General features: G+C 45.8%; 3 protein-coding genes across 4 annotated transcripts in view; 2 read left to right on the plus strand and 1 right to left on the minus strand.

The window, feature by feature from the left end:
* The window catches only part of LOC115561290 (inositol polyphosphate 5-phosphatase K-like), a 19,511-nt gene extending 2,692 nt beyond the window's left edge, over nt 1–16,819 (plus strand). Inside the window, 12 exon segments of the mRNA XM_030381233.1 lie at nt 1–16; nt 18–46; nt 128–243; nt 401–510; nt 1,075–1,250; nt 5,897–6,008; nt 6,090–6,199; nt 9,748–9,922; nt 12,925–13,062; nt 13,176–13,259; nt 14,396–14,500; nt 14,896–16,819. The exon segment at nt 1–16 is cut by the window's left edge and continues 44 nt beyond it. Of these exon segments, the coding sequence (XP_030237093.1) occupies nt 1–16; nt 18–46; nt 128–243; nt 401–510; nt 1,075–1,250; nt 5,897–6,008; nt 6,090–6,199; nt 9,748–9,922; nt 12,925–13,062; nt 13,176–13,259; nt 14,396–14,500; nt 14,896–15,030 (1,306 nt within the window). The 3' untranslated portion in view covers nt 15,031–16,819.
* A 6,869-nt stretch (nt 16,820–23,688) lies between these two features.
* tekt1 (tektin 1) lies at nt 23,689–40,558 on the plus strand (the record flags this gene model as incomplete). The annotated part of the gene is given in 9 exon segments (XM_030381232.1): nt 23,689–23,841; nt 23,843–23,861; nt 31,748–31,913; nt 32,063–32,102; nt 32,104–32,192; nt 32,486–32,635; nt 33,282–33,507; nt 37,122–37,318; nt 40,258–40,558. Coding segments are annotated over 9 exon segments (1,200 nt in total), but the record flags the coding sequence as incomplete, so codon positions are not given.
* A 2,701-nt stretch (nt 40,559–43,259) lies between these two features.
* LOC115561287 (XIAP-associated factor 1) lies at nt 43,260–50,776 on the minus strand. 2 transcript variants are annotated; one of them, XM_030381231.1, is made up of 7 exons: nt 50,627–50,776; nt 50,228–50,363; nt 48,480–48,536; nt 46,857–47,297; nt 46,452–46,507; nt 45,801–45,911; nt 43,260–43,826 (listed from the first exon to the last, which is right to left on the minus strand). In XM_030381231.1, exons 1-4 carry the CDS (start codon nt 50,662–50,664, stop codon nt 46,875–46,877), a joined length of 654 nt encoding a protein of 217 aa, XP_030237091.1. In that variant the 5' UTR covers nt 50,665–50,776; the 3' UTR covers nt 43,260–43,826; nt 45,801–45,911; nt 46,452–46,507; nt 46,857–46,874. The 2 variants fall into 2 exon arrangements, with proteins under 2 accessions (XP_030237091.1, XP_030237090.1); XM_030381230.1 differs by having other exon boundaries at nt 50,228–50,410; nt 50,627–50,748.
* Between the last annotated feature and the right edge of the window lie 16,261 nt (nt 50,777–67,037).

Below are 67,037 nucleotides of genomic sequence, written 5' to 3' on the forward strand. Positions count from 1 at the left end.
GCTCCAGCTTGGCTCCACCCAGGAGCCCAGATCTCTACGTGATCGGGTATGGGGCTAGAAAAATGGGCTAGGAATGATCGGCCTACTGTAGTCTGATGTGGAAGTAAACGATGTGCTGTGTGTGTAGTCTCCAGGAGGTGTACTCTGGTCCTGTGCGGTTGGTGGCTGACCTGGCATTTGATGACGGGTGGAGCCGTCAGTTCATGACCACGCTGGCTCCCCTGGGGTACCTCAAGGTAACCTCTTCCTGCACCCCTACCCCTGCCTCCTGAGCCTCCAATACACCTGACTGCTGTACTTCCATGTTCTGTGTGTCTGTGTATCACACAAGTATCACTTCTTGAGCATGTTTCTCCACCACCATAAAGAGGGGGGGTGTTGTGCTCCTCAGGTTGTCGTCCATCCAGAATGCAGGGTCTGCTCATACTGGTCTTCTCCAAAACTGGACCATGTCCCTTCATCAGAGACATCCAGTCCACATTCACCCGCACTGGCATCTTTGGCTACTGGGTGAATAAATATAATACGTAAATGAACATTGCGATTATTGTTATTGGCTAGCATGCCTAGTGAGGAAATGCTATCATTATGATCCTTTTTTTTTTTTTGCAATATTGTCCCAACCTGCTTAAAGGTTGGACAACAGGATATCAAATTCTCAAATAACCAGAACATATCCCAAATATGAAAGGTCAAAGACAGCTCATAAAATTGGATTCAAGGGCTTTGGACTTCAGAGGGGGATTCTGACCACAATCAGGAATCCCCCTCTCACTGTTTTCTGTAGTTGTACCTCCTTAAAGTCAGAAAGGCTGTCAAAAGGCACTTTCACCATAACAGGGGCTTGTTCCGTAAGTGTGCAGTAATGGAAACCCGCTTTGCTGTTGTAGCCAGGAGGGAGAATACAAGCCATCCAATTATCACTGGGAGGAAGAGAGGGAAATCAATGCTGAAACCGCAATGCATTTTATATTTTCTGATTTAATGCTAACCGATTGAAACCTGGCTAATAATCCACGATCATGACTGCATGAATAAAACAGAACTTTATTCTTATTACTTCCGTCCTCTCAGGGTAACAAAGGGGGAGTGTCTGTACGGCTGTCCTTCTACGGCCACAGTCTGTGTTTCCTCAACTGTCACCTGGCGGCCCACATGCAGAACGCCACAGAGCGCCTGGACGAGTTTGAGCACATCCTGGACACGCAGACCTTCGAGTCCCCCCAGGCACCATCCATCCTGGACCACAGGTTAGCAGGGAGATGGAGTTGTCTAAGTGTTATTTTTGCTGTAATCAATTGCTGTTGTTGCATACAAAACAAGTAAATTAGTTATTTGTTGTAATTTTTCCCATTTATTAGATTCGTTTTTTGTATTCCTTTCATCCCTCATACTAATTCATTAACTCTGGATAGTTTGTATTAATGAATTTAAAGGATTATGTTCTCCTCTCTGTGGAGAGGGGAGGGGATGACTACAGACTGTCTAATATCAGTGTGTTGCTGAGAGAGAGAGGATTGATGTGTTCTTCAGTAGCCGGGTTCACATGGACAATTCTGATCCGATTAGAAGTAGAACAGCTCAATCGGAATGAAAAATGATCATATATACGCCTCAATCGGAATACAATTCTCTGATCGGATCAGAATTTCAATCGGATTAGAAGAAGTGGCGTAGTCCGCTATAATCATTTATACACTTAATCCGATTGATTTGGGATGGGTGCGGCGACTTTTTAACTTGGAGAGATTGCATCAGCAACTGCAGTAGTTCGCTATTGTTCCGCTTGTACTTTTATGCACCCCGAACGGATTCACAATCATTCATTCAGCACTGCTGCCCATCTTGTATAGCACCATGGCAACTCTCATTGCCAACAGAATTGCCTTTTGTACAGTTTCCTCCTCTGGCAATATATTTTTCATTGGCTCGCATAATTTAACGAACGATCATCCTAGCATTTTCTCGCCATTCCTGGTCACATTTATTACACGGCTCTTCTCAATGCTGTAGACTGCTCATTCACATTGCATGGGCCTTCCCAACGTTCAGCTGTCTTATTTTTTGTATAACTGACCGTTGCTAGGCATATTTGGACCGCTGTCAAGGAAAGTGAATTTTTGCCTCAGATTCACGTCTTCCGTAACACTCCGCAAGTAGTCCGGTAATTATCAACCCCAGCGTATTCGGTTGCTAAGCGAAGTCAACTTATTTGGCGAACAATTTCTCTGCTGATCATCACTACGAATGGTAACAATTAAATTGTAAAAAGACACACTGTGTGAAGTTATATTTTCGTTTTGGCAAGTATCGGTGTATAAGCGGATAATGCATAGAAACGCCAGTCATTATCAAAAATAAGTTTATTTCCCGATAATGACCGGCGTTCTATACATTATCCCTTACTTATTACACGGGTCTTCTCAATACCGTGGAATGCTCTGTTCATTTGAATGGGCCCTTCATAACTTCCGGCGGTGAATTACATTTCATAATTCACCGTTGCTAAGTACCGTAATTTTCGGACTATAAACCGCGCCTTTTTTCCCATTTTGCGATTCTGCGGCTTATATAACGGTGCGGCTAATCTTTGAATTTTTTATAGCTAACGGCCACTAGGGGACCTCCTAAATCTATGGATTTTTAAGCGGCGGGCTCGCCAGTGCGGCTATATATATGTAAACATCATTCAATTTAGCTGCTGCGGCTTATACTCCGGTGCGCCTTATAGTGCGGATAAATACGATATTATTGACGCTATCAAGGAAAGTGATTTTTTTGCCGTCTTTCGTATCACTCCGCAATAGGGATGGGCACGAGTAAGTAAATTCCAAACCGAGTGATCCAAGGAATTCCTCGATGGATCAATCGAGTACTCGTTTAATCAAATCTATTTTTAGAATGCAACGCATCTGCAGCAGGAATAGGCCTAATGATGAACGGCAATATTACCACCAAACTTGTAATGCTTATTCTCCATCAAAACAGTCAGTTATCAGAGTATTCATTATTTATTTTTTCAAACGTTCAAAACACATTTTCCTTACATAAATAAATATGCGTCGTCACAATTTAATATCACGTCGAACCAGGCCTGTAACAGTTAAAAAAAACAAGAACGAAACAAGTAGCCTAACCATTGCAAAAATGTAAAGCTGCAAATAAAACGGCAGCAAATGGACTATGGAAATACTCAGCGTTGTGATGTTCTCTACACGGCCGGGAGCGGGACTACAGCTGCGTCTTGCGGCGGGTGAAAATAGCCGACACACCTGGTTGCTGCGGGTCTGCTTTCCCGAACTTCACCGTTGTGTTCAGGAGCATATGTTGCCGCATATTACTTACTACTGGTAGCTCGATTCGCTTGGCATATTTTACATTTCACCTTATGATACTCCTATTTCTTTAAAGTATTTAAATTCTCGCTGCGCTTGCTTTAACCCGCCATCTCTTAACTTTTTGAATTCTGGCGTGCCTGCACACGGCACGGCACGCGCCACACAGAAATTTGATACATTTCCTTGCTTTGTGCCCACGGCATGCGTTAGTGGCGCCGCTCAGAAAATTGATACATTTGCTTCAGGAAAACTTTGTTTGTGTGTGTATATGCAATCTCGAGTTTGCCTGTCCACCAACCGAGTTCATTTGTAACGAGGAGTACTCGAGTAATCGATTCCTCACCGCCCATATCCTACTCCGCAAGTAATTCCGGTAAACTTATCAACCCCAGCGTACTCGGTTGCTAAGCGACATCAACGTTTTTTGGCGGACCACTTCTCTGCTGATCAACACTACGAATGCTGGTAAACAAATGAATTGTAAAAAGTCACACTGTGTGAAGTATCTTTTAGTTTGGCAAATAGCCGTGTAAGGCCTCAAAAAAAACTTTGGGTTTTGCTTCCGTTTTTTTTTAGGCCTAATAGGCAGGATAATGTATAGAACGTCCCCGTCGTTATCGAAAAATAAGCCCCTTCATGTCAAAGCAGGTTTGCCCTGTCTGGGCTTATTTTTCCCGATAATGACCTGCACTCTTTACAATATCCCTTACATAATTCACTGTTTGCTAAGCATAATTGACCGCTGTCAAGGAGAGTGGATTTTTTGCCTCTGATTCAGCTCTTTCATATCACTCCGCAAGTAGTCCGGTAACTTATCAACCCCTTCGTAATCGGTTGCTATGCGATAGTCAACGTCTTTTGTGAACTATTTCTCTGCTGATGAACACTAAGAATGGTAACAAATAAATTGTACACACACTGAGACACACTGAGTGAAGTTATTTCTTCGCTTTGGCAAGTAGCCATGTAAAAAGCGGGATAATGCATAGAAAGCCGGTGATTATCGAAAATAATCCCCCTTCAGGGCGAAGCAAGACCCCTCCGCTTCGCGTCTGTGTCTGGTTTGCCCCCGGCTTATTTTCCTGATAATGACCGGCGATCTATGCATTATCCCTTAAGCCCAGTTCAGACCAAAGATTCACCTTGCAACGGCTTGCAACTCGCAACTCCTTGCGACTCCTTGCGACGAGACGGGCTGCGACGTTCTAAAACTGGGCCGTTTACACTGGCTGCAACGCGCTGCAACGGGCTGCGACGCTAGGTGGTTTCCCTAGCAACTGTGAACGCTCTGGCACAGCTGAGAGCCGCAACAGCATTATTTGCGTAGGTTAGGTTAGATTAGTTAGGTTTGCAATTAGTTAGGTTTGCAATTAGTTTTATTTTTATTTTGCTTGAGAGTAGGCTGGAGTTACTGTGTTTTGTCATTCTCCGGATATCGGATATTTCAATCGGATATTTTTATGCTGGAGTGGACAGTACGGTACCGGGAGAGTAAGGCCGTGACGTACAAGTTGTTCTGTGCTGTGATTGGCTGAAGAGAAATAGTTAAATCGCCGCGTTCTAAAACTGGACCTTGCGATTTGACATGTTCAATCTCTGGCGACTCCTTGCGACGCCTCGCAACTCCTTGCAACGGCTTGCAACGACCCGTTCACACCGCCCCTGCAACGTTCTAAAACCGTCTCGTTGCAAGCCGTTGCAAGGTGAATCTTTGGTCTGAACTGGGCTTTACGTAACACCACTCTCTCCCAACAGTCTTCGCTGCGCACTCTCATCCAAATACGTATTGTTTGCGGCGGAGGAGGGGGTAAATATAAAGACCGGACAAGATCCTGACGTCGCTGTGCTGTACTCCTTCTTAATTGAAGGAGCAGGCAGAGAAAAGCTCTCTCCTGCTGGGCTTTCATTAAAAGCCTAAACATAAAAAGGCCAAATACTGATAAGACGTCCATTATGTGTCACCAGTGCAGATGTGACAAATCCTGATGTGTGCGCGAGAGAAATTTGTACGTATTGCTTACCAATTTTGTAAATGCCATATATACAGTACATTCGGATCACATGACAGGATAAACTCTATTCCGATTAGAAATCTAATCTGACCAGAATTTTTCATTTAAACGTGGCTAGTGTATGTGAGGGACACACCCTAGCTTGGTGCTCGGCATGACTAATTTATCGAAGTAGTGAATTCGAGTAAGCTTTTCAAATCAATGCAAAAGGTCCATACTTGATGACTGTTTTCGCATGTTTCCCCAGAAGTTAGGGGATTAAGGAGTAGGAAGACGTTGACAAATTTTTACTGCACTGTTACCGCAATTCAAACTCGGAATTACTCTGGGTCCGACTTCTGTTGGAAGCGTTTGGGATATTGTTGGAATACAACACAACTGGAAATGTGACATATTATACCTTCTGTAAAGTGCAGTCTTCAGATTTCTACGCATCAGAGGGTTGTTCAGCAACAGCCAAACACAGATAGTGTGGACCGATAGGAGGCGTTAGGGTAACAAGGCCTTTGATGAAATGCAATGACCGGTTCCCCTGGTTCCACATAGGCTGGTATTCTGGTTTGGGGATCTCAACTTCCGCATCCAGGACCATGGCATGCACTTTGTGCGCTCCTGTATTGAGGACCAAACCTACCAGCTGCTCTGGAGCAAGGAACAGGTAGGAACAAATTCCGTTCAGTGTTTCCTTGCTGCAATAGTACTAATGGCGTTTTGATTAGGGTATTGTGTGTGTGTGTAGTTGACCATGATGAAGAAGAAGGAGCCAATCCTACAGGAGTTTGAGGAAGGCCCTTTGGACTTCCAGCCCACTTACAAGTTTGACCGTAACTCTCACGTCTACGATAGCAGGTACAATCTTCTCTCTCTCTCTCTCTCTCTCTCTCTCTCTCTCTCTCTCTCTCTCTCTCTCTCTCTCTCTCTCTCTCTCTCTCTCTCTCTCTCTCTCTCTCTCTCTCTCTCTCTCTCTCTCTCTCTCTCTCTCTCTCTCTCTCTCTCTCTCTCTAATAACTATACTCCTTTCTTTAACTTCACAGGCCATACAGGACATGGTTTGCAGTAGTATGATCTCTAAAGATATATTTACCCTCATGTTTTAACCCCTACCTGTTCTAAACAGCTTAAAACACACTATATGCACTACCTTTCTATTAACGACTTTGTACAATGAAACTAAAGCGCTTAATTTGATGAAAGGGTTTATCAATATCTATGCTTTCATTGTCCACTCATAAATAATGAGTTCTGATGCCACTGAAGATGCATAATAAATGTTCTGCTGAACATTTATTTTGCAAGATTATTTTTGTCAGATTTGTAGTATTTGCACAGCAAGCTCAAACTGTCTAATGCTTATTCGGATATTTAAACCACGTCATGCCATCTTAACACTAGAGTTTTTAATATTGATTTTCCCAACATATATAATCTATTGTTGTTTCCAGTGTTGCCAGCTTTGGCCAGATTTGGTTTTCCAGATTTCCCAAGATTTGTTTTGACAGATACATACATATATCATATTACTTACAAAGATCCATCAGCAAATCATTGGACAATGCAAACTTAAAATAAGAGAAAGCAGTAACCTTCAGCCATTAATAAGTAATGAGTTTTTTCATCCTGTTAATTGCCTTCAGTACTCTCTTCTTGTTTTTGGTAGTTGTTCTAGTTACCTTTTTTGGCAAAGAGATCCATCCTGTAACGTATGAAAGCCAATCACTGCCCAAAAGGGTTACATTTTTAACGGTATCGAAATGTAAACTCAGTCTCGATGCTCAGGCCTTTACTAGGAATGGCGTTCTTCTGCAGGTCGAAATGCTATTGTTTGAATTTTCAGGTTGGTATTTTGCCCACTTGAATTTGAGTAATAAATATAGTATTTTGAATACCAGCAAAGTCCATTTTTTTATATTTCAATTTCAAAAAGGTGAATTCAAAACTCAGAAATTCAGAGGACCTAGTATAATATTTGAACGTAGATTTGTCCATGGTCTAAGTGGTAAGACACAGATCCTTAGCTGTCTTGTCTTGTCAGATAGTTGGGTTTGCTTCTGATGTACACTACTCAGCAAATTTGATTGTAATCTGTTCTGTAAGAGAATCCATGAGAGGTTAGGGTAGGTTAGGTACGGATAATCTGAAACACATTTGTGCATATTGGACAGTTAATCAGGCTGCTTTGTTTGAAGCAAGTTGGATTTATTTTTGGTCTTTGAAGTTGTTCTCCTGGCGCCCCACTGAGGTATACGCTGAGTGAAGGATTACTGACCAGTAGGTCCAAACACCATCCATTTGGTTTAGGAACTATTCAGCACTCATTAGATCTTACCAACTCGGCCCTGGTCGTGAGTTCAGTACTCATCAGTTAGCTCTTGATATGTTAATGCTGCACTAGACGTAGTTGCATCATCTGCATCCTTAACCACTAATGCTTTTTCAAATACTGATGGGAGATCATTTTTAGTTATAGAATAAAGGAGAGGTCCTCAGCCACTTCCCTGAGGAACCCGACATTTTAGCGCTTTGCAAAAAAAAAAGCTGTTAACGAAACCCCTCTGCATTCTCTTGGACAGATAACTCTCCATCCAGTACAAAGCAGTACATTTAAACCTTTAGAAGCATCCTTAAGAACATCAAATGCAGCACTGAAATATAATACCACTCCCACCAGCCTCCTGCCATCCTTGTGTTGAGCCAACTATCATCATTTGAGCTAGTGCTGTGGAATGCCCTTCTCTCTATGCATGATGGTAGCCCGTAATCAAACCATTACCTCAAACATAATCTTGGATCACTTACTCCGTGCTTAGAGACGGCAGGATGTCCGTTGAGACCATCAAAGACAGAACTCCAACATGCACTGCCTCTCATTCATGATACAGTGTAATCCCCAACAACATTTTGTGCTAAAAGTTGCATTGTCAATTAAATTAGATATTTTTATCAATGTCAGTACGGAGTGCCGCAAAACAAGCAGGGAGAACCCTAAGAAATCCCTAACATTCTACAGTACCAGGCGCGTGCCGTCCATATGGGCAGCTGGGGCGGTGAACTCCCTGCAAAAGCATGCTCCCAAAAAAAAATAGTTCCTCAATAAATCATTGCTCCAAGTTTATTTTTAATAATGTGATTGTCACATTACCTATCTATAGTTTCTGTAGGCTTTCTGACTATTTTTGGTCTGTTGATATCAAATTGACGGTGGCGATTCTAATTGAGTTTAACGTGTCATGCAATGTGGGGCAGCGGCGCTCAACGACCGCGTCCCTCCGTATGTTTCTCGCATAACCCTGCAGGCTGCAATAAGAATTGCAATCAGCGCTATAAGACGCCCATATGGTCGTAAAGAATGAGATACTTTACTAGGTGAGTGAGGCATACACATTTATCTTTTGTAAATCATATTAACACATGATTGATAATTCCCTTAGACATGACATTAATGCACACAATGAAAACACTACTTAGTACTACTGTGTTGAGAACAAGTTTACCCCTTCAAATTCAAAAGCTCAAACTAAACGTGTGTTTTAGATCCAAAAATAGTGTTGGAGTATACAGACTAGCATCAAGTGTTTATTTTTCTATATCCATAGATCTACTCCATGGTAGTTGTAGGAGCCTAAATGCCTATTTGCTTTATTTAAGTTCATATTTTACAATGACGTTTGGTTTTTCATAAGTGAAATAATAAAATAGTTAATTGCGTTAATTTCGAATACATAGAATTTTATTTTGCAATTCACTTGCAATATTTCTGGTGTATGCGCACATTTAGTTACTTTATTTTGAAGTGTGACAGGAACTTAATAGTTTTAACTACCGGTGACAGACTGTCAGGATAACAAGCGTGGAGCCACACAGTTTTGTGCTCTTTCTCTCTCTCGTTCTCTTACCTCCAATCATAGCCTCATTGTGGAAAAGGATTTTTTGTATTTTGCGTTGGACTAGTAAACCCTTTAAACATCACGTCGTGGTCCGGTGGATTATTTTTGTGGATATTGGATGAGGTATGCGTCGAAGGGAAAAAGGAGCATCAAGCTGAAGCTTCACATTAGACCTATTGATCCTACAGTAGTAGTTCTATAGACATAGATCCGTTCCATGGAAGTAGTTCTCAGATCTACTCCATGGAAGTAGTTCTATAGATATAGATCTACTCCATGGTAGTAGTTCTATATTCATAGATCTACTCCATGGTAATAGTTCTATAGACATGGATCTTCTCCATGGTATTAGTTCTATATCCATTGATCAACTCCATGCTAGTAGTTCTATATCCATGGATCTACTCCATGGTAGTGGTCCTATATCAATGGATATACTCCATGGTAGTGTAATGTTGTTACCCCTTCCTCGTTCTATAATCCACTCTTCTACTCATTCTCCTCCTGCTCTAGCGGCAAGAAGCGCAAGCCAGCCTGGACCGACAGGATCTTGTGGAGGCTCCGGCCCCAAGGGGGCAAGGACCAGGACCTGGAGCTCCCTCTGAAGATCAGACAGGAGTCGTACAACAGTGACATGACGTACAGCATCAGCGACCACAAGCCGGTGGTGGGCCTCTTCACCCTGGAGGTGAGCTGGGGGAGGCCCCAATGGGTGGTGCAGTGTTTGCATCAATGAACCCACTTTCTGTATTCTCTACGTGGATTTATTTTATTTTGATTGATACCACACACTTATATTTTATTAGATTGTTGAGACCGCAGGTTATTGGTTGACATTGTCTCCGTCCAGATCTAAATCGGCCATGGTTTTAATTCAACTGGCTTAGTTGGTGGACACACCTTAAAGGTAAAATATTATGATGCTTTTCCAACAAGTAAACATAGTATATTTTTTCGAGAAAACATGTTTTTGAAGCTGATTGCTGGAAATAGCTTTTAGGTTAAGATGATTCGCTATTCCCCTCTGTTTCAGTCCCTTCAGAATGTGCTATTTCTGGTGTCTGTAGCTTTAATGCAAATGAGCTGCTGCCCATTGCATACAAATAAGCTTTCACGGTGAACCGCAGCATGGAGAAGAAGTGATTGTTGCCGTTTGTGGACTCCCGGAGCTCTATATCTATTATAATAATAATAATAATAATAAATAAAGTTGTATTCATTTATTAATAATAATAATAATATATAGGGATCTATATAATATGATATTTAATCTCTAATATCACGGCCAAAAGCTATGTGCGCCTCCGGATGATATTATGAATCATAAAGAACGCGTCTGACGTCTCTGGTACTTCCACAACAAGTAAAGACTCGTAGTGGGGGTTATGTCGGCCATAGTTGAAAATAATTGGCGGAAAGGAACCTTGACTTTGACTCTCTGAAGTCCAGATTGAACCGAGACAGGGAGGCGAAATGGATTGTACTCCCGGAGCTCCAACAGGGGAGCTCCAGCGGTGGAGCAGGGAGCAGTGGAGCAAGGGAGTCTGCCGGACTTCCTGCCAGGCAGAAACATGGCAAACTGATGAATTAGACATCTATTTTTGAAATCTGTGAACATATCCGCTCAGCGCTCGTCCGCTGGTCCACAAAATAGTATTTATGCTCTGATTGGAGGGGGACGGGGAAATGGGTGGTAATATTCAAATGTGCCTGATTCCTACGTAAGAGTCTGTGCGAAACTGACTCGCTCAACAACTGTAGGCAGGGGTACTTTCAGAAATATATATGTCACTCACAAAAGCATGTACAAACTTATTTCAAAGTGTATATGCGTGTGGCAGCACCAGAGACTCAAAACAACACCTAAAATCCCAGGAAAAGTGTTGTTTTCATAATATGTCCCCTTTAAGAAATTGAGCATCTGGCGATCAAAGGAAGACCATTTTATTCTACACATTGTTCAGCAGCTCAATAGCTGTACTTTTGGTTTTGTCAGACCCGTAGAAGTGCATACGAACTGCCAACAAGAATGTGTTTGGCTGTTTTTAATCACTGAAGTTGAATCAATGAGCTTTTCCCATACAAAATACTAGCTCTGACAGTGCATAATATGATAGATAAATAAAGATATATGATGAAAAATCAGTCAAGTGTGCAAATATACAGGGGCAAAAATACAGTATGATATATGCAGCTCAGGCTAAAGTTTAAATTAATATTCTTCTGTCCTTACTCAAAGGGGAGTCATTATAAAGTGCAATGCAGTAAAAAAAAGTGTCCTTTTTGCAGCTTAGCTGCCGTAGCCTCCTACTAAAACGCTATTTTGTTTACAAACTAGATTGGGTAAGGGATGCATGTGTTATATAATAATGTTCAACAGTTTCTGTATCATCCTTTTCCCCATCACCACTTCCAGGGGCTCAACAGCAGTCCCAAGCCCAGAGCCAGCCTTCTTAAGCAGCTTGTGAATCTTTTTAGTCATAAGCCCTGATGCTGCTGCCCCAACAGTTGGCTGCAAAGTAAATGGCACCTGGCTAGCAGTCTGATAAAACATGAATAACATTTTGCTAAACACATTAAAAAGGCCCCAAGCAGTTGAATCTGCTCTGACCCTACTTGTGGACAGCCTCTGTGTGGTGCTTCCAGTCAAGTTTATTGTTCATATGCACACCCAAGTATTTATAGCTCTCTACCACCTGCACCTTATCCCAAAGGATAGAGATGGTGCTTAGCTCAGGCCTGTACCCCCTATAGTACACCACTTCCTTGCCCATGAGTAGTGGTCTGTAAACATAGAATCCAAACTGGTGGATTTGTTTGTTTGTGGGCACTTTTTGGGAACCTTACCGGCCAGGGCGGTTCGTATGCTCTGTCTTATGTAGGACAAAACTAATTTACCGCTATGGGAGCTGCTCAACACACATCCCGATGTGCCATAGGCCCATCACCATGAACAAACATCATGGCTGAATTACACCTACACACAGACAATGTCAACAATTAACCTGCCGTCTCAACAAACAGGACCAATCCTTTCTAGGATTTAATTTTTTTACACATTACACACAAATCTGCAAGCTTATGTTTATTGGCTCTGGCATATGCGTCCCGTGCAGACATATCTCCATCAGACTGGTCGCGGGTCTAATCCCAACCGTTATTATTGTCATGTTAAATCGGGGGGTTTGATACGATGGGGGGGTTTGATACGATGAAGTGACCTATAGGAGCGATTTCATAAACAACCAAGATGGATGTGACGGATGTATCAAACTTTTCGAGGTTCAAGGTTCAAGGTGGTTTATTGTCATATGCGCAACAATCACAGAAGCAGTTACTGGCAATGAAATTCTTGAGTCTCAGGCTCCTTCAACAGTGCAATATAAAAAAGTTAAAGATAAGTCTATCCAATTGATTCTAAATTCCTTTTGGTCTGTGACTGATGAACACACCCCTTCACAATGAGCTGGGAGTTCCCAGACTAATACACATTGGAGAATTTGTCTGTCAACGTCAGGCTACATTCAACCTTCATTGGAAGACACACTTTGTAATCAGTATTCCCATTTTCTAATTCATAACATATTCTAAATTCAAAATGTGTATTGACTGGAACTTCCTGCATATTTAACCCATTGTAAGGAAATGTCAAAGGTAATTCCCTGATCAGGAGTGTCCCTCTGTCCCTAGCTGAAGAAGCGGCAGCAGACCCCTCTGGTGCAGCTGTATCCAGAGGGCGACTGGAGCGCCGACATGGACGCCATGGTGGTCTATTCCACACTGCAGGACTTCCCCTCCAGCCACTGGGACTGGGTCGGACTCTTCAAGGTGCCCTAGCGACGGTCTCCATCATGACCCGGCTTGACTCTTGAAGGGCGAGTTCCAATAGTTTGTGTGTAGTGCATTGTCTCATATAACGATTATTTTCCATCCGTTCCAAGGTTGGGTTCTCGTGTGTCTCGGACTACATCACCTACGCCTGGGTGAAGGACGACGAGGTGGCCTCCAGCGAGGAGCTGGTGCGGGTACGTGAGAACCAATGAGCCCTGTTCAGTAACGCGGGGCGGCATGTGGCTCAGGAGCCAGAGCGGATTGACTGGTCACCAAAAGGTTGCTACTCCGATCCCCGGCTCTCCTCCTCGAGTGTAGAGGTGTCCCTGAGCAGATACCCTCCCCCTGACTGTTCCTGACGAGCTGGCTCTGGCCCTGCGTGGTTGACACCGCCGTCGGTGTGTGGATGTGTGCATGGATGGATGGGTGAATGTGAGGCAGTATTGTGAAGTTCTTTGAGTGGCCACGGCTTAGAAAAGCGCTATATAAATGCAGTCCTCCAAAGGGGATTCTGGTCTGCATCAGAGTCTGCTGAAGAAAACACCATTGATATCATGAGATGCCCGATTGATGAACCAGGTTGTTTTATTTGGCTGAAATTAGTGAAATTGGTTTTCAATTTGCTTTGTAATAAAGTTGCAAAACCCAGATGTTGCACTCCCTTGAATTCTGGTAGGTAGAACTTAAATGGACCTACATTGTCAGAACACTAGCTAATGCTTGTTAACTGTCTTACTTAGCAGCTAGGATATGTATTACATTTAGGGCATTTACCAGACGCTTTTATCCAAAGCGACTTACAATTTGTAAGAAATTGTAAGACAAAAAGTACATTTGTCATAAGAAGTGCATCAATATATCGCTGTCGGTACAGAAAGGATGTTCATAGAACCAAGTGCAAGTACAGCAATCGCTAGGCTAACCAATTCCCCGTGTTACAGCAATGATAGCAGCTACTGCAGTTGCTACACAGTTAACTACTATAATACAATACAATACAATACAAAAAAAAATACAATACAGTGTACAATGGTGGCCAGAAGGGGATGCTGGCTATGCAGTTTCGAGGTATGTATGGTCATGTTGCTGTTTGCCATGTTGCTGTATGGCCATGTTGCTGTTTGGTAGCACCATTTGGATGCTCTCCCACGTGTAAAGGGAAAATATGTTGGCCCAGAACAGACAATGCTTACCAGCTATATCTGACGGGTTAGGTGAGTGAATGTATGGATCACATTTTTCTGAACATCAAAACTTCATGTAGATGTGTCCCTCGTAAGTCTCCTCCCCTCTCATTCACTCCCTGAACCGGTTCTGTGTGACCCTGTAGGTTTATGTCAGCAAGTGGGAGATCCCGGTGTTGGGAGGAGAGTGTGTGCTGTGCTACTTTAGCAGTGCTCTGCATTGCATCATCGGAATCAGTCAGCCGTTCAAGGTGCAGTAAAACATTAATTAAACGCTAATGACTGCTTTTAATAGGCCTGTCCTACTGTATGTAAACATATTATAGATGCCAGGTCCAGCTTACACCTCTTTCTTCTTCTCTTTACTCGTCCTTGGTTTCTGCTGAAGCTTTACTAAATAAATATTTGTTATTTAAGAAGGTCATAATGAATTCAAGATTATGCTGGTGTGTTCCTGGCCTTGGAGACGGTTCTCTAATGACTCAAAAGAGAGTCATCCGTTTTGTTTTCAACAATGTATTCCATTTAGCAAGACAAGTGTGTTACTGGTTTGGTAAGTAAGCCTCTCCTGGCCAACCTTCTGTGTGGCGCCAATGCTTACGGTGGTCAGAACCCATTAAAGGTTCCCTCTGTGTCATTGGTTCAGGTCCAAATGTCCCAGGTGGCTGTGGGAAGAAGGCCTGGTGGCCGAGACCGGGCTGCCGAGGCCTTAGCACCACGACGGGCCCACGGAAGATGGGAGCCACACACGCCACGCTGCAGTCTGAAAAATACTTCTTGAGGGCGGTCTCAGACTGGTGTCAACTCATCGCAGAACTAGATTTAAATGTACACCTTAAATCTTTGTTGATCTGCATGGGAGGAGAAGGGTTCTGTGAGTCTGGTGTATGTTCCCGTAGTTGCATCTATAGTGTAAGATTGCAGGACATTATGAATGGTTCACTGCACATCTAGAGAGCCTTACTGAAACATTGTTTTATCAATTTTTTAAGGATTTGTATAAGCATCCCTTTAATCAGGATACACACGGGGTCCGTCACATGTTTTATTCTTTATCTAGTGGTTATGCTATAGGGACTATTGACTCCTTTCATTACCAAACCAGTACATTTATTAACATGCTGCAGAGATGGATCCTGAAGGGGAGGGATCAGGCCATGTTTAACTGTCAGTATTTCATATTTATTCACATTGTAAGAAAGTAAGCAAAGGACATCTCATTCAGGCACAGTTGATCGTCCCTGTCAATCTTTTCAAATTTTCCAAGAAGGTGGTTGACATTGAGGTCAGTTTTTAATGAGTAGAGAGGAGGTTGACTTGAAGGCAACCTCACCTCACACCAGGTAAAGTGTCGACAGATGGGAAGGGATCAATGCTCTGTTATGCTATGGTTCAACTTGTTTGTCATCCATGTTGAGTTGCTCTTAACAGATAATGTTCTTGGTTGAGTGAATAGAGCTCACTCTCTTTGTTCGATGCCAGAGCTGGACCTACTTGGGTTGGCAAAGGTTTCAGTTTCTTTTATCACAAACATAATGTCTATGATCTTCAGGAGGCATAATGTTTGTAATGAGTTTCATAAAACAGTGATTATTCTACATGCAATTGACAGATATTTTACTATCTCGATGGACACACCATCCCAGTCTTGGAAGTTTTGAGAGAAACAAAATGAACTAGCCAGGATCGTTTCACAAGGCTAGCGGTCTGGTATAGTTCATAGCTCATTGGTGTTCAAATCCCTTTGACTGAAGTGACTTCAGTGCAATCATCAGATTAAATGTCATTAGACTTAACTGAAGATCTTGCATGAAATGCCTCCCAACATTTTTGTCACTGTTTATATTTATAAGATAGCTAGTGCATTCAAGACAATCTGGAGGTTTAGGTATGCCTGGGTACTGTGTACCCAGCCTGGGTTACTGTATCCAGATTGGGTTCTGTGTACAAACCATGGGTTCTGTGTATCCAGCCCGGGTTACTGTAACCAGCCAGGGTTATGTGTACCAAGCCCGGGTTACTGTACCCAGCGTGGGTTACTTGTACCAGTCTGCATACTGTGTACTCAAGCCTGGGTTATATGTACCCCGCCATTCTGCTCCTTGGCTCAATGGTTTTTCCTCCCTTAGGAATAAAAGGTTGTGCTCCCAGAATATAAAATGAAAGGAATATTGCATTGTTCTGTGATTGTAACTGAGAAGTAATTTTATGATGGAGACCAACTATCTACTGTAAATGATTAAGCGGGAAGTATATATCATTAAATCGGGTTCATCAAGTGCCTAAAAAAATGTATACATTTTAATAAAAAAAGTTTTATAATTTTATAAACCATCACATGTTTGCTTTGAGCAAATCTGTATTTTAATTTAAAATATATGCAGACATTTATCCTTTTGGATTTGTTGAGTATACTACTATTGTCACTTAGCTTTCTTCAGTTCCCTCACATGTACCTTATGATCGTTCAAAGTGTTTATCGTAGAGGAGTTGGATGTACTGTATACACTGTAAGGAAATCAAAGCTGTATTTTTTTTTGCCAAACAAATAAATACTTATCAGTAGAATCCTTGGCAGTATGTTTATTTAAATGTCCGCACATCAGACCAGGGTCTCATTTATAGAACTGCGTGGGATCGTTACAAAAAGTGTACGTACGCCCAAAAGCCAAGTTTTGCGTGCGCCAAAAATATTCAGATTTATAAAACCCTGCGTACGCTGTGGCAACCCCCTTCGTCGGCGGCGGGGATTCTGGAATTAATGAACGAAGCAGGGTTGCGGTGCCAACGGGTTTTATTGTAAAGCCAGTCACAAAAAGGGAAATCATATAAACTAAGTTCTTCCGTAATCGGGAATAAGGGCACGGGACCTCCTGGTCCAGCCCTTCCTCGGGGTCGGCGGGGAAACAGCACCCGACGCCTCCGGCTTACTCCTGGTGGGGAAAACGTTTCGTTAAAGCACGTCGGTTCAACAGAGCACGTCTCTTCCTCGTCAGCCCTCTCCCTCGTCTGCCACGTGCCCAGCCCTTAAAGCTTCTCTGTCCTGGTCCCCAGGTGCCCCCAATGTTCTTGATTCCCTGGGCCCGGTTGATGTTCCCTCTAGCGCAGCTGGTGGAGGGGGAGGTACCTTCCCTTCCACCACCCGTCCACGGGGCCGGTGCTGCAGCGGCTGGCCCCTGGTCAATGGCGTGGGGTTTGCCACACACCCCCATCCTCAGCAGCAAGCCGGGGTGTTTCCTTCTGTTAGCCCTAGGCAGGCGTCCCTTCGGGACAGTGCGTCTGCGTTAACCGTGGGCCCTTCCGGGTCGATGGACCACCTGGAAGCGGTAGTCTTGCAGGGGCCAGGAACCAGCGCGTCACCCTGGCGTTGGTGTCCTTGGCCGTTGCCATCCACTTTATGGGGGGCGTGGTCGGTGATCAGGCTAAAGGAAACAGCACCCGACTAAAGTCACCGACCGAGGAGGTAGTTAACGGAGCTTTTCTAGGGCCCACTTGATTGCCAGCGCCTCCTTTCCACCGTTGAGTATGCCCTTTCGCTGGCCAGGAGCTTCCGCTGATGAAGGTCACCGATGTTCCTCTCCTGACCGGACCTGAGATAGAAACGGCTCCCAGCCCCACCTCAGACGCGTCCGTGTGTACCACGAAGGGGAGGTTGAAGTCCTGGGTGATGAGCACGGGCTCGGTGCAGAGAGCCTGCCGTAGGTGGGAGAAGGCTTCCTCAACCTCCTCCGTCCACTTCACCTCGGTCGGGTAGAGTCCTCCGGGTTAGCTCGTTGAGGGGGCTGGCCAGTGGTTGCGATCGCGGGGATGAACCTCTGATAGTAACCGACTAGTCCCAGAAGGACTTCACCTGTTTTCTTGGTGGTTGGCCTGGGCCAGGTCCGGATGGCTTGCACTTTTTCGTCCTGGGGTCTCACACAGACCCCTCCCGACTTGATAGCCCAGGTAGGAGGCCTCCTCCAGGCCCAGGCGACACTTCTGGGGGTTGGCCGTGAGGCCGGCGGTTCGAAGCGCCCCCAGGGACGGCTCGGAGGTGGTGGAGATGGAGGGGTCCAGGTGCTGCTGTGTATTACGATGTCATCTATATACGCGGCGGCGTATTCTCTGTGGGCCCGTTAGGATCCGGTCCATCATCCTTTGAAAGGTTGCGGGTGCCCCATGCAACCCGAACGGGGAGGACGGTTTTTGGTATAGCCCTCTGGTGTGGCGAACGCCGTCTTCTCCCGGGACCGCTTGGTGAGGGGGACCTGCCAGTATCCCTTCGTGAGGTCTAGGTGGATATGAACCGGGGCCGGGCCCATTTGCCTCTATTAAACTCGTCCACCCGTGGCATAGGGTAGGCGTCGAATTGCAGACGCTTCGTTCATTTGCGAAAGTCATTGCAGAACCGGTAGGTCCCGTCTGGTTTGGGTACCAGAACCACCGGGCTGGACCACGCGCTATGGGACCCTCTATGACCCCCATCTGCAGCATGCGGGCGACCTCTGTTCTGATGACGGCGCGCCGTGCTTCCGGGATGCGGTAGGGCCGGAGGCGGACTCTGACTCCCGGTTCTGTCCGGATGTCGTGGCTGACGGTTGTGGTCCTGCCGGGTCGCTCTGAGAAGACATCTAGATGTTGGAGCACCATGTCCCGCATGTCCTGTGTCTGGCTCGGGCTCAGCAGCTCCCCCACTGGGACCTCTGGAGGGGGCAGTCGAGCGGCCAGCGTCAGGAGAGTTGGATCCCGCGGAGTGGTCAGTGGTTGCCACCGCTTCAGCAGGTTGATGTGGTACAGCTGGGTGGTCTTGCGTCTCCCCGGTTGCCGTACCCGGTAATTGACCTCGCCCACCCGGTCGATGATCTCATAGGGTCCCTGCCATTTGGCCAGGAACTTGCACTCAGAGGTCGGGATGAGGACGAGGACCTGGTCGCCCGGGTCGAAGGTGCGCAGCTGGGCTCCCCGGTTGTACACCCGAGCTTGGGCTTGCTGGGCTCGTCCAAGGTGCTCCCGGACCACGGGCCACACCTGCGCCATCCTGTCCCGCACCTGCTCCACGTGCTCGATGATGGTGCGGTGGGGGGAGGGTTGGCTCTCCCAGGCGTCCCGGGCGATGTCGAGGAGCCCTCTCGGTCGTCTCCCATAGAGTAGCTCGAACGGGGAGAAGCCGGTGGAGGCCTGGGGTACCTCCCTGATGGCGAACAGGACGTGAGGGAGTAAATGGTCCCAGTTCTTTCCATCGACCTCCATCACCTTTTTCAGCATGCGTTTTAAGGTCTGATTAAACCTCTCTACCAGTCCGTCGGTCTGGGGGTGGTAGACGGAGGTCCGGAGGTGGCGGATCTGTAACAGACTGAGGAGGTCCTTTAACACCCGGGACATAAAGCAGGAGCCTTGATCTGTCAAGATCTCCCTAACTATTCCCACCCTGCTAAATAACGTCATTAGCTCTCTTGCCACTGCCTTGGCTGTGGCGGCGCGGAGAGGTATGGCCTCTGGTAGCGGGTCGCGTAATCTACCATGACCAGTATGTAGCGGTGACCTCTGCTAGTTCTGGGAGGGGGCCTATGTCGAATGCCAGTCTGTCGAAGGGGACCTCGATCAGGGGCATGGGTATGAGGGGATTCCGTACGGACGGTCTAGGGGCGGTACGTTGGCACTCGGGGCAGGCTCGGCAGTAGTCCTCTATGTCTTTCTTTACCCCTGGCCAATAAAATCTAGCTAACACCCGGTCCCTGGTCTTATCCATCCCCAGATGAGCCCCTAGGAGGTGTGAGTGGGCCATGTACAACACCTTGCTAACATAGGACCGTGGAACGATCAGCTGTTCCACCTCCTCTCCCCCCCTCTGAATTACCCTATACAGTAACCCTCCCCGTGTGCTGTAATGTGGGTACTGCCGGCAACTCACCGAGTCCCGGGATAGTCCCTCGTGGGTTTGCACGTGTCCCCAGGCGTGTCTTAAGGAGTCATCCTCCAGCTGGGCGGTGGCGAACTGTCCGCCCCTGTCCGCTCGCCCCTCAACGGCCAGGGGGAGGTCGGAGAAGTCAATGAGGGGTGGGCTCTCACTCTCCTCTGGTGGGGGTATCGGCTCGGAGGCGGTCATCGTGCCCGGTGTCCCCGGGGGAAGGGATTCCGTGGACGAGGCGTGAGGCCGGCGTCCTACCTCTCTCGCGGGTCTCTGCGGAGGCTCGTCGGAGTCAGTCGGGGATGGTGGGGGTTGGCCTGCCATGTAGACGGGTCGGCTTCGTAGCTGGCGCGGTCTCGTCCTTGAATGTCGGGGTCTTGGTGGGCGAAGCTCCGCCCCCAACAGTCGTCCAAAGATGGGACAGTCTCGTCCAATTAACAGGGGCATGGGTAGGTTGGGCACTACCCCGGCCTGGACAGTGAAGGTCCCCTTCGGGGTTTGTACTGTGATGTGGTTGGTGGGGTATGTTTCCGTCTGTCCGTGGATGCAGCCCACCTCCACGTCCTGCCCGGGCGTCCCACAGGCTAAGTCGGGCCGGATCAAGGAGACCACGCTCCCTGAGTCCAGGAGGGCATGGGTGTCGCGCCGTCCCACCCGTACCGGCAGGCTCAGCGAGACGGTCCTCTCGTGTGACCAGCAGGTGGTGCGGAGGCAGGCTCCTCCTCTCTGGTCGGACGGACTGGCCGTGGGCATTGACATGTCCCCTGCGCCGGGACAGTGGCGGGCCAGGTGGCCCTTCTGGCCGCAGGTGTAGCACCTCCACTCCTCTCTCGGAGTCGGGGGGGCGGGGCCTCTGCGGGCCACGATGTTTTGAGCCGGGTAGGCGGGGCCTCGGACGACCGGTGTCTGGGAGCGCGGGGTCTCTGTCATCCGTCCGCGTCGCTCGGTCCGCGGCTCCCCCCCTCCGGGAGGCGGGGCTGTTCCTCCGCAAAGCCGCTGGGTTAATTGATGGTTCTCGAGGAGTTCCACGAGATCGTTCACCGTTCGGGGCTGGTTCCCGGAGGCCTAGCGTTTGGTGCCGGGGGGAAGAGATCGGATAAAGCGGTCTATGACGAGACGATCCAGCAGAGGGGGGCCGTCGCCTTCTACGAGCCACCGCTCGGCCAGCCGGACGAGTTGGGAAACCTGGCTTCTCACTGAGCCGAACGGTTCGTAGCTCCAGTCGTGGTAGCGCTGCGCCTGGGCGGGGAGGCTGTGTCCATAATGGGCGAGGATGGCCTGCTTGAGCGTCGGGTAATGCCCCGCCTGTTGGGGGTGGAGATCCCGGTAGGCGCGCTGAGCTTCCCCGGACAGGAAGGGCGCTAGGATGTGGCCCCACTCGTCCGCTGGCCATTGTTCACGGTCCGCGGTCCGCTCGAACACGTCAAGGTACGCCTCTACATCGTCGTCCGGTCCCATCTTTGTCAGCCTCTTCGTGGGGGCAGCGAATGCAGGACCCTGCATCGTGGGGGCAGCGAGCTGCTCGGCCATTCGGACCATGCATCTCCGTAGGACGTCTATCTCCTCGTCCCTCGTGGCGGGTTGGTCGGTGTGCTCCATCGTGGTCTGGGTTGTGTTTAAGTCCAGAGATCGCGTTGCCTGCATTCTCCACCACTGTGGCAACCCCCTTCGTCGGCGGCGGGGATTCTGGAATTAATGAACGAAGCAGGGTTGCGGTGCAACGGGTTTTATTGTAAAGCCAGTCACAAAAAGGGAAATCATATAAACTAAGGTTCTTCCGTAATCGTGAATAAGGGCACGGACCTCCTGGTCCAGCCCTTCCTCGGGGTCGGCGGGGAAACAGCACCCGACGCCTCCGGCTTACTCCTGGTGGGGAAAACGTTTCGTTAAAGCACGTCGGTTCAACAGCACGTCTCTTCCTCGTCAGCCCTCTCCCTCGTCTGCCACGTGCCCAGCCCTTAAAGCTTCTCTGTCCTGGTACCCCAGGTGCCCCCAATGTTCTTGATTCCCTGGGCCCGGTTGATGTTCCCTCTAGCGCAGCTGGGTGGAGGGGGAGGTACCTTCCTTCCACCACCCGTCCACGGGGCCGGTGCTGCAGCGGCTGGCCCCTGGTCAATGGCGTGGGGTTGCCACAACGCACACCGTACGCAATCTTTTCTTTATAAATCACACAGTGCCTACAAGTGTGCGCAGCTGAATCAGCTTCACGTTCCGCCCTGTACACGCCCCTTTTTAACCATAAATGGTCAATGCAAATGAGCTCGATCTGCATATAGAACAGACTCGGATGCAATTATGTCTTGTCGGAAACAATGGCAGAAGTACTGAGAAAAGCAAAAAAGCGAAATTTCACGGAGGTTGAAGTGGAGACACTTGTGGGTGAAATGGAGGCCCCAAAAGTAGTTTTGTTCGGCGGACACGGGATAAAAGGTACATATTTTTATGTACCAATAAATCGTTATGGTCCCTAAAGACCCTCTCCCTCCGAATCCTGCCATTTGCATGGTCCGCCAGAAGTGCCATATGGTGCAGCATTACCACGGCGCTCACCTCTGTATTTATGGGGTTACGGTAATAAGACTGATCGAGAACACCTTGGATAATCAGTTATAATCACCCACGTAAAATATTCTTGAACATAACCCCTTTTTAATGCCTGACTTGTCATGAAAAGCATCAAGAGTAACGGACAACGATTGTGATGAGGAGTGTGGCTTGGTTTTCCACACTTGGGATTTAATTGACATTTGATTATGTGTTTACAGTGTCACATAAAAATATTATGTTATTGACACATGTTGGACAGATGCTTTATTCCATGCACTCGCGCCGTCAGTGGACAGACGGGATTAAATATAGAAAATGTATTTTTATTTCTATTCTAAGGAGATGTTTCTGGAGTTATAACTGAGAAATAACGCAGTTGACTTAAATTATTCTGATTACATAGATTGATACGGGTTGAAATTAAATTTATGAAGGGCGATGATAAAACATAATCGTTCTTCTCACTCTACAATTCTTCGGTCTGACTTCAGTTCACCACCACACCATCTGTGTCGCAAATTCTCCTTTTCCAGCAAACCATGCATACGCATGGGTCAGAGTTTGCTTAGGGCTGCGCACATTTTCCCGTCAAGTTTTTTTTTTTATAGATCACAACCTTGGCGTGGAAAGTCACGTACGCCAATTTCAGCCCCGTTTTGTGCGTACGCAACTGTTATAAATGAGACCCCTGTTTGTGTGGTCGTCCTGGCAACCACTTGTTGACGCTCCGGGATCTCTTATCGCAGGCACAGTGCAAGAGAAACATTCACCCGGCGTCTGAGTGAAGAAACCTCCAACAGTAAACCATAAGGTATAAGGACAAACCGAAACATGGAGGTTTAATGTAATTTTGGAAATGTATCACTTTCTTATGTAGGGGTTTCGGTATAAAATGGTATTGTCATATTTTTCCTGATTCTTCTCATATCATCTGCCTGGATGTTATTGTCCTATTAACGCAGTAAATATTCAGTAAACGCTGTTCTAACCACTGCAGCGGGCTGATGTCTCGCCTGGAGGAGCCCTTGCGGTGGCGGCGGCTCGGCGGACCGGACCCCGAGGTCGTGGAGGCTCTGCGGCGCGGCTCCCGAGCAGCTCACGGCGGACAGCAGGAGGCTACTGACCGAGGCCGACAAGACATCCAGACGGGTGCAAGCAAGGCGCTAAACAGAGACTAGGTAAATACTGAGCGGCAGGCCTTTCAATAATATATTGAAGACATTAGAAAGGGAAGTGTTTCTAAACCCAAGCTTCCTTGCCTGGGTTTAGGGGGGGGGGGGGGGGGGGGGGGGGGGGGGGGGGGGGGGGGGGGGGGGGGGGGGGGGGGGGGGGGGGGGGGGGGGGGGGGGGGTGGGGGGGGGGGGGTGGGGGGGGTTGTATGATAGTAAGCATTATTGGCCCTTAACACTAATATTCAGAAACAACACTCCCTCAAAAGGCTATTGTTTTAAGCAACACCAGAAGAGGCATATACTTTCCCCTGAACTTTTAAACGTTGCAAACCTGCAAAAACATAAGTATATATTATGTGGCATTCATTTAATGCTTAAAATATATCTGTTGCATTCAGTAGGCCAATGCTGTGGTAAAGTGTGTAAAGTATGACCGAGTGTTTCTTTCTTTTCAATAGATAGAACTTTATCAATCCCCTGTAGGAAAATTTGTAAATGTTTGTCCCTATAAAACAATAATGGTAAAAAAAATGTACAAACATGACGGTAACTGTGTAAGTCAAACCGTCCAATCTGAACGCTCTTCTTAACCACTCCCCCTTTCTCACTTCCACCAATGCAAAGCGAACAGAACTGAGTAGGGGAGGGCGTAGCCTAACTAGTTTATGAACGACTAAGGGAAACGCAGCGCAAATTCATGTGAACATGTATGAGCTTTAATAAAATCCCCTACGATTTTTTTAGAGTGTCTCCAAAATAGGGCAAGTCCAGGCAAAAGAGGACGTCTGGTTACCCTACGTACGGGAAACCCAATTGATTCCTACCTGTTCCACTGTTAAATAGCGGCCCAAATTGGTAGGCGCTATCCTGGTAATTTCTCTGCGTGAGAAATACGAAGTGTGGCGTGAGAGCGTGTGCATGGGTTGAATTGCGTGTGTCTCACGCCGAATGTGTGAGACTTGAGAGCCCTGTGTTTTTGACTCGTGACTAATAATTGTGGGTCACAGTTCCCTGAGGTCAGGTCTGTTGTAAGTTCAGCTGCTGGCTAAAGGAAACGATAGTTATGATATTATAACTCTAGTTCTATGATTGTAGGCGTAGCCGTCTAGGCTTCGCCTTATGCGCTTGTCCCGGCTCGCGCGCACTGAAAATTTCAGCTATGCACCAATCACCGTGGGCACCGCCCACATGTATATAAAGCGGCGCATACCGCCGCTCATCCTCCACGATATTCTATCAGCATTTGGAGGGTACAGCAGGTGGGAAACTAGACGGCTACGCCTACAATCATAGAACTAAAGTTATAATATCATAACTATCGTTCTATTTCATGTAGGCTACGCCGTCTAGGCTACGCCTTATGGGCTAAGGCGAAGCTGCGAGCGGATGTACTCCTGCTGGACCCCAGTCAAAAACTTAAGTCACCAGGGGCCGGTTGCACCAACTGGGCGTAACTTAGCCTGGTCGTAACTGCTAAGTAGGTCTTAGTTACGACCTGGCGTTAGAATGGAACTAACGCCGGTTGCACCAACGGGACTTACGCCTGGTCTTAACTACGCCCGGTTTTAGCCATGCGCGGCCATGTGAATGTTCCATGGTATGCGCATATCACCGCGTTGCTAGGATACCTCGTGACAACAGCTGTTTACTATTTTACTTGACATGCTGTTGGACACCGAAATAAATAATTCATTCGTTCACTCATTGTCATTCATTAATTGTGTTAATGCCTAACAATAAAACACTGCAAACGAATATAATTAAAATATGTATTTGTAATGTCTGGTTTACGACGAGCAGGCATGTAGACGGGAATGGTTCTGTAGGAGAGATTTGTTTAATGTGTCGGCCTATATAAAACATATAAACATAGTTAAAACAACATTCACAACTGATTATAAGTTGAGAACGGACTAATCGGCCAGCGATATCTTCCCGACAGGCAGTCGATCTGTGAACACTGATCATATCGCCGGCTGTGCTTTGAAATGCAGTTTAGCGAAGCGTTGCGAGGATGGTGGTAAAGCTGCATTGGATTGGATGTAATTGCTATAGAAACAGCCTGGAATTTCAACTCTACGCCTGCCCCTGACCAGGCGTAGGATTTACGCCTGGTCTTAGTGAAAAGAACGCTAAGCCCAGTTGGTGCAACCGGCGTAACGGTTAGGTTGGACTTAGAACGCCAAGTTACGACCAGGCGTAGTTACGACCAGGCTTAAGCCCAGTTGGTGCAACCGGACCCAGGGCACATAAGACTCCAAATAGCAGAGGATGTGCAAAACACAACAGCTTAATAAAAAACTAATTCCTCCTAGATCAAGCAAGGCGATGATCAAGAGAAAAAAGTGAGTCTGTAAAGACCTGAGTAATACGGTTTCCATTAGGTCCGCTACCACCGGGGGCGGAGCTATGGAGTTCAACTCTCCAATAAGGGGCTTCTCTCGTCAGTTTCTTATTTGAAAAAACGGCGGGAGTGATATATTGGCAGACAAAACCAACTCGTCAATTGGCGAGCCAATAGGAACCCCTCTAGTCCGTTTTTCATTTGGAAAACGGCGGGAGAGCGCCGCGAGACATGAGGTCCGCCCCGAAGTTTTGGGCGCCCGCGATATGCAGGGCTCTCAGACTGAGGAGATACTGATGAGCCCAAAGCCAGAGCTCAACCGCCTTTTGGTGGAGAGCAGATGAGCGCACTCCCCCCTGTCTGTTTATGTACGCTGCCCCGACACGCTGTCTGTCCTGATCAGGACGTGGCGGCCACGTACAGGGTGAAAGAAATGCAACAGCACTTTCCTCACAGCAGCGAGTTCCAGCACATTTATGTGAGCTGTAGGGGGCGTGCGCCACTCGCCTCCCACCGAGTGAGAGAGGCACGTTCCTCCCCAACCCGTCAACGAGGCGTCCGTGAAGACCACTATGTAGGACGTCACTCTGCCTAGGGGGACACCCCTGAGAAGGGCGGGGGGGTTCGCCAATATTCCTGGTCTGGTGACACCGAACGGGGTACGAGGAGCACCCTGGGCTTGTGTCGCATGGGGTCCAACCGTTGGCGAGCAAACCACAACTGGAGTCTGCGCATAAAGAGCAGACCCAGGGGAACCACGGGATGGGCGGCTGCCATCAGCCCTAACAGGCGCATGGTGACAGTGCGGTCACGTTTCTGTGAATGCGAAAGCGGGAGAGTGCCAACAGGATGGCGACTTGCCGAGAAGGCGAGAGCATCGCTGTCATGGTGGCAGAGTCTAGGCGAAGCCCCAAGTAGACTATCTGCCGGCCGGAGAGCGGGGAGCTCTTTTCCTGGGTTTTTGATGGCAAAACCCAGGAAAGAGAGATGGTTTATCACCGTCATGGTGTCCCTTCTCGCAGCTTCCTCTGAGTTGCTCAGAATAAGTAGGTTGTCGAGGTAGAAGAGAACCGTCTTTCCCTGACGCCTGAGCTGTCCCAACGCCGTCTCCACACACTTTGAGAAGGTGCGCGGGGCCAGGGAGTAGCCGAATGGCAGGCACTGGTACTCGTACGCCCCTCCCATAAAGGCAAAACGGAGGAACTTCCTGTGCGCCTGCCAAACAGGGATCCAGGGATGTGAACCAGTCCCCCTCTCTCACACATCCGAGCAGCGCTCTGATAGTGAGCATTCTGAATTTCCTCGCGGCAACGAATCTGTTGAACACGCGAAGATCCAGAATAGGTCTCTTCTCCCCTGACTTCTTGGAAACTAGGAAGTAGCGGGAGTAAAACCCTAGGTGTGACTCATGGGGGGGAACGGCAGTGATGGCCCCCTTCTCCAAGAGACGGGCCACCTCTGCTGCCAGAGCCGTGCTTGCTGCTGGGTCCCGTAGCCTGGTCTCCACTAAACCCATAAAGGGTGGGGGACGGCGCTTGAACTGTATGGGATGGCCCCATCTCAACGTGTTGTCCAACCACGATGGTAGAACGCACCGCTCTTGCCAACACGCATAACGGTCGGAGAGAGGGCGAGCTGACAGCTGAGGAACGCTGTCCAGGAATAACCCGTATTCCTCGGCCCCTACCGCCTCCAAACTGTGTGAACCAAGGGTGGCATCCCATGAAAGAGAGGAGGCTCAGCGAGCGTGGTAGACGTTACAGAGCTAGTCGCTGTACAAACAGCGAGCTGTCTAGACGCCGCGCTCGTGTCCGCTGAACAGGCAGCGAGCAGTCTAGCCGCAGCACTCGTGACCGCGCGTTGTCCACTGGCTGTAACCACAGCGCGCAGACCCGTCTTCTCACCTTCCACAGACTGTATAAGGGAGGTAGAGGGGATAATGTGGGGAACCAGGAGACTGGTACAAGTGTCCGTATCTACGGGCTCGTGTAATGAGTCTCCAGTCTGCCCACAAAGCTCAAAGGGACGCCGCTTCTTACCCTGCGTTCACACCAAAAGATGCATTTGCTGCCCGAACGCGTTGACGCCTGAGTTTTGCGGCGCGTCAAGGCCTCCACACACCGGCGCCGCAGCGTCGCGTCAAAAAGTCTGCCCCCATTATTCCGGGTGTACTAGCACACACCGGCGCCGACTAGCCGCGCGGCAGCGTTCCGCGCCGCGCCGCCCCACTCTTCGAGACAATGTTCTAATCCCGAGCGTCGCCGCCCCTGAAAAAGCGCTTTGTAAAAGCTGGTTTGTACATCCCGGGTCCCGTAGGCACCTCCATATCTACCCCTCACCACTGGATGTCGCCCTCTTTCGTTTGCGATAAACAATTACGAGAATGGACGATGAGAGACTGGTCGTCGAGGTGGAAAAATACGTCGAATTATATGACCAAAGTACCCGTCATTACAAAGACAACTCCAAAAAGGTCATTGCCTGGCGAGCCATAGCTCTGGAGATTGGATCTTCAGGTGAGAAATCAACAATGGTGGAGTAAGTACCCAAACCATTAACCATAATGGGAAATAGACGAAATCAAGTCACATATAATCACAATGTAGGTAGAAACCAGATAACTTGTAATGTATATTTTTTTATTTAAGGCAAGGCAACTTCATTCATATAGCACTTTTAATACATGAAGCAGACTCAAAGTGCTTCACATAGAAACATTCTCATACAATAAAATAGATAAGTAAAAGAAAACACAGGCAAAGCTCAAAAATGCATTGTCATGTATTAACTGTCTCTCTGGTATCAGATCATGTATTAACTGTCTCTCTGGATTTAAGGAAAAATAACATTAAGTGTCTCGAGCACTCAAATAAAATACACTGGCTACTGAATCCAGCACAGCAATAACATCACTTTTTTTATCCCGAGGGATAAAAAAAAAGTATATATATGCAAATATACCAGAGAGGGATAATAACTAGATTATAGGTCATCATATAGGCTGCACCATATGGTTCTGCCATTGCACACTTAGTAGCGAATTGAAATATTGGCGTGCCTCTCAGGATCTGCACGGAGCTCCTGGACCAGATTGTGGCATACCCCTGTTCTTGTCTCCGTTCATTGATGGGGTGCACCCAAACCCTTTGTCTTCTCCTTGCTCCTTGCAGGAGAAGAAGGGCAACCCCCCTCTGTCTGGCAACAGTTATTTGTTCTGTTGAAATAAAAAAACCTCAATAAAATGTAAAAGAGCTTGCTCAATTAAAATGGATAACTACTGGCTGCATACATGTAAATGTGTGGCTATGTTAAGGCTATATAGATGGATAGATAGATAGATACTGTATTGGTCCCAATGGGGATCAATAAAGCCATCCAGGAGCTCAATACAATAAATACACACAATAACAATTGGCCTTAAAAGGTGACTGCACTATATGCTAAAAAGGCTTAATAGAAGGTCCTGCAGTTATTGAGATTGTTGATGCAGTAGATGAATAATTGCAAAATATAAAATAAATAAGAAATGACAGTAAATAAAACGATTAAGTGCCCTACAAACTAAGTTGATCTGATGCTTGAAAACATACTTTCACTGCGCAGATTATACATTTTTCCAATTATTCAGCCAAAAAGATGGAAAATAAATTAACTAGGCTACAATAGGCTACTCACCCATTGCGTTTCGTGTCCTTTGCTGCGGTTGATTGACAGGTGACTTCCTGATTTTATACTGCAGCGCGGCCGTCGCGCCGCCTCCTGTTGGTGCTAGGGGCGTGCTTTTGACGCGCGTAAAATACGCGACGCTGCGCTGCGGCGCCGGTGTGTGGAGGCCTTTACTCTTCCCGGGAACATCATTAGACAACGGGAAGAAACGGGAAGAAATGCTCAATTATCGGGCAACATCGGGCAACATCGGCAAAGAACGAACATGTTTGTTAATTTTGGGTCTATCGGGGTAGAATCGGTTACCAGGTGTTTGCTATGGGCTAATCGGCTTTAATCGGGAATAGAACGGGAGTATAACGTAAGACATCGCAATCGTTCGGGAATTTTCCTGGGCACATCGGCTATATTCGTTAATCTTCCGCGCTTTATCGTGTTTTATCGTCTTTATTTCGGCAATCTCAACACACGAAAGACCCTCGAGAACCCTAGACAAATAACGATTGTGAGTGACCAGATTGTGTTAAGGAAGACCCTCAATCTGCCACTTGGGTATAAATAGGGGGTGATGGATGGATGTCCTACTTTTATAATTACAGGGTACTTCGCCCATTTAGAACCGGCGTTCTATGATTATAAAATCGCTATTGTAATTTAAATAAATATATAAATAAATATCAGTCTAAACCAGTCTCCCCTTGCCTTCTCCCGAAATGACGCCAAATGACGCCAAACGCGTCATTTTGACGTGTTTGGGCGTCATTCAAAATGACGTCAAATGACGCCAAACGCACTTCGGGTGTCTTCCCTGGCATAAATCGTTATGTTATCGTTATAACATCGGGTATGTGTAAATGCTACCCCGATAAATTGACCCGACCATACATTATTAGCCCGATGTCACCCCGAATCACCCCCGACTTCCACATCGGTGGTCCATCGGCCATTAGCGGCCATTAGCGGGATGGTGTAAACGGGGCATTAACATGAATGACGTTGATGGTTTTAAGGCACTGTGGTGACTTTTTATCACTAAAAGTGTTTTCGTGATAAATGGATTGATCAATGACTCTCACGTTCCTCTGCTTGCGATCATTGCGATTTACCATTTATTGATCCATTTATTCAAAAGATCAGAAGACAAAGAACGGGTGCATTACGGTATAATTTTTATAATATTGTTGATAAACATTTCAGTTGCGTTAGTATTCAATTTTTTATTTGCTTGTTTAGCTGTGTATGGCAGTTAACAATGTTGGTGTATTACTATTATTTATGTGGGTAGGCTACTCTGATCGATACGTTACCATTTATTTGTATATAAATTATTGATTGCATTTTTAGTAAATAATTGGAAGGAATGTGTTTCTTAAGCAATAACATTGAACTGTGTTTCTGTAGGCTTACATAGATTTACTATGTTGTTGGTGATATTTGTTAGATGGAGCAATCTTTCATATTTATGAAGTTAACTACTTCCATGCAGGGTTTGAGTTATGATTCCATCTTTGTGGGGGTCTCTTGAAGTTGTTGGGGGGTGGGGGGGGGAAGACCGTAACGGCCTTGCGCTCAGTTGTTGACGGGGGGAGGGGGGGGGGGAACGGTTACCGGCCTTGCGCTGGTTTGTTGAAGGGGGGGTGCTAAATAACAAGAATATTTCTGCATCCGGTGCGTCATGAACTAGGGCGTGGCTAGGCTCCCGTGATGCGGAAGCATGTCTCTCCTTCATGTTGCCCTGCGCCATTGAGCAGTTTACATAGGAATGAATGGGCGCCATTTTGGAATCCGGTGTCTGTTCTATAATATGTCCATGGTTACAATATGTGTTTATGGATACTTTGTGCTTGTCAAATGTAAATATTTATTTATTAACACGATTCAGAGCAGCGTTTACGAGATATCCAGTACCTACGGGAAGAGCTGGAGCGGAGGCTAGAGGAAGTCCTTGAGGAGACTGAAGCTCTGGTGGCCTTCAGAACGCGGGTGGAGAGAGCCCTGGAGGCATGCTCGGACCCTCTGAGGGCCACCCTGCTCTGCCTGGAGGAGAGGTGACTACATGAGAGGGAGGAATGCAGGCTCCAAAATGGACAGTTAGAATTGTGTCTTTATTACCAGCCAGAAGGGAAAAGCAACAACAACAAAAAAAGCTATTGTTCTTGAAAAGTCCCCAGGGTTACATTTAGAATGTGACCCCCAGAAGCAGACGTGCTGCCGTGGAGCAGGGGCCTGACGAGGTGTGAGAGAGAGCTGCTGCAGGAGATGGAGGTGTTCCAGGGGGTGGCTGCCTTGTTGCAGCGCATGCTGGAGCAGATTGTTGAACAGATACGGTACGAGGTCTCATCAAGAGAGGAACTCAACACTGAATTCAAACCTTAGAAAAATCCCTCCCTCTGGGGAGCTGCAGTCTCCTGTTTCTGCTGAACTCAAATGTTGGTGATGTCACTTGAGACAAAATATTTATCAATAGATTGTGGCGCTTTGCTTCATGCGGTCACCCAAGTGACCGCATGAAGGTCAGTAGGTTACCAGTAGCTTCATGTTTATTAAATAACTTTGGCAAATAGTCTGAAAGATTGTGTGTCTGTGTGCGTGTGTCTTTTTGTGTGTGTTTTTGAGACAGACTGAACCGCTCGGCCAAGTACCACCTGGAGAAGGATCTGAAGGACAAGTTTCAGGCCCAGAGCATCGATGACTTGTGCATATTGATGACCAACAACTCCTTCAACCCCGACAAAAGGCCCACAGTCCTCCCGCTCACCCATCCACCCAGGTGAAATATGCTCTGTACTTTGTGGGTTCAAGTTCAGAGAAGATATCAAGAGGGCACAAGTCGGCATAACTATTGGTTATTGATAGGTCTGTGGGGTACTGCAGGAGGGGGGAGTGGTATAGGATACATCAGTACCTCAAACTGTCATGTGGGTTCTATTTCGCGCTCTTACTGCTGCAATGGCTGATTTGTTTGTTGGTTAAAAGACAATACAAGGCCGATGGACAATCTTATACTTTAAAGTCTGTTTACTTTGCACCCTCCCTGTTTTCTCAGGGTCTTTATCTCGGCCTGCACTTATATTCATAGAGGCATTAGGATCATCTCACGGCTCATTAGGACGACAAGCAAATGCATAAAGTGTACTAACACATCTCCATGTAAAACAGTTTTGATCTAGAGTTGCTCAACTTACTAATCTCTCTGTCTCTGTCCCTCTCTCTCTGTCTCTTTCTTCCTCTGTCTCTCTGTCTGTCTGTCTCTGTCTCTCTATCTGGCTCTGTCTCTCTGTCTCTGTCGCTTTCACTTTGTTTGTCTCTCTCTGTCTGGCTCCCTGTCTCTGTCTCTCTGGCTCCCTGTCTCTGTCTGTCTCTCTCTCTGTACCTTTCTCTGTCCATCTGTCTGTCTTATCCGTCTGTCAATCCAGCATGGCGGTGAGTCCGGATGAGTGGGAGGGGCTCTCGGTCGTCAACATTAGCCGTGCGGAGCAGGAGAAGGCTAACTCTGCGTCGCTGCGAGCCCTGGTGTCCTCCCTTCTGGATCAGACTGCCTGCGACATGCGCAGCCGGCTGCGGGCCACCGCCTTGGCTTTCCAGCGCAAGATCCAGGAGACCAAGACGGCCAAGGCTCAGATGGAGGAGCATCTGGCCAGGGTATGAGGATCAGGGCAGTGCTTGTGTCAAGGGTCTATTGCACCAGACAACACAGGCATGGTCCTGTGATGATTTGAGAGTTGCAAAAAGAGAGAGCAGGAATGAGCAGAGAAAGAAAGCAAGATTTTGAGGGTTACCTTCTCTGCTCCCTCCCTCCTTATGTCTCTTCCCCATTGAGAAACAATACATTCACACACATGTCGTGGAACTATGATAATGCAGTGTGTAGGCATGGGATTGGCAAACGAGATGTGAGGAACCAATAGGAGGAGAGGACCTGATGGCTCACGGTCATCCAGAACAGATATTCTTTCACAGATTTGGAATAATTTGGACTCAACAACTTACAATCGAATTGTAGCTCTTCAATTTTGCCCAAAGCAACTTTAAACATTGTTTTCCTTTCTTGAAATTAATTCATTGAAATAAAACTTCTATGCTGTCACTCCAACTAGGTGAAATGGACTCTGTTTGGATCAGCCCAAATGTGTAGTGCACTACCATGTGTCCTATATAGTGCACTACCATGTTTCCTAGTGCACTACCATGTGCCTTGTATAGTGCACTACCATGTGTCTCAGTGCACTACCATGTACCCTATAGTGCACTACCATGTGTCCCAGTGCAATACCATGTGTCCTATATGGTGCACCACCATGTGTCCCAGTGCAATACCATGTGTCCTATATGGTGCACCACCATGTGTCCCAGTGCACTACCATGTGTTCTATATGGTGCTCCACCATGTGTCCTAGTGCACTACCATGTGTCCTATGTGGTGCACTACCATGTTTAATATATATATAGATAGATAGACAACGTTATTGCCATGTCAACACAGTTGATTGGAATTTGTCTTAGTGCCACACAGGTTAAAGAAAGGCAATACACACACAGGAACATACTAGCCTTGTCCTACCAGACTATCGCCTCCGCGGCCAAGGTGTGTGTGCCAACGCATTCGGGACGCATTCGGGACGGGAGGTTCGGGACGGCTCGAGTGGATCCGTTCGCATGCAGGGAGAACACACACTGCTGGTGGTGGTCTCTCTCCCAACCCTCGGATCTTCCCCCGTTAGGGGTAGACTCAGTCATTTCATTTATACACAGTCTGGACCTACTCAATTGACAAACGTCAGCTCACTTGAAGGCGGGTGTCTGTTGAAGTTTAAAACTATTGGATCTGCCCAATGCCACTCTGGATCTGCCATAACCAATCGCTAACGTTTGGCCGGGAATCCCGTTGCGCGCAGGTTGTAAGCAAACTAAACACCGTGCGTGAAGATGTCTGTCAACGAGAGCTGACTTTAACGTCATTGATCTCAGCCACTCCCTCTGTTCGCTGATTGGACACAGAAAATGTTGACGGAGAAAACCAACATACCGCAGACCCAGACTGAAGGGAAATTCAAATTGAGCGGAAGTACTTAGGCGGGCGGAGCCAGGCTAGGAACCAGTACATAAATGAAAATGACAATCATGAGGTTGGAGTAGCCTACCCACATAAATAATTATAATACACCAACATTGTTAACTGCCATACACAGCTAAACAAGCAAATTAAAAATGAAATACTAACGCAACTGAAATGTTTATCAGGCAATTAACAATATTATAAAAATGATACCGTAATGCACCCGTTCTTTGTCTTTGGTGCTTTTGAATAAATGGATCAATAAATGGTGAATAGCAATGATCGCATGCAGAGGAACGTGAGAGTCATTGAGCAGCAGCTGAACCAGTCTAAAAATCCATTTATCACTAAAACAGTTTTAGTGACACTGGTATTGCAGCCCGCTTAAACAGCTGCAATACCAGGCTTGGCCGCTGAGCACTGATGGATTGCGGAAGTATGCACTGTTCGCGGGGGGGCGAATTTTTTTTGCAGGGTGGTAGCGGGAAGCTCGTGAATATTCATGAGGGAACTCATCCCTGATTGGCTGGGACTTGGCGGGACTTGTTGGCTGGGACTTGGCTCGCTGGGACTTATTGTCAGAGGGCTTGTGTGAAAATGACGAACGCAAATGAATTAAACGTTGCTATAAATAAACACAAATAATGTGACACATGATACCCACCTACTACACGGCAACTCTATACCTTTCTGTATGTACAAACGTTAGCTCACTCGTCTAAAAGCCCCTGTGAAACTGTTATGTGTCACAGGGGCTACTGTAGTAAATCCTTTTTGTATTTATTATATTTTATAACGTTATGTATAGCGCATCGCAGTGCTTTCGGCAGCTGGTGATTGTTTCCAAGTTTTTTCTTTTCTAATTGTTTATCCATGTCTTGATATTTCCATTAAGATTCCATTCTGTTCTGTTTCTAGAAGTAGTGAGCATAATGGCAGGATTTATTAAAGCTTGCAACATTTGCCAGACCCATGTCAACTTTGAGGAGATGGAGCTGCTGGAGGTTAGGTAGATGGATAAGAATAAACCGTATGATTTCTGATATTTGTTCATAGTGGTTCTGCCACACCCCACAACCAATTACATTATAGAAAGAAGGGCCATAAAATCTGTTGGCCTATCCATAGAATATTTTCTCGTAGGGCTACATGAATTTTAATATTGATTTTCACCTATCAATCCACCTACTACACGGCAACTCTATAGCTACCTTTCTGTAAGTGCCAAAACAAACGTTAGCTCGTAATGCTTACTCGTCTAAAAACAACTACTGTATTATGTGTCACACTATTGATACAATGATTTGTGTTGATTTATAACGTGTCATTTATTTGCGTTCGTGATTTTCACAAGCCCTCTGTTTTCACAAGCCCTCTGACAAAGTCCCAGCGAGCCAAGTCCCAGCCAATGAGGGATGAGTTCCCTCATGAATATTCACAAGCTTCCCGCTACCACCCTGCAAAAAATAAACTCGCACCTGGGGGCTCTGATCGGCAATGTGAATTGCTGTGAGAAAGGGTGATGACGTGACGTCACATACGCGACATGTAGTCTTTCTCATTGTGGTTTCTCTACAGCCTCTAACTGAACAATTGCACAATAAACTGTTATACTCTTGACATGAAAAAATATCATTTAAATCCACAAGTAACATATGTGTAAAACGGGGCATATAAAGACTGGGACCAGAAAATAATTACTTTATCTGCATTGAAACCCATTCATATTTTACGATCTCATAGGTCCCAAGGGGGTCTACCGGAAGGGGCAGGACTGCACCTCTCTATTTGTTCTTCACATCTCGTCCGCCAATCCCATGCCTACGCTTTACAACTCTCAAATTGTACCTACAGCAGCCTCAGCTCTTGGTTATATCAGGTGTTGAACACTTGAATCACAATCAGAATTACTTTTATTTTATTGGACAAGAGTACAAATTCTTAGGCGTGTTTCCTCAACAGCCACATAGCAGCAACAAAACAAGATAAAGTAAATGAGAAGTAAAAATAAAGATCTGTAGTAAATGACTTAAAATGGGTTAATAACAGCAAAAAATAGTTTAATCATAGGATTACAAGGAGGATAACAATAACAAATAGTAATAATAATTAATGGGGTATGGTAAAGTGTTAAGTGTTCAAATGGTCTAGGAGAGTGTGCAGCTCTAATTCTGCCCCCATCCCCCGGCTCCTGACCCAGGTCCAAAGTGAGGTGAGCAGCCAGAAGAGGAACCGGGTGGCCCTGGGAGTGGCGATGGCTGAGAAGGAGCTCCCGCTGAGCGTGGCCCAGGCCCGGCTCTCTGCTCGCGCTAAGAGACCCGGCACCGAGCTGTGCCAAGACCCTGCACAGATCCTGCTGCTGGCGGAGGTTCAGGAACTCACTGCTCACATCCACAGGTAGGTGGAGCACCGTACTTCTGGATGACAAAGTTAACAAAGCGAACCCTAACCCAGTTAAAGTGGTGGTGAAAATAAAACCTTGGCCTATTTGATCGTTAACATCGCAATCTATTGCTAAAATAAGACCCTCATTTAGGCTACGTTTACATGATGACGGTCTGAACAGAAGAAGCAAAAGTGGCGTCGCGTCTTCACTTTTTATTCCGCGTTTAGACGTGCGTTTTCGGGAGGAAATCTGCGTGCATACGGTGACACAAAAGTGTGTGGAATTTGATTGGGTATATGCATGCCAGGTGGTGCTGTGATACACTATTCGACAACACCGCCATGTCTGAGCGCATGCGTAGAATCTTCCTTCTTCTCTTATCTTTGCCGCAAAAAAACAAAACATAGTTACAGATCCTTCTCTGTTCAGTAGTACTATCTGTACATATCCTGTACATTTCGTGGAAAGACTCCTGTAAGTTTATTAGAGCTGCCAGAGCAGCTTGACGCTCCGACGCGTGGAAATAATCCAACATGTTTGTTTATTTCCCTGTACTGGCGCATGTATGTGACGTAAACGTGACGTGAGCAGAGTGTTGAGTCTTGGCAGTGTAGAAGGAAACGCTACGGTGGAGCGTATTCAAGTTTTCCACTCTGGAGGGTGGTTTCAGAATTTTGCGTTTTTAAGCCCCAAAAACGCCGTCACAGGCCACGTTTATACATAGCAGGGTATTTATAGAAACAAATATTCCCCCCCTCCGTTTCCAAAAATAACATTGTGCACACAACATCGTTTTCAAAAAAGTTGTTGTTTACATCAACCCGCATAAATACGCCGTCGAGCGCCATTATAACTATGCCAAACCTATGGGTGGCAGTGTAGGGAGAAGGATAAAGCCATGCAAGCCAATCAGAATCCTCAGGATCAACAACAATGAATAACACAAACTTCTTCCTGTAACAAACAAACTGTAAACATAGGGCGCTCATATGACGTTAAGCATTTCCTGGCGCATAATGTGACGCTTCAGAACCTAAAACCCTGTTTCTCCCTGTTGACACGACAACACATAACCAGCGTTTTCAGAAATCTCCAACTTTGGCCGGAGTTTTTTAGAAATGATTGTTTTCTGTGATAAAAACTGTGTTTTCGTGTAAATGAGAGGCAAAACCGCATGGAAATATCTGCGTTTTCCTTCGTGTAAACGGGGCCACAGTCTAAACGAAAGGCACTTCCGATAAAATATCTTGTCGTTTTTACCCGCAAGCGTCCTCGTGTAAACGGGGCCTTAGAGAAAGCAGGAGTTAAATCCTCAGGCTGAGGCCCCGTTTACACAAGGACGCTTGCGGGTAAAAACGACAAAATATTTTATCGGAAGTGCCTTTCGTTTAGACGGTGACGGCGTTTTTGGGGCTTAAAAATGCAAAAATCTGAAACCACCCTCAGAGTGGAAAACTTGAATACGCTCCGTCCTACCGTTTCCGTCTACACTGCCAAGACGCAAAACTCTTCTCAGATCTACTCACGTTGCGTACACGTTTATGTCATAAACATGCCCCAATACAAGGAAATAAACAAACATGTTGGATTTTTTCCATGCGTCGGACCGTCTAGCTGCTCTGGCAGCTCTAATAAACTTACAGTAGTCTTTCCACGAAATGTAAAGGATATGTACAGATATTATTGCTGAACAGAGAAGGATCTGCAATTATGTTTTGGTTTTCGCGGCGCAGATAAGAGAAGAAGGAAGATTCTACGCATGCACTCAGACATGGCGGTGTTGTGTGATAGTGTATCACAGCACCACCTAGCCAGCCGCCTGACATGCATACCGAATCGAATTCCACACTTTTGCGTCACCGTGTGCACGCAGATTTACTCCCGAAAACACTTGTCTAAACGCGGAATAAAAAGTGAAGACGCGGCACCACTTTTGCGTCTTCTGTTCAGACCGTCATCATGTAAACGTAGCCTGAGTTTGCGTCCAAAGAGGGTTCAGCTTCGGACGCAATGACCAAGCGAATCAGAATCCTCATAATCAACAACAACGAATAACACGAGCGTCTTCCTGTAACAAACTAACTGTAAACATAGGGCGCTCATATGACGTTAAGCATTTCCTGGCGCATAATGTGACGCTTCAGAACCTAAAACCCCGTTTCTCCCCGTTGACACGACAACACATAACCGGCATTTTCAGAAATCTCCACTTTGGCCAGAGTTTTTAGAAATGATCGTTTTCTGTGATAAAAACTGCGTTTTCGTGTAAATGAGAGGCCAAACCTCGTGGAAATATCTGCGTTTCCCTTCGTGTAAACGGGGCCACAGTCTAAACAAAAGGCACTTCCGATAAAATATCTTGTCGTTTTTACCCGCAAGCGTCCTCGTGTAAACGGGGCCTTAGAGAAAGCAGGAGTTAAATCCTCAGGCTGAGGCCCCGTTAACACGAGGACGCTGATGTTTACATCTGATGTTTGCATCTGACAGTAGGTTGTACTTCCCAGACACTTATAATTTGGCCCATTTCATGTACAAAATGAATATTTATAACTCACTCATTTATGCACAACAACTGTACCAGCTTAAAGACCAACACCAACTTTAAAGAACAGTTGGTATTGGTCGTTACCTTGAGGATAACAACCGGCCCCTCCTCCTAAAACTTGTCCCCCGCAGCAATGGGAAGATGCCTTTGGCTCCTGCAGCGGCAGACACAGGCTGCTAATTGATCCCAAATGTCCTCCCAGCCTGACATGCAGGCCTCCTTGCACAAATGTCTGGGGCCTGTCCCTAACCCTAACCTGCTCATTAAGGACCTGGATCACCTCACATTTGTAGCAAGGATAAGAGCTCACTTCTACTCTGACTTTGAGTCTAGCTTACATTTTTGTTAATTAACTGACTAGGTTGCTGACAGTTAACCGTTCTCTTGTCTCCCTCCACCCCCCAGAATGCGCACGGCAGCCTCCCAGTCTGACGCCGCGCAGCAGAGCCTTGTCCGCTGCCAGCTGGAGCTGGAGCACAACGTGGAGGTGAAGGCCAGGTCTCTGTACGTGGACGAGGTGCTCTGTGGCGGGCACCGCCAGCCTACCATCATACAAGACTTCTAATGGGGCGTTCCCTTCACAACCAGTGAACCATAGCTGATGGAAGTATTGGGTTGTTAAGGGGAATGCAGTAGAGAGTTGTTTGTTGTGAGAGCTATATGACATCCTGGAAACGATTACCAATAAAAATGAAATGGCATCCAACTATTTCTCTTTTTTTATTTTCCTATCACAAAATGTTTGCCAGAGGCAATTTTCAATGTCTGTCAAAGACTATGTCTATAGAATCATTGGTGCCACCTTGTGGACACCTGTACGTTCTGCATGAATTTCAGGCCTTTTCCCTAACCTTGGACAGTACACATATTACACCAGAATGCCTGAGAAGAGGTTCTGTTCTTCTGAGACAACATGCTTCGGAGGCAGTGGTCCATGTCAGTGCTTTTTAAGTACCGTAGTTTTGTAACTGAGTGTTATAGCGATGTTGTATATCAATGCACCACACACCGTAGCGTTGTGCTATAGGTGTCCGGGAAGCCTTGCCCTCACTCGGACGCGTACATATAAAACATTGTTCCTCAGACTGAGCTTCACAATCCACACACACCGGGGTGTTGAACAGATCAGAAAATCAAATCGTAACATCAGATCAGAATATCTGATCAGAACATCAGATCAGAGAATCAGACCAGAACAGCAGATCAGAACATCAGACCAGAAAGGGCTTTCCGTCTCAACAACCCCGAAGTCCTGAGGTTTTCCAAGTCTACAAACTAATAACAATGCCATCATTATTACTTAAGGACACGAGTATCTCCCGCATAAACATTCACCAAAATGTATCAAACTAAACAGGCGGGTGTGAGAGCTTTGGCGCTGTGGGACCAATGAAATAGTGTAGGGCAAGGGGAGTGTTAAGCCCACAAGCACAGACGATTTACTAAAGAACATGTGTGATTTACTAAAACATAACTTATTATTATTATATATTATTATAAAAAAATGTACTCCCATGTCAGCTCACAGGCTTCCTACAAGCAGGCCTTATAACAGACAAGACAATTATTGGAGTAAAATGTATTAATGTATTTCCAAGGTATTTATTAAAAATAAGTGTCTGTGAATATTAATATGAAGATTCCTTTCTTGGGCCCCAAAACGGGTATATATAATGGAATATTTCAGTCTGTCTCAATTAGTTTTTCTTAAACATGGGCCCAGGACTTCTGGGCTGGCAGATAGCCTTATATAAAGTTATGTTTCAGTCAACAAAATTCATGCAGTTTGACATACTTCAGCACTTTGTGTTTCATGTTGCAATTGAGTTGTCCAATCGATGTGTGGCCTTCCTTCACTTTTTCCTCAGTCAATAAAGCCCTCTTGATAACTTTTTATATGTTTCGGACATTGCCTTGAGCACTTCTTTTGTCGAAAAACTTTCTTGTTATTCTTACTCTTTTGAACACAATCCAAATGGAAGGACTCACTTCTTGTGATTTACCAAACTGATTCGTAGTCAAATAACACGTTTTATTTTAAGATTGTGTTGCAATGAGATGCCCGTGTTATGAACCTTGTTTGACCGTTCTGATATTCACTGACGTTTTGCAATCAATCAGTTGCTCCTCGGCTGGTCGTAATTGTAATCTAAAAATGGTCGTGGCCTTACATTGCAATAAAGAAAACAAGGCAACTGTGTCTCCTCACTCATTTTAAGGGTCAAATTAGGGATGCTGCTTAAAGTTTTTCTCAGTCGCTTTGGTACATTTCTCAGATCAGAATTGAAATTTGCAAAACAGTAAGTGCATTTCTCAAAACAATTCGTACAAATAGCAAAACACCATGGATTTCATGCAAAAGCCAGTCTCTTGCTCAAAATCCTTAATTTGTTTCTCAAAAGTAAATATATGTATCAATGAACATGTCAGTGCCATCACAATGACAATTCCTTACGTCATTGTGTACGGATACGACGATCAAATTGCTTAGTCATGTTGTCAATTATTGTAAATTGTAAGTTACACCTTAGTGTATGTGGGAGACTGATTGCAGGAGACTGGACAAGATTCACATTTACGGTTTGACTGTTAGTACTGTAATTTGTTGACAGACCATGTCATTGCTAGAACTGGAACATAGGAAAATCTTGTTAGGGTAAACTGTACATGCATTGCTGTAGGAATTACAGTGCAGTCTTCCTACACCTCCTGATGTTCCTGTCTGTTGGGCCACAAATTCTCATTCTCACGCAGCCTTACCCCTCTTCCTCTTCTTCTCTCTGGCTGTTGACCCTGTCCAATTCCTTGTCCTTCCATTGTCAGACAATGTAACAATTTGTTGTGCTCCAGCTATATAAATACTTGCCAGCTCAGGGTCAGGAGATGCACCTTTGAGCTTTTTCAGTAAACTGGTTGATCGTTGGTTGATCTAACACTTCGCACATTTCCCTTCTTAAGAGAGGGTCAAGATTCACCTGGTAGCAATTTACCAATTCAGGACAGATTTAGAAAAAAGGTCTAATGAAAATGTATAGAGACATATTATGACAATTTGTTCAACCATTTTGCATGTAAAGACTTATGCAATGAACTAATGCCTACATGTTGCGGGGGTGAGACTATTCAATAGAGACCCATTACAATACATTTTGATCAACATGACATAAGCAATTGATAATGTAGGAAAGAGCAGAGAATTGTACATAATCATTTACATGAATGTACCAAATAATTTGCAACTTGTTCAAAGAAATGAGACACTGCTTTTTTGATGTGCACAAGTGACACAACGATGTGAAGATTGAACAGGTAGTTTTGAGAATTTAAATTCTGATCTGAGAAATGTACCAAAGCGACTGAGAAAAACTGTAATACAACAGCAATACTAGATACTGGATCCTGGTCAATAATGTTCCATGGGTGTGCTTTATATTTCAATAACGTGGCACCTCTGCCAATTAACAGTTCCAAAACGCACTACAAAAAATGTATTACTATTTTAACTGATGAATTCCAGACAAAAAACATAACTTTATAGATGAAAGTAAATACAATGGAATGATTGCTGGTGGCTGTCTATGAGAAGGTGGTCATCACCACCCCCATGCACATTATCTTCATACATTCACTTACAGCCACATACAAACATACATTGTTTAAGTTTTAATTTAACCATTTTTAATATCTTGACACGCTGTTAGATCAATTTGAAGTGGGGTAGGTTAATAACTATAGAAATGTTTTACAGAATAATGTAAGCATATATTTGGAAGACAACTTTCTGTTCAAATGATAAAAATGCAATAGTAGCTTAGATATAGAATATCAATCAATCAGGTGTCCTCTTTCTTACAAATGCTTGCATCAGGTATTGGTTGAGATCCGCCGGACATCTTTGAAGGCCCTCCATTGGAGTCCAGTGAACATTGCACAATGCATCTTCATTTCATGAAGAGATGGATTCTACATTTAGGCTAAAAGAGAACAATGGGGGAAGAAGGGGAGAAAATGTAGGTCACAAACTTAACAGGTTTCCCTTTGATACTTCTAGTCTATGCAATAACTCATCTGGAACCAATATTAAAATATGTTTCATTACACAAACAAACCTGACATATCTTTTACCTTCGCTATAACAAACATTGAATCAACACAACCTCGATTTAGTTTTAAGCAAAATTAATGAACCAGATTCATTCAGTGATTATAGGAAGAACGACGCACCTTAATGAAATAAGCGTGGAGATTAAAAAAAGTAAAAGAGACCATTGAGTCCTCATATCATAAACCTAACTAAAGCAAGACATTGTGCCCAGCTTTAATTCATTTAGCTGCGACCTACTGCCTGTAATGACATTGCACTGGGTGAATGCGGTTATTTCGGCATACAGTGTATTTAAACTGAATAAATATGCTTTATGTTTCTATTAGGCAAAACAATGTTATCTGGGGATGAACGTGGTTGATGACTACCTTATAGCTTAGGTTAAGTGTAAATATAAAATACACACACACACACACACACACACACACACACACACACACACACACACACACACACACACACACACAACCATATATCTGTATATAGATAAAGAGAGATAAAGTATACGTATCATTATGTTTCTGAGACATGCTGAACCAAGTTGTTTAAATAGACCTACCTTTAATTTTTCATTACATTTCCTTAAAAGTAATTCACAAAGCCGCTGAGACCTACTCATACTAAGGATAAATCACTAAGAGTGAACTAAGATTAACGCCCCCTCACGTCAATTCTCGTGCACGAGTTTAGAAGCGGTCAGTATGGTGATTGGTTGTTGAGTGCTGGCGGTCTCGTTGAAACTCACCCGCAACTTCACACAAACGAGCCCACTAAATCAACGAAAAATAAGGAAACAGCCTAGGCTACGAATGAAGTCTTATAAAATAGTTATGGACAGTGCAGTTAGCAGAATACACGCATGATGACACGTTTGTGCAGATAATGATGTTATATGCACGTTAAAGAGAGAGAGAAAGCAAACAATAATAACACGTTAATTGCATTATATCAAGGAGGTCATTAAAAGCACCCAGCAAACTATAATCCAATGAGCATATTTCCAGCACTTAAACACCTTAAATATCAGCCCGTACTGCCGTTCAAGTCCTCCTATCATGATGACTGAAAGCGAAGACAAAGACGTGAAACGCAAGCGAAAGCCCATACAATAAATAATCTTACAATAAATGATTATATGTAATTATAATTAAGAGTAGTTCTATTATTTTTTTATTAAAACAATTTATTCCTATTATTATTTTAAATAAATAATGATGATTTAACTGATGTATTACTAATAATACATGATACAAATAATGATGGTTTAAGTGATTTATTTATATTTATATATTCAATATTAAGTTACATTTGTAACATTGCCCTCGTGTGTTTTAACCATCCTTGTTTGTTGAGATATTCCTCCATCGTCTGCATTGCAAAGTTGCATTTTCCCTGTTGCTAAACAAGTGTTATTTGCTAATTCAACCACAAGTTTGATACCCTCACGATTTAGCCTCTATCTCTTTATCAAGATTCCAAAGCATTTCGTCTCGCTGCAGCCATTTTCCAATACTTTGTGAATCGGTCTTACTGAGTTAGGAGTCCTCTCGAGGACTGTTAAGCTCTCCTAGACTTAGGTGCTACTTTTAGGCCTAAAATACCTCGTGAATTGCTCTTAAAATAGGAGCTCTTACAATTTAAAATTGACAAGCCCATTATTTTTAGGAGTTACTCCTAAATTCGCCACTCATGACCTGCTTTAGCCCTGATTCTATTTTGAATAAATGCGCATGCTTTCTACTTTTCATCATTAACGCTTCAAAACCAGACTGTTATTCATGTAAGATGACCCAAAAGTAGTGAAGAATAAATATAACCTTTGACCTTCATGAGGTGTTTTTACCTCATGCCAGCGAAGCGTAACCCGTGGGAGGAGCAGCTGACAGTATGAGCAGGGCAGGAGCCCGTCTCCCTCCTCTTCCTCGATCCAGGCGGATGTGAGGGCACAGCCCAGCTGGGTCATTGGGGGTGTGGCCATGAGTCAATTATCTCACACTAGGATTATTTAACACTTAATGAGCAATGTATGTAAAACCATTGCTATTCAATTATCAATGTTGAATATTGGTTCCCAACCTGGGGGTGAGGTTTTATTTTCTCTCCGACCTCCAAAGATGATACCATTTCCCTCCCACTCACCCCCATTATTTACTTCTGTCATTTGACTTCGACTTTAACTTATTAAAGGGGACTTATTATACCACCAGGTGTGAGTGTGATTAGCCTTACAAGCCGTTTCGAAAATCTGCCTAATATGACATCACTAGTGGGTGTGTCCACCTAGATCTGTGCTGGATAGATCTATCTACCAGCCTACCCAGTGGACTGAAGTAAACATTGCTCATCTATGCAGCACAGATCTAGGTGGACACACCCACTAGTGATGTCATATTAGGCCGATTTTCGAAACGGCTTGTAAGGCTAATCACACTCACACCTGGTGATATAATAGGTCCCCTTTAAATGTAATTTAAATATAATAATGGGTTAGTACCTTGTGTTCCTCCAGATCTTCAGCTGGGAAGAAGCCCAGACAGCAAATACAAATCACTGAAAACAGATTTATAGGAGAGATTAAAGACCCTTATCAACCCTGTCTGGCAATTGGTTTGCTTTTAGATCAATCCCTCTCTGGATTAAACTCATGATATCATCTCTTCATAATCTCTTATTGGCTGACCCTTTGCTTACAGACAATGAATTAACAGGGGAGCTGGCAGCCCATTGACGTACACTAAGGTCCCAGGACCAACCAAAACTTAAAAGCATGTTTTAAAGGCGGGGGTTTGATTCTCCTTTGAAAAGGAGCCAAACAAAAATAATAACTGATCCCCCTTTCGTCCAACACAGGTTAATGCCTTCATTATTTTGCAATTGGAAGAGTTCTATTTCCACTCACCATCCGTCTTCCCGGGCGTCATGGCGTTGGTCGGAGGAGGACGAGGATGACGAATGGAAGGAGGTGGGCCAGCGGTGGCGGCGGGGCCAGCGGTGGCGGCGGGGCCAGCGGTGGCGGCGGGGCCTGCGGTGGCGGCGGGGCCAGCGGTGGCGGCGGGGCCAGCGGCGGCGGGGCCAGCGGTGGCGGCGGGGCCAGCGGTGGCGGCGGGGCCAGCGGCGGCGGGGCCAGCTGGTGGCGGCGGGGCCAGCTGGTGGCGGGGCCAGCGGTGGCGGGGCAGGCGAGGGTGTGCTGGGCCAGGTTCCTCAGCAGGACATAGCGGTGGCAGGTGTTACAGTGCTCGGTGCGGCTGCCGCACACCTGCTGGTGCTCCTCAAGCCTCCTGACCGGCAGCTCCAGCTCACAGAAGTCACAGCACAGCAGCCGCGCAGTACACTCCTCGACCTGGGGAAATTCACACCTAGAGGAGGTCATTCACCGTCCTGTGGACCTAACTATGTCCTTCACCTTCACTACCTCACTATGTACCTCAATATGGACCTCGCTATAGACCTCACTATGGACCTCGCTATGGACCTCACTATGGACCTCGCTATAGACCTCACTATAGACCTCACTATGGACCTCGCTATGGACCTCGCTATAGACCTCATTATGGACCTCACTATGGACCTCACTATAGACCACACAATGGACCTCACTATAGACCTCACTATGGACCTCCCTATGGACCGTCCTATAGACCTCATTATGGACCTCACTATGGATCTCAATATGGACCGTCCTATGGACCTCACTATGGACCTCACTATGAACCGTCCTATGGACCTCACTATGGACCTCACTATGGACCGTCCTATGGACCTCACTATGGACCTCACTATGGACCGTCCTATAGACCTCACTATGGACCGTCCTATGTCCTCACTATGGACCTCACTATGGACATCAATATGACCCTCACTATGGACCTCACTATGGACCTCACTATGGACCTCATAATGGGCCTCACTATGGACCTCGCTATGGACCTCAATATGGACCTCACTATGAACCTCACAATAGACCTCATTAGGGACCTCACTATGGACCTCACTATGGACCTCACCATGGACCGTCCTATGTTCTCACTATGGACCGTCCTATGTCCTCACTATTGACCGTCCTATGGTCCTCACTATGGGCCTCACTTTAGACGGCTAAAACAAAGCTTCTGCCCCTGGTGGCTAAAGTCTTGCACATATTTAGGAATTGACAATAAAGTTGCCTTAGAACTTTGAACTTTTTAAAGGCGGCATTACAGGAAGGTGATAAAATAAGTTGAATTAATTATTTAAATAGTTGCTTTGCAAAACAACATGCATAAATATAATATTTATGTAATGTGGATAAAAATCCCACCGTTTAGAAAATCTGAAAATGTTTTTGCATTATATCATTATTACAACAACCTACTGACAATATCCCTGTGCAGAGCCAACATTAGACCACACCTTTGTGCTTCCCAACTAGAAACTACATTAACCAATGTTGTCTATTTCACTTTGGTAACAAAATAGATTAAAGGAATCAGATTGTCATGTTAATATTAAATAATAACATATGTAGGGCTAAGTAAATACTTGCCTTGTGATCCACCAGAGAGCGACACTCCATTTGTTGGTCGCACCCAGGACATTTGATCTATGGTTACCAACATAGTTATTAAAGGAATATCCTGATATCTGTAAATTGTCGTTTGCCTGTCTTTTCCGGATTCAGAAGAGTTGTTCAATTCCAAACTCATCTTTGTCCGTCGAGAGGTTCGCTGAGTAAGCATGTCCTTTCCGCTAGCTGCCTTCCATTGACTTGCAGAGTTGAAGCAGCCTAGCTCCATGTCATGTGAAAGGAATAATTCATTACTTTCCAAAGATTTCCGATGTGATCCCAATAGTAGCTTATTCAGAGCTAGTGCCAGTGACAACACAAGATTATCGTTTGTCTCCAAACCCACAGGTCATTCTACCGGTGATTACTGCATCTTCTGGCTCTCGCTCTTCTGGCTGGATGTTGTATCTGAGAGTAACAGCTTCACAGGAATGTTAGTTCATGTGAACAACTCTGCAAGTTGATGGAAGTGGCTGACGGAAAGCAAATGCTAACCCAGCAAACCCCCCTTCTGGAGTGGATGCACAATGATGCATTTGAATTCCTCTGAATCTGGGTAAGACAGGCAAACGCGTATTTACAGATATACAGACTTTTGGCATGGATAGATTTTCTTTGTTCTAGCAACTGAATCCCCCACCCATTGGTCAAAATGTTATGGGATTCAGGGTCTGCTATTTAGAGTTGTATCTCTCTCAATAGCTCTGCTTGAGTGGAACTTTAGACTCCGCCTGAAGTTTCTCAGAGCCAATCAGCGACTGGTAGGCAGGAATTGAATTTAATCTGATTACAGAATCCATGGGACTATAGCGTGCGATAGAAAAAAATACAGCGATCTATAGCTATAGTAATGTGTTGCACTCAACTCCACAATGACAAACGATTTGACCTATTGTAAATGTTAAAAGAAATGATCAGTGTATGGGAAACACTATCAACCGTGGATTGCAGCGTTCTCTGGGATGGATAAAAGAATGAAATGGAAACATGAACCCTGTAAGAATAGTCTGTGTGGAAAACACTTGTATACACATGTGGACATGTGAAACAGAGTGCCATGTGTAGTATCATATCAATAAATGTGCTACTGGATTTCTGTTTCTACAGATGTTAGGGGTAGAGAGCGTAATGCGAGTGATATGCGACCTCACGTCTTGACCGTTACCTGGAATAACACTAGGATTGGTCTGGGTGTGAACATTGTTGGAAAACTTTGAGATGATGTAGGGACACAACTCAAGAACATATGCAGGCTCAGCCTTTTTCAGAAATGTGTTTATGTATAATAATAATAATTCATTGAATTTATATAGCGCTTTTCTAGACACTCAAAGACTTACACTACATGTATATGTGTGTGTGTATATATATATATATAATATACATAATACTGCATCCATGGGCCACATACACTTTAATATACTGGGAAGTACTGGTACTTCACAGCCACTTTATAATTTATAATTCATATCGTATAGCCTACCGTTTGTTTTGTTTGCCCTGTTTGGCTTTACTTTAGCATGTAATTTAGCGCCTATTTTGTTTTCATTAGTACTTTGTATTTTACTGTATTGTATGTTATCCTGTGATTTCCACTACTGCTTGGCTGTTGTAACAAATTATTAATAAAGTTGTCATCTTATGTGTTCTACATGTGAGTGCTTCTCAAGCATGTGCTGCTCCTGTCTCTCTCTGGAGAGGGTTCGGGTGAAGGGTTAGGGTTTTACCTGTGAGTGTTCCTCCAGCCGGTGCTGCTCCAGCTGCTCTCTAGACACTGTCTCGCCGCAGTCAGGGCAGAGACACAAGAACCGACCGCAGTGGGACTCATGAAGGGCCAGGTTGTCCACAAGCACCTCCTTGCGGCTGGGGTAGAGGATCGGGATTCGAGGTTTTCTGGGTTTATTCACAATCTATATGTGCATACACTGAGTCACAAAACCCTAAAGTAACGTAGGCCTATATTTGACATAACCTACTCGTGCAGACGTTTTTATTAAATAACGTTTTAACGTCAGACATCCGAGAAGTATGCTGAAGCTGTCAAGCTCTGTATTAACATGTTACCGTGAGGCTCCTGTTAAACTAAGGTAAAGAAAGGTAAGGTAATGTAACTTCTGCTGTCTCACCATGTGCGGCAGATGCTTGAGGATCCCTTGATGTCCATTACAAATAATGCAACAAACCAATATAGGAAAAAATAGGCCTGCTTTCGTAGTTTCTGTTGTTCGAGCAGTTTACTTTTAGTTTCACTAACATTCAGAAAGTGAAAGTGTGAGGTTACAGTTGTGGCGCAGTAGTTTACCAACAGGTGGCGCAGTGGGTATTTAGTGGGTAACCACCAGGTGGCGCAGTGGTCCACCACTAGGTGGCGCCATTGGGAGTGGATCAGAGTTTGGGCCACGGAGTAATTGGAGTGAATTTAGAGCAATGCTACAAATACTACTATTACTACCTACTTAAAAATTCTACACATGTCAATTACGTTTTTTAACGTGAAAACATCAAATATACACTTATTCAATTAATTTAATTTAATTAAGTTAAGTGAGTTCTGGAGCAAGGGGGCCACAAACGAGTGATGTATGAAGTTTGATGGTGAGGCCTCAGCTGAACAGTTTTCACACGCCGATAGCATCCACGACGATACACCGTCCCCTGGACCTTTGTACTGAAGTTAAGGGGGTACTTCGTAAACAGCCAGGCTGTTTCTTCTTTACGGTTGATTACTGCCAAACTGCTGACATGACTGTAGAATTAGGTGGTTCTAACTTATAAATAAGCACGGAGAGAGGTTTCCAGCGTGTACTCTTGAAGCATGACTTTAGTCCAGTGCCTCGTTTACAACCCACCAAGCCTGATGGTGTGACCAGATGCCTCGGACACCAGCCTTCCGTCTCCCAGCATTCTTGCGGCATTTCACGGAAAAACTTGTTTTTATTAGTCTCAATCTTTTTAACTATGCACATTGCAAACAAAAAAATAAATTAAATGCAACAGTCTCATTTAAAGAAATCGTTTTGGTGTGTATACACACCTTCATTCGAATAGATGTAAATAAAATACAGCCATAAAATAATTAAAACCAAAGTCTCTATTAACATTTACAGTTGCAGTGCAGAGAGGAGTAGGCCTAATGCGTTTACCAAAACAGAAAATGCTGTTGCATGCCACATTTAGGCTGTTCTAATGTCAAATAAGAGTATGTGTTTGAACTGTGTGTGTGTGGAAGGATGTTTCATAGATAAATACATAGATATTATGTATAGTTATATGCTACACGTGAACCTCCTAAAATGGCGCCATTTGATTGGTTCGCTATCTCGGGATATTTTTGCAATATCCCATGATTGACATCTCAAACTCTATTGTTTTCATCGCAAAATGTCAGCTGATAACAACAAATAAACCTCCGGTCTCGTCGGCTATTCCCCACTATTCACTTCGCCTTTGGCGAATAACTGTTGACTAATAGCCTAGATAGATAAATAGCCTAGTCAAGTCTTTATTAATACCAAACTACATGTCGGGAATTCATTTAGGACGGTGACTCGGCTCACACAGTATAGCCTACAAGACCACACATGACAAGGGAGACAACAAGTCTGACTGAACATACACAAAATACATCACATTAAAACTAGACCCATGCGTTGATAGATAGATAGGTAGAAGGATAGAGAGTATTCAATATGTTATATTATTTGTCTTGCGGAGCCAGCGAATCCTGTGCACGTATGCAAATTAGCCATGTGCGCCCAAAGGTGCGGCCACACCAGACGCGTATCTCGCTTAATTTTTACGCGCGTAACGCGCGTAAAATGTTGCTTGACCATTTTGTGTCAAAAATGGTCGCATACGCGCCATACGCTCCTAACGCGCCTACGTCACTCGCCTAGATGAGTCCATGTCCATGCAAGTGAACGGAGCGTTCCCTCTTCGTCATAACTATCAAACCAAACATCCTTCACATTCACAGAGCGAACATTACGAAAGTAAAATGCACATTTCTCGCTAAAAATGTTTCCATAAACGCATTTAATGGCGTAACTATGTTACTATTTCCACCCAGAATAAAGAAAGTTGTCGGCCGTGGCTGCGCTGGAGTCCGAGGTAGGAAACCCAAACGCCGCCGTGTTTGGGTGATAGAGTTTAGATCGGGTTAGATTAAATAATCTCGGATATAAATAACAATAATCGGGTTAAATAACTTCACATAGTGTGTCTGGTGTGTTTCCAGCATTCGTAGTGTTGATCAGCAGATATATAGTCCGCCAAGACGTTGAGGTTGCTTAACCAGACTCTGTCCATGCAAGTGAACGGAGCGTTCCCTCTTCATCATAACTATCAAACCAAACATCCTTCACATTCACCGAGCGAACATTATGAAAGTAAAATGCACATTTCTCGCTAAAAATGTTTCCATAAAAGCATTTAATGGCGTAACTATGTTACTATTTCCACACAGAATAAAGAAAGATGTCGGCCGTATGCTTCTGTCCAAGCTCACTACTCTCTGCCAGTGACGTCGGGTCAAGCTCAACGCTGATTGGGCAACGCGGCTAATCGTCATGCGTGTAATCGTCATGAGCGTAAAAAGTTAAATTTTTTGAACTCTTGAAATGTACGCGCGTATATATACGCGCGTATATATACGCGCGTTACGCGCGTAAATATACGCGCCTCATACGCGCGTTACGCGCGTAAAATGTTGCTTTTACGCGTGTAACGCGTGTACGCGTCTCATACGCGTGTAAACCAATGGTTCCCTATGGAAAAAATGGCGATTTTATACGCGAGGTACGCGAGATACGCGTCTGGTGTGGCCGCACCTTAACGCAAGAAAGAGTCGCACACACGTGTCTGTTGTTTACTTCTAGACATCGCGCCCATGGTCGCGCCGCTATAGGCTACGTCATTGTCACGAGACAGTCTCACAAAGCAAATACGGCAAAATTCCAAATTATTTTACTGTCTATGGCAAAAATAAATCACGGTTTAGTAACGCAGTAACGCAGGCTGCTTGCAGGAAAGTAAAAGTAATCAAATTACTATTTTTGAAATTGTAATCCCTTACTTTACTCGTTATTTTAAAAAAGTAATTGGATTACAGTAACGCCTTACTTCTAACGCGTTACTGCCCATCACTGGTCGCCAACAGTGAGAATCACGGACTTGGCCAACGGGTATACTTTGGACCACTTGAATCCCAATTCACGTGTGAAAAAGAAGAGGCTCAACTTATGTTGACGTTGAAATTATTTAACTGCCCCCAGTAGTCTTTCTTAAATAAGAAGTCGTCATTTTATTTTCTTACGGTGTATATTGTGTGCTTAATAACCAGCAGTAAATGAATTCATTTAGATTCAAATAATATGTTTCTGGAATTGGTATCAATTATTATCAATTTTATTTTATTCTCTTCTCTTCTTCTGCTTTACCGCATCTTAAATGCGTCCTCACGTAGAGTCGGTAAATTTCGTCGGTGGCATCTTGCTTTAATATATGGCTACAAATGGAGGGTTTCTAAAATCATGCCAATGGGCCTATCTCTCAAAATTCGGATATGACGTCACACTGGGTAAACAATATAAACATTCTTCCGGCAAAGTCATTTCAGCTGTTGCCGTCACAAAAATGCAGCGTATCTTCGCTACTTCGCTGGTGGGTTTTCCAAGGATATCATTTTGAAGATGTGCACAAGATTGTTGAGTCACACTCACCAACACCACAGTCCAGGCTGAGAAAGGGGTACAAGTTCTTTGTGGAGGAGTTCATGCACAATTATCAAGGTAAGTGGTCTTACCTCGGCTAACCTAAGCATTTTAGCATTAGGTTAGCCGAGGATAGGTTCAGCTAGTTATTTGCTTACCCGTTTTTGTCCGATCTGCGACATATTATTAACCATATGTATATGCTCAGTGTCAAATGTAGTTGATGGAAAAGTGGTAGTGAGAGGTAGATGCAACCGCTCGATGAGGAGGAATGAGGAGCCCCACAGACTACATGTTTCTGCTGAGTTAGGGTCCGTTGGCCCAAGTCTGTGTGTTTTGATGTCTGGACTAACAACTGCAGTTGCAGTTGCACTTTTCCTCTTCTTCTGAAGTTCAGAGTACAGTAGCGTGCTTAAGACTTGGCCCACCTAGCTTGCTGCAATGTTGTGGCTGTACAGACCCATGTATTTTTCTTCCTCTTCATTAAGGCACAAGCCGTAAATAAAGGAAATTTGTTCAGTGCATTAAAAGGATAAATATCTAGGCTAGTTCATGTTATAACATTGCTAAAACAACAGATGTAATAGTGGCCCAAGAGTTTTGCACAGAACTGTACATGGCTTTTCTGCCGTTGCAGACTCCTTGCCAGTTTCCAATGGCCTTATATCAAGGTCCTACCTACTAAGTTCAGTAACCCAATTCTTATGGTGTTCACAGATCAACCCTGGAGGCTGTTGGACAACTTGCTCTCTCAGAGCACAGCTGTAGCTGTGCTGCGGGCAAAGGCTTCTGTAGCCATGTAACCGCTCTGCTCTTCCAGACAGCGCATTATGTGCAGCTGGGCCTTCATGCGGTTCCACCTTCCCTGGCCTGTACCAGTCAACCACAGATGTGGCATCGACCTAGAACACAGGTGTGCTGTTGTGTCCTCTGTTCAAATCATACACTTCAGTATTTGTCTAGAGCAGTGGTCGCCAACACGTCGATCGCGATCGCCTGGTCGATCTTTGAGGCTTTCCATGTAGATCCCGAAAATAATAGAAAAATAAATACACAATATCCTATATTATGCATGATACATTTTCATAACACGTTTTGCAAGCACATCTCTCTCCCTCTCTGGAGGCCTACTATTTTTTTCAGCGTAGCAGTGCTGCATTTAACGGTGTCTGATTTAAGTGACCAATGAGATAAAACAAGGGGGGCGTGGGGCGCGAACGTCAATATTGGCCTGTTGCTACGATACGGCTCTCTGGTGACAGCTAGCATGGCGGTGGCTCCATGAAAGAAGACGAAAACGTACAACTTCCATTCAGAATGGGAAGAGGAGTTTATTTTTACTTTGGTGAAAGACAAGTGTGTGTGCATGTTATGCCACCAAACACAAGCCCTGTCCAAAAGAGGAAACCTGGAACGGCACCACAACACCAACCACTCGAAATTCAAAGATAGCTACCACCCAAAAAGCGCAATCCGTGCAAGAAAAATTGAGGAGCTGAAATCGGGGTTGAAGGCCCAGCAATCGCTTTTCACAAAACCCGCTACGCAAAATAAGGCTGCTACTGAAGCATCCCTTCGCATTAGCCACCTGCTAGCTAAACACAAGAAACCTTTTACAGATGGAGATTTAATCAAAGAAGCGATGGCCATCACCGCAGAGACAGTTTTCAACGACTTCAAAACAAAGACGACATTAGAACTGCACTTCGTGGTGTACAGCTTGGCCCTGCGAAAGTGACAAGGAGGGTCGAATCACTGTCAGAGGACGTGGATCGACAAGTATTGAAAGACTTGTCCCGCTGTGAATATTTTTCTCTACAGTTCGATGAATCCCTGGATGTAATGAACACAGCCCAGCATGTTGTATTCGTCAGAATGGCTTTTCAGGATTCTACAACCAATGAGGACTTTGTTGTAGGGTAGTGTTATGCAAGCCGACAGTTCCCCCTAGTGGGCTTGTGTGTGTATGGACTCGGGCAGTCAACACGTGCCAGTCTTGTTATGTGACAACACGTTCAATACATGCGACTAAGAGACACAGCCTGACTCCATGTATTCTTCCATGCACATTCACCTGCAACATGGTGTCAGAAGTGGTTTTGGAACCAAGAGTACATCCTACGTTGCCTGTTAATGTTACAGCGTGTGTTTATTGGTTTTGCTAGACGTAGTTAGAAGTTTCAGTTAGCCTGTTAGCTAACAGTTTGTCTGATACTCGACAAACTGGGGCAATACTTCACACCCAGCAAAAATGTGATCTTTGAGAGGTATGTTTTTGGACACCTTAAACAAGAGGATGGGGAGTCAGTGGATTCTTTTGTCACAAGACTGAGAGAGAAAGCTGCCACATGTGAATATGGAGCTTTAAGAGATGAGCTCATAAGGGACAGGCTTGTTCTGGGAATACTGATGAGGGCGCCAGACGACGCATGCTAAGAGAAAAGGACCTTAAGTTGGAGGGGGCTATTGACATTGGCAGTGCAGTGGAGGTGTTGGACAATAAGTTAAAATCCATGTCACTTAGCAGCTCTGTGCCTGGGGAGAGCATCAATGTAGCATATGGACAGCGACCGGGACGGAGACCTACCGGCAGGCCATCCGAGTCCGCCAGCACATCAGCACAGCCACAGAGAGGCACAGGTGGATGCAAGTACTGTGGCACACCACACAGACGGGGGCGAGACCTGTGCCCGGCATTTGGAAAGACATGTCGCTTGTGTGGCACTGCTAATCACTTTGCCAAAGTATGCATGAAAGGAGGCCAGCAAGCACGTCAGTTGAACGCTGTGGATGACCCGCCGCTGGGGGACCCGGAGGACTGCGACCGCGATGAGAGAGATATGTACATGGCGGAGAGCTTGGGGGCTGTGAACACTCAAAGGAAAAAGTGGTTTGTAAACCTGCCACCCGACAGAGGGGTCCAGAGGTGCCAGCTTGACTCTGGAGCCACCTGCAATGTGATGAGCATGAAAGACAAGATGAGACTGGCACCTAGAGCTCCTCTTCAGAAAAGTCTCGCCAGACTGAGGCTTTACAACAGTGAGTGGATGAGCTCAATGGGCGTGTACAGCACACAGTGTGTCATCAGGGGCAAGACACACAGACTGGATTTTGAGGTTGTGTGCACCAGCCAGAAGCCTTTGCTTTCAGGGGAGACATGCGAGAGACTTGGCCTGATGCGTTTCACCATTCCCGAAGAGCTGAACAAAGTGGATCACTGCAAGGCAGGTGTGCTGACCAGAGACTGTCTTATTAAAACTTACAATGACGTGTACACCAGCCCAGTCGAGTCACTGCCGGGTGATATTCACTTTGTGTTGGACAGCACTGTTGTGCCCGTACAGTGCGCACCAAGGAATGTCCCGGTAGCCCTCAAGGCGGCTGTTAAGGCGCAGCTGGACCAGTATGAAAAGGATGGACACTTAACCACAGTCACTCAGCCCACGGACTGGACAAGCAATCTAGTCATAGTGAAGAAGCCAGACAAATTGAGGCTTTGCATCGACCCTAAGCCCCGTAACCGAGCCCTGAAGAGGTCCCATTACCTCATGCCCACTTTAGATGACGTGCTATACAAGCTGCTAAAGGCACGCGTCTTCACCCTGGTGGTTGCGCGCGACGCATTCCTGCAGTGTCGCCTGGATGAGGAGAGCAGCCTGATGACAACGTTCTGGACGCCGTGGGGTAGAAAGCGATGGCTGAAGCTCCCTTTCTGTGTGTCAGTCGCACCGGAGCTATACCAGAGGAAACAACATGAGCTGCTGGCAAGTTTGAAAGGGATTGAGCCTATAGCGGATGACCTCCTTGTGGTCAGCTGTGGGGACACAGAGGAGGAGGCTGTACAAGACCACGACGCAAACCTCATTGCTCTCATGGACAGATGCAGGGAAGTGAAGCTGAGGCTGAGCATAAAAAAGCTGCAGTTTCATGTGAGGGAGGTCCGCTTCCACGGCCACGTACTGTCGGCGGAGGGCCTCAAAGCTGACCCCGAGAAGGTCAGGGCGGTCCTCGACATGGCAAACCCCACGGATGCGAAGGGCGTTCAGCGGTGTGTCGGCTTCGTTAACTACTTATCGAGGTTCATGCCCCGCTTATCAGAGGTGTGTGAACCGCTGAGAAGGTTGCTGGACAAAGAGGTGCCGTGGCACTGGTTGCCCAAACATGATGCTGCTATGAAGGAGATCAAGACGCTGGTCACGGCGGTGCCAGTACTACGTTATTATGATGTCAGCAAGCCAGTCACCATACAGAGTGACTCCAGTCAGACCGGGTTGGGCTGCTGCCTGCTTCAAGGGGGGCAGCCGGTCGCGTTCGCCTCCCGAGCGCTAAACCAGATGGAGCAAAACTATGCACAGATCGAGAAGGAGTGCCTGAGCATCGTATTCGCTTGTCAACGCTTCCACTACTACCTATATGGGAGGGGCGATGTCACTGCAGAGACCGACCGCCGCCCGCTAGTGTCAATCTTCTCTAAGCCCCTTCTCAGTGCACCAAAGCGCCTGCAGAGCATGCTCCTTACACTTCAGGACTACTGCCTCACAGTGGTGTACAAGCCAGGCCCTGAAATGTACATAAGTGACACGCTCAGCAGGGCTCCCACCCCACCACAGAGAATGGACATTCAGTACAGACGTGAAATGGTCTGCAGCATGCAGCAGGAGCAGTGTGACACAGCAGCCATTCAGCAAGCAGACAACCTCAACGTCACTTGCCAAAGCCTCGCACAGATACGGAAACACACAGAGGAGGATGTGTGCCTTCAAACACTGAAGTCGGTTGTGCTGGGCGGATGGCAAGAACACAAAGAGGAGAGCCCCATGGCCATCAGAGATTACTGGGCCATCAGAGATGAAATAAGCGCACAGGACGGTGTGCTTTTTAGGAGCCAACGAGTCATCATTCCGAAATCTATGCGCCCCGAGATGCTGAGACGGATCCACTACAACCACGTGGGGGGTGAGGCTTGTTTCAGACAGGCCCGCGATACTCTCTACTGGCCAAACATGCAGGGAGAAATCAAAGACTATGTACAACAGTGTTCAGTGTGTAATGAGTATGCAAACGAGCAACAGAAGGAGACTATGATGTCACACCCGCTCCCCACACGTCCCTGGCAGCTGGTGAGAATGGACCTTTTCAGCTACGCAAGGCAGGATTTCCTGCTCATGGTCGATCACTATTCTGACTTCTGGGAGATCGATCTACTTCCAGACCTGTCAGCTGGTACGGCCATCAGAAGGTGCAAAGCGCAGTTTGCAAGGTACGGCATCCCTGACCGGGTCATTTCAGACTGAGGAGGTCAGTTTGACTGTGGAGAGTTTCGGGCGTTTGCGAGGGAGTGGGGCTTCGAACATGTCATGTCCTCCCCGAGACACCCAAAGGCTAATGGCAAGGCAGAGTCTGCAGTGAAGATTGCCAAGAGCCTATGCAGAAAAGCAGACCGTGCCGACGAGGAACCCTGGAAGGCTTTTCTGCACTGGAGGAACACGCACACTGAGGGCATGCACTGCAGCCCAGCACAGCGACTGATGTCACGGAGGCTGAGAACTCTTCTCCCTGTGGCTGACCAGCTGCTAGAGCCTCAGGTCACCACGGGGGTCACAGACAAGCTGAGAGTGAAGCGTCAGGCAATGAAGCTGACTTACGACAGATCTGCAAGCGATCTGCCGGAGCTGAACGTCGGCCAGCCCATCAGGATGAAACCACTCCCGGGTGACAGGACGGGCCGATGGAGGAGAGGTGTATGCTTACAGCAGGTGGGACCGCGGTCCTATCTCGTCAACGTGGAGGGAACCGCGTATCGTCGCAACAGGATCGATCTCCGACCAGCAGAGGTTGCCCCTCCACAGCCAGCAGCTCACGAAGAATGGCCACCTGAGCAGCCTGTGGACGCGGGTGCAGCTGACGGGGGCCATGCAGGCGGGGGCAATGCAGAGGAAGTCGTCAGCAGCCCTGCGACGTCTCCAAGGTTATCAGCCCCGAGGTCACCGCCATCTCCCTCACGGGCTGTGTCCACACCATGCCGTGCGTTACAGGGCCGGGCCTTCTCCCGAGTCTCAAGTCTGTCCGGAGGCATATTAAGCCTCCGGACAGACTTGACCTTTAGGTCATACACTGAGCTGAGACTGACACACACACACACACACACACACACACACACACACACACACACACACACACACACACACACACACACACACACACACACACACACACACACACACACACACACACATGCGGGACAGTGGATTATTGTTAAGAAAAGAAAAGAAAAGATGGTTACTTTGAATCTTCTTATTCGGTTGTTTTGTGCATGCTTTGATACTGCTATTTCGTGGTTATAGTTCTGCAAAGGTCCTGGTTCATATTGACTTACTGTCTCGTCTTTATACACTATTTCTATTGCACTATTTTGATATGTGGATATGAGCGCTAATGTTCTAATGACTGATACTATCCATGTTATTGTTTGGTATTGTGTTATACTAAAGGAAGGGAGATGTTGTAGGGTAGTGTTATGCAAGCCGACAGCTCCCCCTAGTGGGCTTGTGTGTGTATGGACTCGGGCAGTCAACACGTGCCAGTCTTGTTATGTGACAACGCGTTCAATACATGCGACTAAGAGACACAGCCTGACTCCATGTATTCTTCCATGCACATTCACCTGCAACAGACTTCCTTACTCTTTTGCACTTAAAGGAGAGAACGAGAGGTGAGGATATTTACCAGGAGTTCAAAAAGTATATCGACGAAAACATCCCCATTAACAAACTAGTTGCCATTACTACTGATGGGGCCCCGGCAATGCGAGGTGTGCGGGCAGGTTTCATAGCGCTGTGCCGTAATGACCCCAAATTTCCACAGGCCTTGGTTGGGAAAGTCTTGGACTTTTCCCATATCATGACACTGGTGGTCAAACTGATAAACTCGATTAGAGCAAAAGCGCTTCAGCACCGCTTATTCAAGGCGTTATTGGATGAGCTCGATGCCGCATACGGAGACCTGCTTCTCCACGCTGAAGTCCGGTGGTTGAGTCGCGGCAAAGTGTTGCATCGATTTGTTGACTTGCTGCCTGAGATAAAGACTTTTTTGTCAAAGAGGAGCACGAGGAACTGTCGGATGAAGCGTGGCTACTGGATCTGGGGTTTTTAACAGACCTAACGGCAAAACTTAACACACTCAACAACGAGCTGCAGGGAAAGGACAGACACCTACCCCACATGATTAGCGCAGGGAATGGGTTCAAGGCCAAGCTGGGTATTTGGACCACACACCTAAAGAACAAGAGGCTGACCCACTTCTCCAACCTGGAGATAATGTCACACGCCATCAAAAACAAGGACGTTTTTAACCCAGAGCAGTACTGTGCCCAGCTGGACAAAGTGACAACTGAGTTCAATCAGCGTTTTGTTGAGTTACGTCATGGACGATATTGTTGCATTCCTCTCAAACCCATTTCTGCCCATTGATATAGACCAGGTAGATTCCAGCAGGTATTTGCTTTGCCAAGTGGAGTGGACATAGATAAGATAGATAAGATAAGATATATTTATTTGTCATTGCACAGAAGTACAACGAAATTCAGTGCAATCACGTACTGGTCTCTTTTAAAAAAAATAAAGGTAACATAAATAGTAAATAAATAAAAAAAGAAAATACATTGGTTAATACTGTCAGAACTAGTGGATTTATTTTTGAGTTAGTTTTGATTTATTAGAGTTGAGTATGGTGACTGCTTTGGGATAGAAACTGTTCATGAATCTTGTGGTGCGTGTTCTGATGGACCTGTAACGTTTCCCTGAGGGCAGCAGTTCAAACAGGTAATTGGCAGGGTGGTATGAGTCTTTCAGAATGTTGTGTGTCTTCTGCAAGCATCGGGAGTTGAAGATGGTGTCCATGGTAGGTAGCTGTTGGTTGATGATGTTATGGGCGGTTTTTATAATCCTCTGCAGTGACTTTCTGTCTGCAGCAGAACTGCTACCAAACCACGACAGGATTCCGTAGGTGAGCACACTCTCGATTGAGCAGTGATAGAAGGACCTTAGGTGCTGTTGTGAGAGATTGGCTTTCCTGAGTGTGCGGAGAAAGTATAACCGCGGCTGTGCTTTCTTTACTATTGCTGTGGTGTTTACTGTCCATGATAAGTTCTCTGAGATGTGTATGCCCAAGAATTTGAAGCTGGACACTCTCTCCACCGTCTCCCCGTTGAAGTGTAGTGGTGTGTGTGTGTGTCCTGCTTCTTCCTGTAATCAATGATCAGTTCTTTAGTTTTTTTGATGTTGAGGCTCAGGTTGTCAGCCTTTGAACCTGTAAGCGGCCTCATCACCTTTGGTGATCAGTCCCACCACAGTTGTGTCATCTGTGAATTTCACTATGGTGTTGGTAGTGTGAGATGGAGCACAGTCATGTGTGTACAAAGAGTAGAGTAAAGGGCTCAGTACACAACCCTGTGGGGCCCCTGTGCTGAGTGTCAGAGTGGGCGAAAGGTGCGGGCCCATTCTGACCGCCTGTGGCCTGTTTGTCAGGAAGTCCTTAATCCAAAGGCAAAGATGTCGTACCCAGGTACGACATCTTGGAGAACAGTCTGCTGGAGACGATGGTATTAAACGCAGAGCTGTAGTCCACAAACAGTAGCCGTGCATAGGTCCCCTGCTGCTCCAGGTGGCGCAGAACGGAGTGGAGGGTCGTGGAGATTGCATCGTCTGTTGACCTGTTGGCTCGATATGCAAATTGATGAGGATCCAGAGTGGGTGGTAGGGCAGGTTTGATGTGTTGTAGAACCAGTCTTTCAAAACACCACAGGCATGTAGTCATTGAAAGATGTTATTGAAGACTGTTTGGGAACTGGAACTATGGTGGATGTCTTCAGGCAGGTGGGGAGAGTGCACTGTGATAGAGAGAGATTGAAGATATTTGTGAATACTTCACCTAACTCTGCAGCACAGTCTCTGAAGACCCGTCCTCAGAGACGCACCACAAGCATATGGTTGATTTGCAAAATGACATAGAGCTGAAAACCAGAACAAGGGACAGTGACTTTTGGGGACTGGTCAGCAAAGAGAAGTATCCTCTCCTCACTGCATGTGCACTAAGAGTGAGTGCCTACTTTGGATCTACTTATCTTTGTGAAATGGCGTTTTCAGAAATGAAAATAATCAAATCAAAGTACAGGAGCCGCCTTACAGACCGACACCTCACTGACTGTCTCAGGCTGGCTGTCTGTAGCTATGAGCCAGACTTCAAGGCCCTCACTGACAGTATTCCGTCACAGCTATCACACTAATTTGAGTAACATGACTGCAAGAGTTTTGCCTTTAGATGGCGTCGTGAGGTGATGCTGCTTTAGATGGGACATGGCGCTTACTTAATTGCACTGAGAATTTTATTGATACACATTACAGTTCGACTTTCTAAAATGTGAATCATACATTTGTTAACTTACATGTGGTTATTGGGTAGGCAAAACAGCTAATTGCACTTCAATATCTGTCCACTGCAAGTGTGTAGATTTTTTACTCTTTGTTGTGTTGTGTTTGCTGTGTTATGTGTGTGTTGTTGTACAGTTGTACAATTTTATAAATGGGAAATAGGGCACATGGCTTTATTTTTTGTTTTCAGTTCGTTTTGATTGATTGCATTAAAAAAAAAAAACCTGACCAAAGAATTACATCTAATTCTTACAATTAGACTCAATAAAAGGCCTTTAATTGGAAATACATTCTGCGCTGTCCGTTTTTTCTCAAGTCTTCAATAGGTAGATCTTGCCTTTCACACAGGTCGAGGTCAGAGATCTTGGGCTTAAAAAGGTTGATGACCACTGGTCTAGAGTATATGAGCATTTCCTGTATGACTCAATTTTTGTTGTTTGTTTCAGGGAATCCATCCAGAGGCTGTGAGTGACCTTGTGGTGAAAAAACGATATTATACATATAATTATAGAGAATTTGGCGAGATGATGAATTGATGATGATGAATCATTTCAGTCTCCCTCTTTTCTTCTAAATCAGTCAAGTATGTGTGTCCTGTTCTATTGTAATTAGGTCTACAGAAATCTAATCTAATCTAAGAGACCTAATTACTCTTAGATCTGGTTGACGCTTCCAGACAGACTGAGTGGCACAACACTATCCCAGATGTGGTATTCCTTAACCTAACCTTAACCTGACGGATGACCCTCTCCACTAGAATTCTGAGTCGTGCAATTGCTTGCGTTTTGTCACAGTCACTTTTGCTTAACTGCGCTCCCCTTTTGAATGGTGGAATTACAAGGGAAGCACCAACGCTGGACAGAAAATCATCAATGGTAAAGCCCTTGTCCACCATGACTTCATCGCTAGGCTCAAGCAGGTTCAGGAGGCCAGACTTCCTGGTGATCTCTTTGTCAGAAATTGACCCGGTGTAGAGGGGTGAGACGTATGCAACTGCTCCACATGGAGCAACACCAATAAGTCCCTTAAATGTTTTGGTGCTCTTGTAATTGGAGAAGATCTCCGAGTGCAGTTTCATTGAAGTTGGACTCTCACAGCGCATTTCAGTGCAGTCAAGGATCACTCTCAGCTTTGGACTGTACAGTGTGTACTTTTTAGGCATTGACAATGCTACTTGTTGCCTAGACATCCAGATGGGTTTTGAGCCCTACACCAGAAACAAGTAATTTGCCCATGTAATGATGCAACGACTCACTGTGGAAGTGCTGACCTGGAAGATGTCAGCAATGACCCGTTCTTTGACCTGTTCTTTAAGGTCAGCTGCTGCTCTACAACATTAGATGAAAAACGCATCAATGACTGGAATCGTCCTTGAAAGGCTTGGTGTTGGAATCGTCGGTTGTCCAATCCTCTGTGCTTTGGTCCAATAAACAATATATTGTGTTGAGGGGCAAACAGGCTCCCAAAACACTTGGAAACCGAGTGTAGCTTATGGACTGTCTTTAGTTGTTCCAGTGTTATTGTGTTATTGTGAAGAGCCGTGTAGCTCACTTGTTATTTTGGTTTCCCTAGTAACGGCTAAAAACAACGGCTAAAACAAGTAGCCGATGTGACATTTTCCTGGTCACTGCTGGCGTTTTTTTTTCGGCGATACTGGTGAGGAATATGCCCTGGTCAACCTGCTAAGCTGTCTCTACTGTCTCGTGGATTTTCTGCACTGCCTCCCAGCTCTTCCCCAGATGCGTCGGGTCCGTACCTAGCTGCTAACAGGCAAACATCACTCAACATCAGGTTCGATGTTGACGTACTTCGCCCCACAGCTGCTGAAGTACAACAATCGCTCCATCCCACCCTGTATTTCCACCATTAAGCAGCTAGGACTATTGCGTAGACCTCGATATATCCACAGAGGCTCAGGGAGAAACTTTATTTATGGTCAGCCTGCCGGCTTCATCACATCCATTAGGTCCGCAGAGACGGCTGAGGGCAAAAGACGTAACATCGCGAGATCCCCGCACTCCCGGCTAGATAGATTTCATGGAGTGGATTCCAACCTGCGCGGAGTGGATTTTAAGGCTCTGCGACCAGTACAGAGAATAACTCCAAAGTCACTGGTTAAATTTGAACTTTTCAACACTCAATCCTTGAATAATAAATCCAGCTTGATTGAAGAGCATATCAGGGAAAAAGGACTTGACTTCATGTGTCTAACAGAAACCTGGCACCAGCCAGAGGTTTACTCTGCCCTTAACGAAGCCTGTCCCCCAGGCTACAGTTACTTGGAGGCAGCCCGCAGAACTGGACGCGGTGGTGGCCTAGCTGTCATCCACAAACAGGACCTGGAGTTGTCCCCCATGGTGCTGCCTACAACTTCCTCCTTTGAATGTCTTGCATTCACATGCAAGCCCCCCCATTCCATGACTGTTCTACTCATATACAGGCCCCCTAAACCCAACTCTGCTTTCATCCCGGAAATGTCTGATCTCCTCACAACACTCTGTACTACCTCTGCCAATACCATCATTCTGGGTGATTTAAATATTCATGTTGACACCCCCTCATGCCAGCCCGCTGCTGATTTTCTTCAGCTGCTAGACTCCCTCAACCTACAACAACATGTTGATGCCCCCACACACTCCAGAGGACACACAATTGACCTGGTCATCTCAAACTCCGCCCCCATCAGCAACCTACAGGTCTATGATCTTGGCGTCTCGGATCACAGAGTTGTGTCAATGGAGCTCCCTTTTCCTTCCTCCCACACCAAACCAAAGCGGCAGATCCACTTCAGGAATGTGAAAAATATCAACATGGATGCCCTGGCCCTGGACCTTCAACATCTCTCCTCTGGCTCAACTGACTCCCTCTCTGTTGCTGACTCAGTGGACTTATACAACCAGTCCCTGAGCAGTCTCCTGGATCTCCACGCCCCCTTAACATCGAGGTCAGTCTCCTTCTCGCGCTCTGCACCCTGGTACACCAGTGAACTACGTACAATGAAGGCTGCTGGGCGTGTCCTTGAGCGGCGACTCAAGGCCTCTGGTCTGACCGTTCACAAACAGGCATACAGGGAACACAGGAGGGCATATGCTGAAGCCCTGAATAATGCACGGTCCAGGTTCTATTCTGCAATAATCAACAATAGCCCTGGTAACTCCAAACAGCTCTTTTCAACTGTCCATCACCTTCTCAAACCCCCTTTACCATCCCAATCTGATGTCACCACGGAGAGGTGCAACATGCACATCAACTTTTTTAAACAAAAAGTGAATAACATCCGCTCACACCTCTCCATCACTACTGCCCTGCCCCTTCAAACTGCTGACCCACCGATTGACTCTGTCCAGACCCTCTGCTCCTTCTCCAGCATCACAAAGGAAGAGGTGGAGGACGTCATC

This window comes from Gadus morhua, chromosome 16, assembly GCF_902167405.1.
Source record: "Gadus morhua chromosome 16, gadMor3.0, whole genome shotgun sequence".
Taxonomy (NCBI): Eukaryota; Metazoa; Chordata; class Actinopteri; order Gadiformes; family Gadidae; genus Gadus; species Gadus morhua.

What these genes read in the sequence shown, in the direction of transcription:
- LOC115561287 (XM_030381230.1), bottom strand. An exon ending in GGCTGGAGGAACACTCACAG is followed by an intron (nt 48,537 to 50,227) that starts GTAAAACCCTAA and finishes TGGTAACCATAG; the next exon opens with ATCAAATGTCCTGGGTGCGA. An exon ending in GCTCTCTGGTGGATCACAAG is followed by an intron (nt 47,298 to 48,479) that starts GCAAGTATTTAC and finishes GAATTTCCCCAG; the next exon opens with GTCGAGGAGTGTACTGCGCG.